At 52.3% G+C, this 70,295-nt stretch overlaps 2 protein-coding genes across 5 annotated transcripts; one reads left to right on the top strand and one right to left on the bottom strand.

The window, feature by feature from the left end:
- The first annotated feature begins 15,114 nt into the window (after positions 1 to 15,114).
- On the top strand, positions 15,115 to 29,727 carry LOC120380205 (peroxidasin homolog). 4 transcript variants are annotated; one of them, XM_039497718.1, is made up of 8 exons: positions 15,115 to 15,489; positions 16,013 to 16,278; positions 17,382 to 17,420; positions 21,492 to 21,797; positions 23,809 to 24,114; positions 26,808 to 27,137; positions 27,690 to 27,800; positions 29,381 to 29,727. In XM_039497718.1, exons 3-8 carry the CDS (start codon positions 17,393 to 17,395, stop codon positions 29,509 to 29,511), a joined length of 1,212 nt encoding a protein of 403 aa, XP_039353652.1. In that variant the 5' UTR covers positions 15,115 to 15,489; positions 16,013 to 16,278; positions 17,382 to 17,392; the 3' UTR covers positions 29,512 to 29,727. The 4 variants fall into 4 exon arrangements, with proteins under 4 accessions (XP_039353652.1, XP_039353653.1, XP_039353651.1 ...); XM_039497719.1 differs by lacking the exon at positions 16,013 to 16,278; XM_039497717.1 differs by having other exon boundaries at positions 15,115 to 16,278.
- A 15,174-nt stretch (positions 29,728 to 44,901) lies between these two features.
- LOC120380893 (immunoglobulin superfamily member 1-like) lies at positions 44,902 to 64,299 on the bottom strand. Its single transcript, XM_039498787.1, has 11 exons — positions 64,236 to 64,299; positions 55,922 to 55,960; positions 54,572 to 54,868; positions 52,310 to 52,582; positions 50,228 to 50,539; positions 49,259 to 49,552; positions 47,385 to 47,681; positions 46,679 to 47,032; positions 46,309 to 46,416; positions 45,006 to 45,027; positions 44,902 to 44,929 (listed from the first exon to the last, which is right to left on the bottom strand). The coding sequence occupies exons 1-11, from the start codon at positions 64,297 to 64,299 to the stop codon at positions 44,902 to 44,904; spliced, it is 2,088 nt and encodes a 695-aa protein (XP_039354721.1).
- Positions 64,300 to 70,295: the final 5,996 nt, after the last annotated feature.

Raw genomic sequence — 70,295 nt, 5'->3', positions numbered from 1 at the left:
ACTGTATTATGGGGCTCCCACATGCTGGGGGAGTGCTCTACACACCAAGGTCATTCTAATGCCAGTGGAACTGTTCAACGGGAGAGATTGAGGGGCTCCCCCATCAGAATAGCCCATAGCTCAGTGGGGGACACTCACCTTGGATGTTTTTCTAAGAGATCTGCTCAAGGACTGATTTTTGGGATGTTTTCTGTCCTGTACCTCACAGCAGGTCAAACTAAGATGGTCCCTTCTGGCCTTGGAATCTAGGAAATCTAGGTCTTATTTTCCTCAAAGTTCATGTTTCAGGGTTTCTGTCGGCCACCTGAAGCATCAGGGATGGCCACGGCTGCAGATGGGCCATTGTGAGGTGGGCAGGGCTCTGAGGTGGCACCCGGCATCCTCTGTCTCAGGCATTCATCTTGCTGGTTCTTGCCCCCACTCTAAGGGTCTCATTGATCACCCCATGTGGTAAGAGAAGGAATCTTTCTCCGGGTCAGATTGGTAGCAACCTTGTGGGGTTTTCACCTTCTTCTGCAATGTGGGGCACAGGTCACTTTCTGATTGGAACAAGAGGAACTGGTGGAAGGTTTGAGGACTCCAGTATCTGGAGTCCTGGGCCTACTGCAAGGATGGGTGGGTGAGCATCTGGAAGTCATATTAGAAGATCCTAATTGTCCCTTCTGGCCTTGTAGTCTATGAAGGTTAAGAAGTGGGGTGCAGGCAATCTGGCCAAGCAGTCAGAGCAGGAGTCAGGTGTAATGGGAACAGCAGGCATCCAGGTGGGGAACAAAGCTGATGGCTCAACACCAGAGCCAATGACCAGTTAGGAGAGTTGGGGTCAAGCCAGAGTCAGAGAGTGAAGCTCAGGATTGGAGCCAAGGTCAGATACCAAACACCAGGGACAAGGGTCGAGCCGGAGTCAGAAGCTGGGGTCGGAGCCAGGACTGGGAACTAATGGTTGAAGGCCAGGCATACGGGCAGGAACTGGAGGAAAAGCAAGGATCAAGCAGAAAGCAGGAGCAATGTGGGAACAGGAGCAGAGCAGTAACAGGGATGGGTGCAGAAAGCAGCCACAACAGGAAATCACACAGCTGCTCAGACAACTTCCTGTGCCTCCTTCTGGCTTAAATAGCACAGTCAGGCCAATCGGTGGAGCCAGACGATCCTCCAGTCAGGGTTCCCATGGGTGGTGCCTTGGCTGAGGTTATGGTTCTCCTGGTTTCTGGTGTCAGTAGCTGTGAGAGTTCTTGGGTGGAGACCAGGCTGAGGCAGCTGTCTGGGAATGCCTAGGCCTGGGTTCAAGAGCTGGGATGTTACAATGAGTCTCCTGGCTTCTTGCAAAAAGGTGCTGAGCTCCTGACTACCGGAGATAGCCAGTTAACTCTGGGTGGGGTGCTTAGTATTCCTCCCTATTCTTTGCATCTCCCACTTTTTCTGTACAAAGTGCAAGCTGGTCTCCATCTTGGAAGAGAAGGTTCAGGGTCTGGAGAAACAAGTATCGACCCTGCATTGCATGAGAGAAAATGAAGATTTCCTGGACAGACATCACGATATGCTTCTACAGGCACAACATTCTGACGAATCAGAGCAGGCTGCGCAGTAGGGATAGAAGGCTGGTGAGGAAAATTGGCAGGATGTGACCTCCAGAAGAAGAAAGAGGAGCATCCATGCACCAGCAATGCAGATACAGGTGAGCAACCATTTTCATGTTCTCTGCACAGGTACTAATGTGAAAAGTGTACTAGATGATGCATCTGAGGGAACAGAGCAGAAGGATATTCCACTGATTGGAAGGCATGAGGATGCACTGTCCTAGGGATGGGGGTTCCATGACAATCACTCCCAAGAGAAGGAGGCGGGTGGTGGTGGCCAGGGACTCTATCCTAAGGGGGACTGAGTCATCTATCTGCCGCCCCGACCGAGAAAACCGAGAGGTCTGCTGCTTGCCAGGAGCTAGGATTCATGATGTGATGGACAGAGTGACGAGACTGATGAGACTCATCAAACCCTCGGATCGCTACCCCTTCCTGCTTCTCCACATGGGCACCAATGATACTTCCAAAAATGACCGTGAGCAGATCACTGCAGAACATGTGGTTCTGGGAAGAAAGATAAAGGCATTTGAGGTGCAAGTGGTGTTCTCGTTCATCCTCCCTGTAGAAGGAAAAGGCCCAGGTAGAGATCGTTGAATTGTGGAAGTCAATGAATGGCTATGCAGGTGGTGTCAGAGAGAAGGCTTTGGATTCTTCGACCATGAGATGGTGTTCCAAGAAGGAGGAGTGCTAGGCAGAGACGGGCTCCACCTAATGAAGAGAGGGAAGAGCATCTTTGCAAGCAGGCTGGCTAACCTAGTGAGGAGGGCTTTAAACTAGGTTCACCGGGGGAAGGAGACCAAAGCCATGAGGTAAGTGGGGAAATGGGATACCGGGAGGAAGCACGAGCAGGAGAGTGCAAGAGAGGAGGACTCCTGTCTCAGACTAAGAAAGCAGGACAATCAGTGAGTTATCTTAAGTGCCTATACACAAATGCAAGAAGCTTGGGAAACAAGCAGGGAGAACTGGAAGTCCTGTCACAGTCAAGGAACTATGATGTGATTAGAATAACAGAGACTTGGTGGGATAACTCACATGACTGGAGCACGGCCATGGATGGATATAAACTGTTCAGGAAGGACAGGCAGGGCAGAAAAGGTGGGGGAGTTGCATTGTATGTAAGAGAGCAGTATGACTGCTCAGAGCTCCGGTATGAAACTGCAGAAAAACCTGAGAGTCTCTGGATTAAGTTTAAAAGTGTGAGCAACAAGGGTGATGTCGTGGTGGGAGTCAGCTATAGACCACCAGACCAGGGGGAATGAATGGACGAGGCTTTCTTCCGGCAACTAGCAGAAGTTACTAGTTCTCAGGCCCTGGTTCTCATGGGGGACTTCAATCACCCTGAGGAGTAATAGAGCAGTGTACAGACAATCCAGGAAGTTTTTGGAAAGTGTAGGGGACAATTTCCTGATGCAAATGCTGGAGGAACCAACTAGGGGCAGAGCTCTTCTTGACCTGCTGCTCACAAACAGGGAAGAGTTAGTAGGGGAAGCAAAAGTGGATGGGAACCTGGGAATCAGTGACCATGAGATGGTCGAGTTCAAGATCCTGACACAAGGAAGAAAGGAAAGCAGCAGAATATGGACCCTGGACTTCAGAAAAGCAGACTTTGACTCCCTCGGGGAACTGATAGGCAGGATCTCCTGGGAGAATAACATGAGGGAGAAAAAGCAAAAAAGAGTGCTGTGGCACCTTATAGACTAACAGATGTATTGGAGTATAAGCTTTTGTGGGTGAAAACCCACTTCATCCAAGATTGCTGGCTGTATTTTAAAGAATCCTTATTCAGGTTGCAGGAACAAACCAACCTGATGTGTAAAAAGAATAGTAAATATGGCAGGCGACAAGCTTGGCTTAACAGTGAAATCCTTGCTGATCTTAAACCCAAAAAAGAAGCTTACAAGAAGTGGAAGATTGGACAAATGACCAGGGAGGAGTATAAAACTATTGCTCAGGCATGCAGGAGTGAAATCAGGAAGGCCAAATCACACTTGGAGTTGCAGCTAGCAAGAGATGTTATGACTAACAAGAAGGGTTTCTACAGGTATGTTAGCAACAAGAAGGTCAAGGAAAGTGTGGGCCCCTTACTGAATGCGGGAGGCAACCTAGTGAGAGAGGATGTGGAAAAAGCTAATGTACTCAATGCTTTTTTTGTCTCTGTCTTCACAAACAAGGTCAGCTCCCAGACTGCTGCACTGGGCAGCACAGTATGGGGAAGAGGGGACCAGTCCTCTGTGGAGAAAGAAGTGGTTAAGAACTATTTAGAAAAGCTGGACGAGCACAAGTCCACAAGATGCCTTGCATCCAAGGGTACTAAAAGAGTTGGCGGATGTAATTGCAGAGCCATTGGCCATTATCTTTGAAAACTCATGGTGAACGGGGGAGGTCCCGGATGACTGGAAAAAGGCTAATGTAGTGCCCATCTTTTAAAAAAGGGAAGAAGGAGGATCTGGGGAACTACAGGCCAGTCAGCCTCACCTCAGTCCCTGGAAAAATCATAGAGCAGGTCCTCAAGGAATAAATTTTGAAGCACTTCGAGGAGAGGAAAGTGATCAGGAACAGTCAGCATGGATTCACCAAGGGCAAGTCATGCCTGACTAACCTAATTGCCTTCTGTGATGAGATAACTGGCTCTGTGGATGAGGGGAAAGCAAAGGACGTGTTATTCCTTGACTTTAGCAAAGCTTTTGATACAGTCTCCCACAGTATTCTTGCCAGCAAGTTAAAAAAGTATGGGCTGGATGAATGGACTATAAGTCTGATGGTCGGCTGATGGGTTCTCCTCCCTCTTCTGCCTCTTCCCCCAGAATGGAGAACGTGGGGTGAATACCCTGATGGGAATGAGGGTCTTGGGGTTGAACCATTTGCAGCAGTAAGCCTTCCCCCATCCAATGCTCTTTCTGCACCTCACTTCCCCAGCATGGAGAGTGTGGGGTAGGGAGAGCCCAGCCCCACAACTCCCTGGGGTGAGCGTGTTACTGGCTGAGACTCCAACACCCAGTGGACAGGAGGGGAGAGTCCAGCAGGAATCAGAGGCTGCTCATTTCTTGGTTGGATCCCATCGTGGTTGTTCCCCTCCCCTCTTCCATTCAGTTGCAGTGGGGGTTGGAGCTGAGACAGTGGGAGAGGATGTAGCCATGGTGTGCTGGGCCCAGCAGGTACTGGGGAGGGGGCGCTGTTCCCACAAGTTTACTGGAGGGCTCCCCCATGTATATCTGCCATCAAGTCTGTCACAGGCACTGGGGCACGAGGTGGGACTAGGTTGAGGCCCTGTGCTGGGGCCTTGTTCCCCCATCTGCTCTTCCCCTCACTCCCTGGGGGTCTCTCCCCTGCCTCTGTTCCAGACTCCCTGCCGGCCCCCAGGCTCTCTCTGCACACACACACACACCCAAACACACATACCATGTCTCTCCGAGGGGAGCTGCTCACCCTCATCTGCTCCATCTTTGTCCCTGCAGCTGCCTGGACTCCTCTGTCATGATTTCTGTCGGGAGAAGGATTGGTTACTATCACATAACCCAGCCTCCTGCCAGCACCAGTACGGCAGAATTCCTACTGCCCATGGAGTCAATGGGGCATATTCCCAGCTGGGGTCACTGGGCCGTAGTTCCACTGGAGTCAATGGGGCAGACTCCACTGGCGAGTGTGATGCTCCCCAGGGCAGTGGGGTACCCATGGTTGTGAGGCACATCACTTCCACTGGCACTTAGTGCAGGGAATCCTGGTCTGTGCATGCTGGGGGCAGCTCCCTGAAACCCCCGGCCTCAGCCGCACAAGCCCTCCCCTCACAGCCCCTGCAGGCTGAGCTGGCCCTGGGCAGGGGCTGCCCCCACCCCCAGGTACTAGGAAGGGGACGCTGGTCCCACTGGGTTTCCCAGCAGTGAGATCTCTGCTGCTTAGTGTTTGCATGGCCTGTGGGGACGTGGTCCCTGGGCACTGAGCTGGGGCTGGCTGGGGTCTGTTTCCAGGATCCCTTCCTCTTCTGCTCTTCACTGGCTCTTCCTCTGCTTCTGTATCACCAGCTGCCCAAGTAGGAACCGTCTCCTCCCTGACCCCCTTGTCTTTTTCAGCCCCCGTCCCAGCTCCCCAGCTCACTGTGTCCCCAGAGCATCCTGTCTACGTAACTGGAGAAGCTGTGACCCTGACGTGCTCAGCTGCTGGGGCGTCCACTGTATCCAGGATCTGTTAATTCAGGGATGGCCAGGAAATTCTCTCCAAGGAACACCCCTCACCTCGGTACAGTTACACTAGCTCGATTTGGCTGTCGGGGATGATTATGTTGCACGCTGGAGTGTACAGCTGCGAATACTGGAGGAGGGTGTCTGGGCGAGAGATCCCATCAGTGAGGAGCCAGCCGATCTCCATAGCACTGACAGGTGAGACTCCCTGTGTCCTGCTGTTGATGGCCCCCTGGTGGGGTATCTCTCTTCCTTGCACAGGGTGTGACACCACCCGGTCCCTCAGCTCGGGACGGGGCCATGCCACCCACTGGGTCAATTTCACTCTCTGGTTTTGGGGGAATGTTGGTGCGACTTTGAGTTTTGGAGGCTCCCAGCCATCAGTAGCATTTGAAAACATGGGGAGGTTTAATGAAGCAAACCCCAAATCTCCCCCATCTGTGGCAGGGGTCAAGCCCTGGTGTCAGACACGCTGTGGGGTGGTCGGGCACCCCATCTGATAAGTAAAGTTTGGCACTGAGAGGGCTGTGGGGCAACCAATTCTAAGATCCCAGACCTGCCTCTTTATTCATGATTGTTATCAGAAGCAGGATCAGTTATGATGTTACCCCAACCCCCTTTCGGTGCCAATGCCCTCAGGATCCCCTGCTGCCCATGTGTATGGGAGGAGAAAGTGCAACCCGCAGGTGCTTGGCACCCAGGGGAAAAGCACCATCAGATACAAATTCTTCTCCCAAAGCAGGGATTTGGTCTCTAAAATGGTGCCTAGTGGAGGGACTGGCAGATGCTCACAACTGAGACAGAGACCACCTGCCCTTACCACTATTGGGCACTGGGCAACCCAGTCCAGCCAGCAGATCCCACACAGAGTGTCCCTGCCTCCTGCTGGGAACCATGTGGGCACAGTGCAGGGTTGGTGCTCAGTGAGGTACAGGGAGTTTCCCATGGAGAAGTCTCCATCCCCCTCATTTGACTTGGTAACATCTGCCGCTCACCTCCCAGATCTCTACCAGGTGTGACCCTTCTTCGGTATCTAAAGCTGAGTCCTGTTTTCCAGATCCCCCTGTGGCCCCATCCCTCTCCCTGAGCCCTGAGCACACCAAATAACTCCCCAGAGAGCCTGTTCCCCTCACATGCTGGGCTGCCCCTGGTGTTCACTAAACTGCAGGATCCAGCTCGACATGGTGGGCAGATGGAGCATCTCAGCTGGGGGCTCATCCAGGGGCAGCTTCATTCACCCCTAGAGCATCACAGAGCCAGGGGCTCTGGGCCAGCACGTGTCTGCACCAGATAGGCCCATCCGGCCGGGAGATCCCAGCTGGGAAGAGCCAGCCCCTCTCCACCAGCCTGGACACAGACCTGGGTATCCAACATGGCCGCCTTGCACCTCTACCCTCTGCGATGGTAGAATCCCAGCAGGGCCACCCAGCTCTCCGTCTGCCCGGAGGGGGAGGGATCTCCAGACAACCTGAGCCCTCCCTATCTGCCAAGGGCTCCATAAATGCAAGGGGCTGGCACATTAGTAATGGAGAAGTGACAGAAAACAAGTCACATCCTGGTGACCCAGGCCACCTTCTGACCCCAACATCCCAGCCCCATATTATATCTGAAGGAAGCCATCCCCACCCCCTAGCCCAGCTCTCACTTATTTCAGTGGGGAGCCCCTCAGGATCCTGAGGTGAAGCAAGCACAGGTCAGCTCTGAATAAATTGAATTCTGGGCACCATCTCCACTTCCCCCACTGCTATGTCCCAGCTGACCCCTCCCCTTTGCTGCTCCCCACAGATCCCCCTCTCCAGCCAGGGCTGAGGCTGGATCCCCCTTCTGGAGCAGTGAGTGAAGGGCTCCCCCTGCTCATCATCTGCGCGGTCTAAAGGGATGCCAGAGAGTGGAGATTTCGCTTCTACAAGGATGGAGTCGAGATTGTCCCTTGGTGCCCTACGCAGATGCATACTCTGCGTATGGGTAAGGATGGCCCTGTGTATGTGTGTGAGTGAATGAGAGAGAGAGAGAGAGAGAGAGAGAGAGAGAGAGAGAGAGAGAGAGCTGGGGGAGAGTGAGTGTGACTGCACGCTGTCTCTTTAAATTTAGACAGCAGCCAGAAGCAACCAATCCAGAGGAAGAAGCTGATGCACAGACAGCTGGTGTCCCCCTGTGCCCCCACCCCAGCTCAGCAGAGACTGTACCCCAGCAGGGAGAGGGGACACCCCAACTTCAGCCTCCCCCTTCCTCCCTGGCTCTGCACAGCATGGCACGAGTCTCTCCCTCAGCCGCAGCAGCAGGCCTCCCTGTCTGCCTGCTGCTGCGTTCCTAGGGCCGGGAAGAGCAGGATTCCCCGATAATGTTTTGACTCCATGATTCCCTCCAGTTCTCCCTCAGCCTCCTCTCCCCACAGACCCAGGAGATCCACCCCCAACCCCCTGTAGTCCAGGCAGGAGTGTGTTTGCTGTGGAGCCGGCCTGCTCAGCTGGGCAGTAGCAGTGGGAGCTCTCCATGCTGAGCAGTTACAAAACTTCCTAGGGCTTTGAAAAGGGAGGTGCACAAACCTCTATAGCTGGATGCAGGGCAGTGGAGTTCAAGACTGAGCAGAGCAGTCACTGTGGGCATTGTGGGATACCTCTTGGAGGCCAGTTACAGCGACATAATGAATGCAGTGTCCACACTGATGCTTTGTCAAGCTGACTTTGCTGCAAAAAGCTCTACAGCTCTCATCGAGGTGGTCTTATTTTGTCAGCAAAGCCGGAGAGTTTTGTCCATGAGAGGCACACTGCAGTGTGTACACCGTGACCTCCATTGTTTTGTTGACAAAAGATGCCTTTGGCCAACAAAACTGTGTAGTGTATACAAGGCCGGGACTTATAAGAATGTTTTAGTGTTTAGACTCTACAAAATGTTCATATCCCATGTTATAAGGTGATAGTTAAGTGGGTTTTTTTTCTGAAACTGTAAATGCCCACAGGCCAGAGACAAGCATGACCAAGTGTGAAGTATGAGTTTCCACAGGAGGTGTTATTTCCTTCCCAGCAAAAGAAAGCCCATAGATACGAGATAAACCATTATAGAACAGCAGAGGACAAAACACTTTGTTGCTCTCATCCCCCCACCCATAAAGAAGAGACGTGCATGTGAACACATCCAACCTCCTGAAATCTGGGGGAAGGGAATAAAAACCCCTGACAAGAAGAAATGGCGTCTTTTGGGCTATTTGAACTCAGAAGGGCCAGAGACTCTGAACTGAAGTCAGAGATCTCCAAGGGCTTTGGATAGACAGTTTGGATGACTTCACTGGATCTCTGGAGCCATGGTGGACACCAACCCCTGATTCTTCCCATCTCTGTGTCTGTCCCTCTCCTGTCGGCCTGTCCTCCGACACCCCTGTGACCTGCCCTGTTCTCACTTGACCATCAAGAGAGCTGGGTACGTGTGTGGGGGGTTAGGGGGGTGAATTTGTCTGGGGAGATGTTAGCAGACAAGAGCCACCTCACATGACGCTGTGATGTTCCTGGTGACAGTCACGGCCTGGCTGCTGGGGGACGGGATCCACCTCCCGCCCACATTCTCCTCGTACCCACAGGTGAATTTCCCCAGTGTTGTTGGAAGCAGCCCATGGGATACTGAGCACAGAGACATTCACAGAGCCACTGCCGAGCTCTGTGGTGCTGATCGCAGACCCAGTGACGAGCATCTTCTCTCACTCCCACCCCCGGTGGAAACAGGCTCTCATTTGTCACCGGCACTGGGACAGGTGGGCTCCTTTTGGATGGGATCTCTTGCCCACACTGTATTCTCCAGTACAGACAGGGGTACGCTTCACTGTCTGCTGCGTAAGTCGTGTTGATCAGCCAGGCACCCTGGCTAGAGACCCTGTTGACGATCTGCTCCTGTCTGTGATTGAAGATTGTATCCCGTTGCTTTTTCGCTCATTGGATCCAAGCACCTGAGGGTAACTGTCTCCCCTCACACATAGATGGGGTGAAGAGGGTCCAGAGAGAGCATGGGGGAGGGGGAGGTTCTGGTATAGAGATAGAGGGAAAGACCCCCCACAAAATGAGGAGGAGAGTTAGAAGACCAAAGTCCCCAACACACACACACAAACCACCTGATCTCCCTGCCCAGTGCCACCTCCCCCAGGCTGATGGAGACGGGCTGGTTCTTCCCAGCTGGGATCTCCCGACTGGATGGGTGTATCCAGTACAGACAGTTGCATGACCCAGAGCACATCCAGATCTCTGGAAGGACCTGGGAGGTGAGGAGCAGATGTTACCAGGTCATATTCATTTCAGGAATTAGAGCGGGATGGAGAGTTCTCTGGGGGAAACACCCAGCTCCCCTGTAACTCACTGAGCCCCAACCCTGCACTGTGCCCATATGTTACCCAGCAGGAGGCAGGGCCTCTCTGTGTAGGAGCCACTGGCTGGACTGCCCAGTGCACAGCAGAGGTGAGGGACAGGTGGTCTCTGTCTCAGCTGTGAGCATCAGCAGGTAACTCCACAGGGGTCTCTTCAGAGACCTTTTGTAAAAGAATTTGTATCCGATGGTGCCTTCACCCATGTGTGTCAATCACCTCAGAGTAGCACCTTCCCCTCCCAAGCACATGGGCTGTAGGGGATCGTGGTGATTGGGGTCCAGTGAAGGGACAGGGAAAAATGACATAAACTGATCCATCTCCTAGTAATAGTCATGAATGAAGTGCAGAGCTGAGGGTTTCAAATTGGTTCCCATTAGCAGGGATCAGGGCTGCAAGCTTCCCCGCCCCCCCAGCAGTGTCATCATAGTGCCAAACTTTAGGGCCAGACCCTGGCCACAGATGGGGGAGATTGGGGTTCATTTAAAATGTTGCTGGGCTCTGCCAACACCCAAAGTAGCACTGACACACAACCCCGCCCCCCCAAAAAAAAACACCAGAGGGGCCAGAGAGCCAGATGGGTGACCCTATCCAGAGTTGAGTGACTGAGCTGTGTCTCACCATGTACATGGGAGAGAGATACTGTGTTACTGAGCCAGCAAACAGCAGGAGAAAGGGGGTCTCACCCCTCACATCTATGGAGATGGGTTGGCTTCTCTCTCATCCCCCAGCACAGGTCACTGCACAGTGTCCACACGTTACCCAGCAGGAGACAGGGCCTTTTTGTTGGATTCTGCTGGCTTGACTGGGTTGCCCAGTGCACACCAGGGGTAAGGGACAGGGGGGTTCTGACTCAGCTGTGAGCATCAGCTGGTCACTCCAATGGGGTCAGGGACTTCTTTGGAGGCCTAATCCCTGCTTTGAGAGAAGAATTTGTATCCTACAGGGCTTTCAGCCCCGGGGACCGAACAGATCAGGGTGCACCTTTGTCTCCCATAGACATGGGCAGTAGGGGATCCTGAGGGTATTGGTGCTGGCCGGGGGTCAGGGGGACATCAGAAACTGATCTCTCTCCTGATGATAATCATGAAAGAAGCAGCAGGGCTGGGTCCTTAGAATCAGTTGCTCTGTCAGCCTGCACAACAATGCTGCAAGCTCACCCGCAGCAGTACCCAGGACTGCGAGCTTCCCCCATAGCAGTGCCTTCTTAGTGACAAACTTCACTTATCAGCTGGGATCCTCTCCCCCCATGGCATGTCTGACACCAGGGCCTGACACTGACCAGAAACGGAGGAGATTTGGGGTTTATTCCATTAAACCTTTCCAAGTTTTAAAATGTCCCTGCGGGCTGGGAGCACCCAAACCTGAACGTACCACCGATGCCCCCAGACCCACCCAACCCAGCAGAGGAGCCAGAGATTGGGGTTGAAACTGACCTGGTGAGTGGCCCTGTCTGGAGCTGAGTGACCACACTGTGTCTCATCCTACCATGGGGCCACCAACCAGCAGGAGAAAGGGGACTCACCTGTCACATCTATGGAGACAGGTCGGCTTCTCTCCAATGGGATCTCTCGCCCAGACTCTGTCTTCCAGTAATCCCATCTGTACACTCCAGCATGTAATCCAGATACCCCCAACAGCCAGGGCCGGCTTTAGCCAGTGCGGAGCCCGATTCGTGAGGCATGTACTCTCCGGATTTTCCGCGCTCCGGCGGTGGTAGAGGGACTGCCGGGTTGCGAGGCTCCTGCTGCGGAAGCAGGGCAGCCGCACTTGCCACTCTCGGCTGGGGGACCAGGGCCATGGGGTTGCGGGGCTCCGGCCGGGGTAGTGGGGCCGCGGGACTTACCTCGCTCTGGCCAGGGGAGCAGGACTGCGGGGCTCTGGCAGGGAGAGCGGGGATGCGGGGATGCGGGGCTCTGGCCGGGGTAGCGGGGTGCGGGAGTTGCCGCGTTTGGCCAGGGGAGCAGGACCGCGGGGTTGCAGGGTTCCGGCCGGGAAAGCGGGACTGCGAGGCTCCGGCCGAGGTAGCGGGGCCACAAGGAGTTGCCACGCTCGGCCAGGGGAGTGGGACCGCGGGGTTGCGGGGCTCCGGCCAGTGTAGCGGGACTGCAGGGCTTGCCGCCCTCCGGCCTGGGGAGCGGGGCTGTGGGGTTTTGGGGCTCCGGCTGGGAGAGTGGGGCTGCAGGGTTGCGGGGCTCCGGCAGCGGTAGCGGGGCCACAGGACTTGCTGCACTAGGCCAGGGGATCAGGACCGCGGGGTTATAGGAGTTTGGCCGGGGTGGCAGGGTCGCAGGGCTCCAGCCAGGGGAGCGTAACTGCGGGGTTGCAGGGCTCCGGCCGGGAGAGCGGGGCTGTGGGGCTGCAGGGCTCTGGCCGGGGTACCGGAGCCATGGGGCTCCGGCGGGAGAGCGGGGCTGCGGGGTTGCGGGGCTCTGTCCGGGGGAGCAGGGCCAACAGGCAAAAGCTGACATTAACATTGTTTCAGCCTGTGTGTTACTTGACATCATGTGTTCAGTGTCACCATAGAAGGGAAGGGCTCTGCATAGATGGAAATTTGCCTGGGCATCAGTAGAAAATGTTCAGTAAAATTTGCTTTGAAAATTAAACCTGGCGCTTTGTCATCTTGTGTTATCATTTTTATTTCTTAGCTTTCAGCAATTTAAGTGAACTCTAAAACTTTCATACTGACTGTTTCCTATCTGACATTGTATCTCTCTAATCTCCTTCAGAACCATCATTGACTTTTTCCCATTTTAATACTATCCCATAGTATCAGAGACAGTGAGAAAAATAGCAAATAAAGGTACATGACTCTCTTTCTATCTCTAAGGGGAATGATAGATATTCATGCATCTGTCTCACATAGAGATATGTGATATATTCCCTGCAGCCAGGGCCGGCTTTAGTAAGTGTGGAGCCCAATTCGAACAGTTTCGACGGCCCCCGGCAGGGATGACTAAAAAAAAAACACATGTAAAAATACATGTGGGGCTTGTACTCACTGGACAGTGCTCCGAGTCTTCGGTGGCACTTCAGCGACGGGTCCTTCACTCACTCCAGGTCCCTGGCGGCACTGAAGGACCCGCCGCCGAAGACCCAGAGCAAGCAAAAGACCCGCCACCGAAGTGCCACCGAAGACCCAGAGTGAGCGAAGGACCCACCACCGAAGTGCCACCGAAGACCCAGAGCACCGCCAGGTAAGTAAAAATGAAAAAGGCGCCTCTAGCCAGGGAAGAGATTCTCACTGGGCCTGGGGCCCTCTTAGGTGCGGGCCCGATTCGGGAGAATTGTTGGAATAGGCCTAAAGCCGGCCCTGCCAACAGCCAAGTTGAGTCGGTGTAACTGTATGGAAGTGAGGGGAGATCCTTGGAGTGGATTTTCTGCCCATTCCTGAAAACCGGATCCCGGACATGGTGGACACACTGGCAGCTGAGCACGTCAGGGTCACAGTTTATTAAACAGTGCTATTAAAAAGAAGGCAAAAGCTTGTATGTCATGTCAGGGTGTAAGAAATGCACCCCAGTGGGCACCCCTACACTCATGGGACTGGCCTAAAAACCCATGGCAACGTATTCACGTTGACTTCGCTGGCCCCCTTGAAGGAAGCATGTTCTTGGTGGCAGTAGATGCCCATTCTAAATGGCCAGAAGTCTCTATAATGCCGTCCACTACTGCAGAAAGTACTATCCAAAAACTACGAGGACTCTTTAGTCGTTTCGGTCTGCCAGAACAACTTGTGAGTGACAACGGCCCGCAGTTCGTCTCTCAGGAGTTTCAAAATTTTATGAAGGCAAATGGGATACACCACATCACGTCAGCACCATATCATCCATCCACCAACGGATTAGCTAAAAAAATTGTGCAGACAATAAAACACGCTTTAAAATCAGCAAGGGAACAACACTCCATTCAAAAGTGTCTGGATACCTTCTTACTTTCCTACAGAAACACACCTCATGCTATGACCCAGGCATCCCCAGCCTTTCTAATGATGGGACAACAGCTGGGCACTTGATTTAATCTGCTGAAACCTTCTGAACCCCAACAAATTGTGCAACATCAGCAGCAATATCAAGTCATCAGATGGGCACCCAGAGCAAAAGACCGAACCTTTAGCCCGGGACAGCCAGTTTTGGGTCAAAATTATATTTCCAAAGCTAAATGGGTCCCTGCCACAATCATCACTCAAACAGGACCTGTTTCCTACACAGTCTGGACTGCAGAATATCTTACCTGGCGGCGACATGTAAATCAGCTGTTGCCAGTTCATGCCAGTCCTCAGGACACATCTGCAGTTAAGTGGTCTGACTTCACCTCTTCTGGTAAAACACCGAATCACAAATCACCTGTTCCTGACTGTTCTCCTCCATTACTGATGGCAGCTGAGATCCCCCTTTGCCCAGCATGAGCTGATACCACCTCCTCCCCTGTTCGTGCTGCAAACCCTGAGCCCATGGTACTTTCGGGTGCAACAACACCAAAAGTTCACCGTAATCCACCTAAAAACAAAAGGCCTCCTCATCGGCTAAATCTTTAGCTAGGGCAAACCCACGGTTATGGGGAAAAATAATCCCCAGGGTTTAACCAAAAATAAAGGCAGTCTACCCTCCTTCTCTAGTCTAGTGTGTGTTTTATTTAGGGGATGTTCTTATTAGGGGGGGAGGAATATGTTGTGTATTTGGTTGTCATGGTTTTTGTTCCTATGGCAACTAAGTTAAATTATTAGGGGATAGCTCAGCCAGCTTCGGCCGGTTGGGTGAGCTCTGTGTCTGTAAATAAAATGGTAGTTTTGTTAGCTGTCTGCTCTCTGGCCTCAAGTGATTTCTTCCTAAACCGGCTGCCCCCAAGGATATAACAATATGAGTTTAGTTTACTGCCCTTTTCATTTATCCCCACACGGGAATATCTTTAAAGTGATGCGGTTATAAGGCTTCATCTTGAGAGGAGAAATCACTGCTGGGCTTGAGCTGTGAAACAGCGTCCGTGCCCCACCCCCAATGGGGTTGCGTTTCAGTACGTTGCTGGAGCATTCATCATGCCTAAAACCCTTTCACATCCTGTGGAGGTTTCTCAGATCTCACTCTGGGACTTTCCACCAGAGCCTCCCCCTCCAGGCTGAAATTCAAGGGGAGCGATTGCAGCCTAAACAGGTCACTTTGTGGAGAGAATCCAAGGCACAGAATGAAGAGCCCCCTTCCCAGAACATGCCCGTTACCTGGATCTAGAAGCAGAAGCAGGAGATGAGGAAGATGAGACCATTGATAAGGCAGAAGGAGCCACCCACCACCAGCTTCTGTACCCAAAGGAAGCCACGAGCTGCAGAAGAGAGGAGAATCACAAGTGGAACCGGCAGCCAGTGGATGCCACACAGAGAGGACCTTGTCTCCTGCTGGTTAGTATATGAGCAGAGTGCAGGGTTGGGGTTCAGAGAGGTGCAGGGAGGTGCAAGGGGAAAGCGCCCCCTGCTGAGCCACTGCCCTGCTCCCTGCAGCGCAGCGCCCCCAGGGCAACGCACTGAACAGGGTTGAGGTCACCCAACTTTGCTGAGCATGAGAGACCGGCGCTCACGTGGCAGGACATGGTGTGAAATGGAGCCCAGAGGGTTAATGACCCTTCATTGCTCCTTGTGTTTGTGTCCTCCAGGGTCTGCAAGAGGCCCCCAGGCAGCACCCACAAGGCTGCAGGACAACGGTGAAACTCTCTGGCACCCGCCATCTCTCAGACACTCCATTGGTTTGTCTGAAAGTTCATGCTGGAGAGTTTGCTACAGTTCCAACTTGAAGCGGGGGGAGATGTGACGAAGCAGGGGGGGTTGCTTCTTTTTTCACTGGTTTCCATGCAGAGGGGGTGGGACTCCGTTTCCCTGTGTGTTTCTGGTTGAACGAGGTGGTGGGAGAGGGAGTTTGTTGTTACAGAGGCCAGTGGTGGCACTAGGGACCCCGGAACACGGCCTGGAGAAGGGATACTCCAGCAACTGGTGACCTGGTGACTGGGAGGCTCAGCTCAGAAGTCACAGCTGGTTCTGGCCATTGGGAGGACAATGGGCTGCAGAGAGAGGACCCCGGTGACCTGACCAGCTGGTTCCAGCCAGTGGGGAAACAAAGGATGGATGAGAGGAGAGGCTGAGAGGAGAGGAGGCCCAGGCAACCTGTTTACCTGGAACAAAAGACAAGGGACAGAGGTGGGCCTGGGGGAAAGTGATATCGGATACCCAGCTGGAAGGAGGGGTCTGCTGGACTGGGGAGAGAGAGCAGCCAGAGCCCCCCTGGATGCAGGGGAGAACTAGATGTGCAGAGGGTTCCTAGGCCCGAGGGCCCAGAGAGTTTCCTATACTGTGTTCAGACGCTCAATAAACCCTTCTGCTTTATGCTGAGAGTCACTCCAGTCAAGAGATCAGGGTTGCATTATTCCCTCTGGGCATGGAGGGCCCGAGGGGCCAGAGCGAGTGGAGACCGTGAGGGGGCCCAGGCGAGCGACAGCCGTGCTGAAGGCTCAGAGAGGTGCGGTTCCAGCAGGCAGAGAGGCCGACAGCTTAACCCCCGAGAGAGAGTGGGCCCCCGAGAAGGGCTGTGGCTTTGAAGGGGGTTCCCCCAGGGACCGTGCGGAGCCACGAGAGCACGAGTCCTGTGAGTCCCTGACAGAGGCACAGAACCTCTAAATGTTAGTTTAAAATACACCCCAAGGCCACAGCAGGACCAGGGGGCTGGTTTTAGAGTCATTGCCATGAATGAGCGAGATCCTGAGCTGGGGTCAATGGGACGTAGCTCCACTGGACTCAAAGGGGAAGGTCCCCAGCTGGTGTAAACCAGTTTAACTCACCTTAGGTTCCTTTATCCCCGCTGAGTCCCCAGCCCACCCCTGGAGGTGTCGGTTACCTGGGGCTGTTGCTCCAGCCCCTCCCACCAGTGTCAGCCGTGGGAAAGGCCAGCTCCCCTCCGCACGGCCTGCGCACGAGGAACCGGTGTCTCTCCAGCACCTGAGCTGAGCGGTGATCATGCCTGAGGTTGTGACTTCCTCTGCCTTCGTCAGAGAGGAGGGGCCCATCCCCCTCCTACACCCAGACGGGGCTGGTAGCTGAGCTGAGAACCCAGCTCCGAGCCCAGAGCGACCGGCTCAGCATGGCGCTAACTCTCCTTCTGCCTCTGCTGGGTAAGTGACCTCCCTTGGCCCCCATCCCTCCCTCTGTCAGTCTGCCTCGTGATCCCACACCTATGTTCCTCCATCCCCCTGCTTCCGCCATCCCTTCCCTGGAGCTCTCACCCCCGCTCTTCTCTTCTCTTCCAGCCTCTTTCCAGATGCTCCCCAGGCCAGTGTCTCCCGCAGGTAATGACCTCTCCTGTCCTTGCTGAGATGCTTGCAGTGGGGGTGGGGAGGTCTCAGAAAGTGGGGATGGGGATCCCCCTCCTCCCACACTTGATGTCTGGCATTGCAAGGAAGGGGGGATCCCCAGGTGCCCCCTTCTCATCTCCTGGGTGGGTCAGGCCACCCCATTCACAGGCGATTCCCATGGAACCTGCCCCAGCAGCAGCAGCTCCAGTCCAGAGCCATGTCCGTGGGGCCGGAAGAGCAACCCCAGCTGATGGCTGCTTGGGGGTTCCATGTGCTGGGTCCCAGCACAGGAGAAGATGCCCCCATCCCCATGGGCTCTACCCGGCCCTGGATTGGCAGCCTCAGCAGAGAGAGCGAGGGCTGGATGGGCCATGGAGACTGAGCACCCACCTTACCACTACACTGAGTCCTCCTGGTCAGGGCCCATTACTGTGGGGCTGTGGGGGGGGAGAGGTCTCCCTGCACCAGCTCTGGGCTCCCACACAGGACTCGGGGCTGGGGGCACAGACCCAGCACTACCCAGCGGGACATTAAATGCTGGTTCTGCAGAGACACAAGAGGAAACACAGTGGGTGGAAAAACTCCCCCCTCCTTTCCCCACATCCGCCTGAGCTTTTTCATTTCTCTTTCTCTTTCAAGCCTTCTAGCTACTGCTAGGTAGGTCTGGTAGTCATCTGACAGGTTCTCTCCCGTTTTCTTCCCCTGACTCCGGATAGAGAACTTGGGGTGAATACCCTGATGCGAATGGGGGTCTTGGGGTTGAAACATTTCCATTAACAACCCTTCCCCCTTTTTCCACCCCCCCCTTCCCCCAGGAGGGTGAGTGGGGGATCTTGGGGTGCCCAAGGTGGGTGAAGGACCCTCCCATGCTCATCATCCCCTCACCCACTGCCCAAGGATAGACACAGAGGCGGTCCTGGTGCTTCCCAGGCACATGAAGGACCCTTCCCACCCCAGCTCTGTTCCTCATGCCCCTAATCCCTGGTGAGAAAGGCAGATTCTCTCCTTGGCTCCTTCCCTTTTCCCTGAATTGCTCCTTGCAACAGTCTAGTCCCACCCACCCTGTCATCTCCTCCACGCACAGGATGGAGGAGCCGCAGATTTGGGGTCAGTGGGAGGATATGGGGGGAGAAGGCTGTGGGATTGGGGGGTGGTAAGTTTCACAGATGGGGAGAGGTGGAATTTGCCCAGCTGTGAAGAGGGTGGGTCCATCTTATAGTGAGAGACTCCAGGAGCTGGAGGTGTTTAGCGTAACAAAGAGAAGGTTAAGAGGGAGATGATCACAGTTCCTACATGGGGAACAGAAATTGGACAATCGATGGCTCTTCAATAGCACAAAGATCTAACATGACCCAGTGCCTGGGAGCTGGAGCTAGACAAATTCAGACTGAAAATAAGGTGCAGATTTTAACAGTGAAGGGAATTAACCACTGGGACAATTCCCCAGGGGTCGTGGTGGATTCTCCAGCGCTAGCAATTTCTGAATCAAGCCTGAATGTTTCTCTCAATTCAGGGAAGTCCTAGGGCCTGGGTGACACAGGGGGTCAGACTCCATGATCACAATGGTCCCTTCTGGCCTTGGGATCTATGAAAAGATTCCCGAGTGCAAGAGAGAGAGAGAGAGACGGGACGTGGTTTATGTGCCGTGGTGTATTTCCCAGCATGGGGGGTGGGTGCCAGGAGGTGAGATGAGCCTGGTTTGTGATCACATCTATTCAGGACTCATCTCTGTCCCTTCTCATTCCATCATGGCCTCTCCCTCTCCACTGACCACTCTGTGCTCCACAGTGTATCTCCCAGGGGAGCGGGTTACCCTCAAGTGCTTGGCTCCTTGGCATGAGCAGGTTGCTAGGCACCAAATGTCCATGCAGTTGGAGTGATCATTGTCTTCTTGAGCTCTCCATGGGCATGGGGCCCCAGGCCACCAAGCGTCAGTCACACCCAGATCTCTACGTCTCTGCAAAAACTAAATAACGGTTTCCCTGTATCTAGTTAGCCATGCCGCACGTAGAGGAAACTGAGGCACTGCTATGGGGAAGCTATCAAAGCTGGGTTCCCAGGTGGGCACTGCTGTGGGAAAGCTCACAGCACTAGGGAAAGGGCTGGGCACTGTCAGGGCCACCCACGGTAAATCTTCAGCCCTGAAGCTGCCTGGATTCCTCAGTCGTGGTTTCTATCAGGAGAGCAAGTAGTTTCTATGATCTTACAACAGGGATCAGCAACTTTTGGCCCGCGACCTGGCAGGGTAAGCACCCTGGCGGGCCGGGCCATTTTGTTTACCTGCTGCGTCCACAGCTTCGGCCGATCGCAGCTCCCACTGGCCGCAGATTGCCGCTCCCGGCCAATGGGGGCTGCAGAAATCGGCGCAGGCCGAGGGATGTGCTGGCCGCCACTTCCCACAGCCCCCATAGGCCTGGAGCAGTGAACCGTGGCCAGGAGGAGCCACGATCGGCCGAACCTGCGGATGCAGCAGGTAAACAGACCAGCCCGCCAGGGTGCTTAACCTGGCAAGCCGCGTGCCAAAGGTCACCGACCCCTGTGTTACAACAACCCCCTGCTGGCACCAATGTGCCAGGATCCCCTACTGCCACGTGTATTGGAGGGGAAGGTGCTCCCCTGAAGTGATCAGCACCAGGCAGCAAAAACACCATAGAATACAAAGTTCCTCTGTCAAGTCAGGGATTTGGTCTCTAAAGAGGTCCCTGGTCCCAGTGGAGTGACCGGCTGATGCTCACAGCTGAGACAGAGACCACCCGTCCCTTACCCCTGCTGTGCACTGAGCAGTCCAGTCCAGCCACCGGATCCCACACAGAGATGCCCAGCATCCTGCTGGGTAACATGTGGGCACAGTGCAGGGTTGGGTTTCAGGGAGGGACTGGGCTGCAGGGAGTTTCCCACAGAGAAGTCTCTGTCCCCTTCTAATTCCTGAGATGAATGGAACCTGGTAACATCTGCCCCTCACCTCCCAGACATTCCAGAGATCCCAGCTTGGTGTGACCCTTCTTCTCTATCTAAAGCCTACCCTGTTTTCCATACCCCCCTCTAGACCCATCCATCTCCCTGAGCCCTGATCTCCCTGGGTACCTCCCCGGAGAGCCTGTTCCCCTCACATGCTTAATGGCCCCTGGGGTCACAAAGCTGCAGGATTCCAATTCGACATGGTGGGGGCATGGAGCATCTCAGCTGGGGGCTCATCTGGGGGTAGCTTCCCTTAAAAAATGAATATCACAGGGCCAAGGGGGGCTCTGGGTCATGCACCTACTTGTACTGGATAGGCCCATCTGACCGGGAGAGCCCAGCTGGGAAGATCCAGCCTCTCTCCACCAGCCTGGAGGAGGCGGCACTGGGCAGGCTGATCGGTGGTTTGTGCATGTTAGGGATTTTGTTCACCCATCTCTAGGTCCTGCTCACTTTGTGAAGGTTCCCCCCTCAGTCTCCATTCCAGACCCTCCAGCACCCCAGGCTCTCTCTTGGCTCCCTGCACCCCATCTCTATCCGAGGGGAGTCAGTCACCCTCAAGTGCTCGGCTCCCAGAAGTGAGAGGGCGATGGGATACAGGGTCCTCAACCACAGAGCGGAGCAGATCCCCAAAGGAGTCTTCAGCCAGGGCACCTTAGTGATCAGCACAACTTACTCAGCAGAGAGCGTGTGTGACACTCCCCAGGGACACGCAGGGCCTGCGGCATATTCCTGCCACCTGCCCTAAGCATGAGGAAGCCTCGTCTGTGCTCTCTGGGAGCAGCTCCCCGACATCCCCGTCCTCAGCCACACAAGCCCTCCCCTCCCAGCCCCTGCAGGCTGAGCTGGCCCTGGGCAGGAGCTGCCCCCCTCAGTTACCAAAGAGGGGACGCTGGCCCCACTGGTTTCCCCGGCAGTGAGATCTCTGCTGCTCAGTGTTTGCATGGACTGGTGGTGATGAAATGCCTGGGCACTAAACTGAGGTTGGCTGGGCTGGGTGTCCCAGACACCTCCCTCTTCTGCTCTTCACTGGCTCTTCCTCTGCTTCTCTGTCACCAGCCTCCCAAGTAGGAACCATCTCCTCCCCGACCCCCTTGTCTTTTCCAGACCCCGACCCGGCTCCCCAGCTCACCCTGTCCCCGCAGCAGCCTGTCTACATAACTGGAGAAAATGTGACCCTGACGTGCTCAGCTGCCGGGGCGCCCACCATATCCGGGGTCCGGTTCTTCAGCAACAACCAGAAAATCCAATCCAAGAAACTCCCCTCACCTCGGAACAGATATACCGACTCGATTCAGCTTTCAGGGGTGTCTAGAGCTCAAGCCGGAGTGTACACCTGTGAATCCTGGAAGACAGAGTCTGGGCGAAAAATTGCATCAAAGAGGACCCAACCCATCTCCATAGCAGTGACAGGTAAGTCCCGCTGTCTCCTGCTGTTTACTGGCCTCGTGGTGGAGTATGTCTGCTCCAGGCATGGGGTGAGACACAGCCCGGTCACTCCGTTCCGGACAGGGCCACCAACTAGGTCTGTTTCAAAACCCCCCACCCCAAGTGCGGTTAGTGTCACTACCTGTGTCTCTAGCTCCTCTAGTGGGATTTGGGGACCCATAATTCTTCTTTGGGTTTCAGGGACTTCCAGGCAGCAGTAACGTCTAAATCTTGGGGGCTGCCTCTTGTCAGTCTCAGGCCCTGATGTCAGACACACCATGGAGGTGGGAGGTTTGGACACCCCAACAGCAGGGAGAGACTCGTAGCTGATCAGTAAAGTTTGTCACGTAGAGGGCACAGCTGTGGGGCAACTTTCAGCCCTGTCATCCTGGCTCACAAGTCATCTAGTTCTATGTCCTCAGCCCTGCCGCTTCATTCATAATTGTTATCAGAAGTGGGATTAGTCTCTGATGTCACCCTGAGCCCCTACCAGCACCAGTTCACCAGGATCCCTGTGGCCCATGTGTATGGGAGGTGACTGTGCTACCCAGAGGTGCTCAGGTCCCAGGCATTAAAGCACCATTGGATACAAATCCTTCTCTCAGAGCAGGGATTTGGTCTCTAAAGAGGTCCCCGGTCCCAGTGGAGTGACCGGCTGATGCTCACAGCTGAGACAGAGACCACCCGTCCCTTACCCCTGCTGTGCACTGAGCAATCCAGTCCAGCCAGCGGATCCCACACAGAGATGCCCGACCTCCTGCTGGGTAACATGTGGGCACAGTGCAGGGTTGGGGTTCAGGGAGGTACTGGGGTGCAGGGAGTTTCCCACAGAGAAGTCTCTGTCCCCTTCTAATTCCTGAGATGAATGGAACCTGGTAACATCTACCCCTCACCTCCCTGGCATTCCAGAGATCCCAGCTTGGTGTGACCCTTCTTCTCTATCTAAAGCCGACCCTGTTTTCCATACCTCCCTGTAGACCCATCCATCTCCCTGAGCCCTGATCTCCCTGGGTACCTCCCCGGAGAGCCTGTTCCCCTCACATGCTGGGCTGCCCCTGGGGTCACAAAGCTGCAGGATTCCAATTTGACATGGTGGGGGCATGGAGCATCTCATCTGGGGGCTCATCTGGGGGCAGCTTCCCTTAAAACATGAATATCACAGGGCAGCGGGGGGCTCTGGGTCATGCACCTGCTTGTACTGGATACGCCCGTCTGACTGGGAGAGCCCAGCTGGGAAGATCCAGCCCCTCTCCACCAGCCTGGGGGAGGCGGCACTGGGCAGGCTGATCGGTGGTTTGTGCATGTTAGGGATTTTGTTCACCCATCTCCTTGTCCTGCTCCCTTTGTGGAGGTTCCCCCCTCAGTCTCCATTCCAGACCCACCACCACCCCACGGCCTCTATTGTCTCCCTGGGCCCCATCTCTATCCGAGGGGAGTCAGTCACCCTCAAGTGCTCGGCTCCCAGGAGTGAGAGGGTGACGGGATACAGGGTCCTCAATCACAGAGCGGAGCAGATCCCCAAAGGAGTCTTCAGCCAGGGCACCTCAGTGATCAGCACGACCTACTCAGCAGAGAGCGTGTGTGATGCTCCCCGGGGACAGCCAGAGCCTGCGGCATATTCCTGCCACCTGCCCTTAGCATGAGGAAGCCTCGTCTGTGCTTGCTGGGGGCAGCTCCCCGACATCCCCGTCCTCAGCCGCACAAGCCCTCCCCTCCCAGCCCCTGCAGGCTGAGCTGGCCCTGGGCAGGAGCTGCCCCCCTCAGTTACCAAAGAGGGGACGCTGGCCCCACTGGTTTCCCCGGCAGTGAGATCTCTGCTGCTCAGTGTTTGCATGGGCCGGTGGTGATGAAATACCTGGGCACTAAGCTGAGGTTGGCTGGGCTGGGTGTCCCAGACACCTCCCTCTTCTGCTCTTCACTGGCTCTTCCTCTGCTTCTCTGTCACCAGCCTCCCAAGTAGGAACCATCTCCTCCCCGACCCCCTTGTCTTTTCCAGACCCCGACCCGGCTCCCCAGCTCACCGTGTCCCCGCAGCAGCCTGTCTACATAACTGGAGAAAATGTGACCCTGACGTGCTCAGCTGCCGGGGCGCCCACCATATCCGGGGTCCGGTTCTTCAGAGACAACCAGAAAATCCAATCCAAAAAACTCCCCTCACCTCGGTACAGATACACCAACTCGATTCAGCTTTCAGGGGTGTCTAGAGCGCAAGCCGGAGCGTACACCTGTGAATCCTGGAAGACAGAGTCTGGGCGAGAAATCACATCAAAGAGGAGCCAACCCATCTCCATAGTAGTGACAGGTGAGTCCCGCTGCCTCCTGCTGTTTGCTGCCCCAGTGGTGGGGTATCTCTGCTTCAGGCATGGGTTGAGACACAGCCTGGTCACTCAGCTCCGGACAGGGCTACCAACTAGGTCCGTTTCAACCCCCCCCCCCCCCGATGCCAAGTGTGGTTAATGTCACTACCTGTGTCTCTAGCTCCTCTAGTGGGATTTGGGGGCCTATAATTCTACTTTGGGTTTCAGGGACTTCCAGGCAGCAGTAACATCTAAAACTTGGAGGCTGCCTCTTGTCAGTCTCAGGCCCTGATGTCAGACACACCATGGAGGGGGAGGGGGAGTTGGGCTCCCCAACAGCAGGGAGAGGTTCCTAGCTGATCAATAAAGTTTGTCACTTAGAGGGCACTGCTGTGGGGCAACTTTCAGCCCTGTCGTCCTGGCTCACAAGTCATCTAGTTCTTCGCCCTCAGCCCTGCCGCTTCATTCATAATTGTTATCAGAAGAGGGATCAATCTCTGGTGTCACCCTGACCCCCTACCAGCACCAGTTCACCAGGATCCCTACGACCCATGTGTATGGGAGGGGAAGGTGCTGCCCTGAGGTGCTCAGGTCCCAGGCATGAAAGCACCATTGGATACAAATCCTTCTCTCAAAGTAGGGATTTGGTCTCTAAAAAGGTCCCCGGTCCCAGTGGAGTGACCAGCTAATGGTTACGGCTGAGACAGAGTCACCCGTCCCATACCCCTGCTGTGCACTGGATAATCCAGTCTAGCCAGCAGATCCCACACAGAAATGCCCGGCCTCCTGCTGGGTAACATATGGGCACAGTACAGGGTTCAGTCTCAGTGAAGAACAGGGGTGCAGGGAGTTTCCCATGGAGAAGTCTCCATCCCCCTCTAATTCCTGAGATGAATTTGACCTGGTAACATCTGCTCCTTTCAGTGAGCCCTGCTCGGTGTGACCCTTCTTCTGTATCTAACGCTGCCCCCTGTTTTCCACACCCCATTTCAGTCCCATCTCTCTCTCTAAGCCCTGACCACCCCTGGTACCTCCCCGGAGAGGTCAGCCTGGGTTAGGCAGCACTGGGCAGAGAGGGCAGGTTGGTATTTGTCTGTGCATGTCAGGGACTTTTATCATATATCTCCCCTCCTCATTTTGTGGGGATCCGCCTCTCTGTCCCTATACCAGACACGCCACCACCACCCACCATGCTCTCTCTGGACCCACCTCACCCTATCTATATTTGTGGGGAGCCAGTCATGCTCAGGTGCTTGGGGCCAATGAGTGAGGAAGCAACAGAGGATATAAGTTCTTAAATCAAAGAGGGAGGAAGATTTCCAATGGGGTCTCCAGCCAGGGTACCTGGCTGATCAGCACAACTTATGCAGCAGACAGCAAAGCGCACACCTGTGTGTACTGGAGAGTGGAGCGTGAACGAAACATCCCATCTGAAAGCAGCTCTCCTGTCCCAGTGTTAGTTGATGGTGAGACCCTATTTCCACTTGGTGGTGGGTGAGACTTGAGGGTTGTTACTGGGGAGAGCCCTTCTCCATCCCTTCCCAGCTACAGCCGGGAATTTGCAGCTACAGGCGCAGGCCATGATCCCTGTTCTCCCAGTGCCCCCTGTCTCTCCCCAGCAATGAACCCAGCCAGACTGCCAAGAGACCCATTACCGGAGCCTGGGACTTTCTCCTCTCCCCTCTGCACTGACCCCTCTGCCCCAGATGCTCCTCTCCACAGAACAATGGTCTTCCCCTCCCTCTGCTCTCCAGACCAGCTCCCACCCTCTCTGCTTTGCCCTTCCCCCAACTCATTCCTCTTTGGCACAGACCCCGCAGTCAAGGAGGAGAGTTGATCTCTGACACGGTCCCCATCTCAACCAGGAGGGGCCAGCTGGGGCTCACAGCTGAGGCAAAGAAACCAGAGCCCCAGACCTGGATAATCCAGGCCAGTCAATGGATTACAGATAATACTTTATAGATTTACATTTGCTCTTTCATGCTCCTCATGAGCCTCACGCTACAACATTCAGGCCTAACATGGCTGCCCAACTGGGAAAATGGCCTCCTCACTGCCTGACATGCCCACCTAACTGGCAACATGGCTGCTATTCTGATGCCAATACAGCCACAAAACAAGGCTACTCAACACAGCCAAGGACACATATATTCAATACGGCTCCTGAATTCCAACATGGCCGCCCTTCAGAGAGCAGCACAACCTATGGCTACTCAACATAGCCATGAACATGGCTGCCCAACAGACACAGATCTGGGCATACATCAGGCCACCTTGTGCCTCTCCCCTCTGGGATGGTAGAATCCCAGCAGGGCCACCCAGTCTCAGCCAGCCTGGCCAGAGTGAGCGGGATCTGCAGACAGAACTGGGCCATCCCTATCTGCTGAGGTCTCCATAAATATCAGAGTCTTGAGCATTAGTAATGGAGGGGTGACAGAAAATGAGTCATGGTCCGGTGCCCCTGGCCACTTTCTGACACCCATGTCACAGCCCTATATTGTACCTGAAGGAAGCAATTCCCATCCCCTAACAGAGCTCTCACTCATTTCCATGGGGAGCCCCTCAGGTTCCTGAAGAGAAGCATGAGACTCTGGAGAGAGAATAAATTTCAGCTGTAAATAAACTGAATCTGGACACCCTCTCCACTTTCTCCACTACCTGCCTCTGCTGAACCCCTGTCCTTTTTTAATCCCCACAGATCCCCCTCCCCAGCCTTCGCTGAGCATGGATCCCCCATCCGGAGTGGTGAGCGAAGGGTTCCCCCTGCACATCACCTGCACGACTCCCTGGGATGCTGGTCAGCGGAGGTTTCACTTCTACAAGGACAGTGTCAAGCTTGTTCCTGGGGACACAGGGTCTGACATCAGCACCACAGAGCCCAGCACCAGCTCTATGAACATCTCTGTGCTCAGCATCCCTCAGGCCAGTCCCAACAACACCGGGGAATTCACCTGCGGGTATGAGGTGAAAATGGGTGGGGGGTGGTTCCCATCCCCCAGGAGTCACGCTGTGAATGTCACTGTGACAGGTGAGACTTCCCTAATTTCTTAATCCAGCTCCTGATTTGCTCCCATTGGAGGAGAACCATCCCCAGGAGCTCTCTTGGGAAAGGGAGGATGGATGAGGTGACAGATGTCACATGGAGATCGAAACCAAATTGGAGATGAAACCCCCCCTCTTCCCCCATGCCCTTTCTATCTATGACACTTCCATGACCCACGTGGCCTATTATCTGAATTCCTCACAGTGTTGTTAATGGATTTAGCCCCTCAGTGCCCTTTTCAGAGATGGGGAATAGAGGCAAAGAGAAGATGAGTCCCCACAGAGGGGCTGCAGGATAGCAGGGAATTGAACCCCCATAGCGAGTGTTGAAGGCCAGCCCCATAATCGCTGGACCATCCTTCCCCTCTTTGGAAGGGGAGCAGCCTGTTACAGATGGAATGTGTGTAGACAACATAGTGAGGAGTTGTCGTCACAGCAAATTTGTTTCAAGTGCAGATTCCTTTGTGGGCCCCAGACCTTTTCCCAGGGATGCCTGGCTGTTCTCATGTCCCTTTCCCTCCCTTTTCTTTGTCTGCAGCATTAACAGCCTCACACTATACCCGTGATATTCTGCTGAGAACTGGTGGTGTCTTGCTTCTGGGTGGAGCCCTGGCTGCTCTCATCTGCTATTGCCATAGGAAGAAAAGAGGTGAGTGAAAGGGGCTGTGATCTCCCACCTGCTCCTGCGATATGGTCTCCTCAAAAACTATTCTGTAGTGATCAGTGTAAATAGTTTTAAACCATTAACAAAGAGTCCTGCCACCATGTGGGTATGGAAACCAAATTCTAAAATATGCCTGGTAAATGAGGTATGTACCTTTCAATGAGAAGACAAAGTACAATAATAAGATAAAGTTCTAAACAAATATTTATAGGCTTTCCAGTGTATATTGGTACATGTTCGATTTATTAGCACATGGTGTCATATAACCAACTCAGCTGAAGTTTGATTTAAGACAAATCATTTCATTTGACGTGAGCACTAAGACCTTTGTTGGTGGTTAGGGCGAAGTGAGCAGTAAAATAGTTTAAAATTCTCAGTCATCTTCATGTCTCTGTGCTGGGAAAATATATATTTAAACAAATACAGCAACTCCTCGCTTAATGTTTTGTTATATTCCTGAAAAATGCAACTTTAAGCGAAATGATATTAAGCAAATCCAATTTCCCCATAAGAATTAATGTAAATGTGGAGGGGATTCCAGGGAAAACAAACAACTGAATACTGTACGCAGCAATGCTGATTGTGAAGCTTGTTTGAGGTGGTGAAGTCAGAGGGAGGGATATTTCCCAGGGAATGCCTTGCTGCTAAATGATGAACTAGCACTCAGCTGAGCCCTAAAGGGTTAACACATTGTTGTCATTCTAGCCTCACCCTCTATAAAGCAGCACAAATGGAGGGAGGGGAGACAGCAGGGCAGAGAGAGACAGACACATACCCTGTGTGTGTGTGAGAGAGAGAGATGCGCATTGCCCCTTTAACTATGCTGACCCCACTCTAAGTACATTGCCTTTTTAAGTAGATCAGCAAGTTGAGACAGCAGCTGCTGCCAGCAATCTGCCTCCATCCTGAGCCCTCTCGTGCCCCCCCCCGCTCCATAGAGATGGGGTAACTGGTGGGGCAGGAACAGGGGGGACGGAGACACCCTGACATTAGCCTACCTCTCCCCCCCCGCCCCCCACTCCGCTCAGCAAGCAGGAGGCTCCCGGGAGCAGCTCCAAGGCAGAGGTACAGGAGCAGCATGTGGCAGTGTGGGGAGGGACAGCTGAACTGCCAGCAACTGATAGCCTGCTGGGGGGCTGCAGCAGAGGGAACTCAGGGGAGCGGGAGCTGATTGGGGGGCTGCTGGCCCACCCTGGGTCCAGGCCCCCACCAGCTCGCTCCAATGGGCTTCTCTTCCTGCAAGCAGTGGACAAAGCAGGCGGCTGCCAAACATTATAAGGGAACATTGCGAAACTTTAAACGGGCATGTTCTCTACTAGATCAGCGATCGAACAATGAAACAATGTTAACCAGGATGACTTTAAGTGAGGAGTTACTGCACAGATAAATTGTTGGACCATTTTCCCCCTGTGCCCTGGCAGAAGCTCCAGAATCACACACGCACTGAAATCAATAGTTACAAAGCTGAGTTTACCTTCTTCTTTCTCAAGGTTGCACAATGTAGCTAGGCATTTCCTCACAATCTCTCCCCACTTCAGCTCTGTTCTCATCTGGTTCTGTTTTAGTTCCAAAGCCTCTGAGAAGCACCAAGGGATCTGAGCCCAGAGAACACACCAGGAACCTGGATCCTGGTTGCGATAATAAGGGATCAAAAGCCACAGGTGCCGGAGCAGAGCGGATGGAACAGGTAACGTGAATAGATTTATAGGCTAAACTTCAAACCTCAGCACAGTCCAACGACCTGGAAATGGCAAGGCCTGAATCTTTTGCCCAGTCCTGAGATGCAGCTGCCTCTCTGGGGTGGGGCAGCCAGGTAACAGCCACAAAGAGATGCTGCACAGGGTTTGCTCACACAGGAGGCAGGGCTGGGAATTCGTCATCCCTTTCCCCATGACCCCAAACCTCCACTGAATTTCAGAAATGTAGGGCTGGAAGGAACCTCAAGAAGCCATCTAGTCCAGCCCCCTGTGCCGAGGAAGGATTACTTCAACCTAGACCATCCCAACAGGATGTCCAACGGTTCTTAAAAACCTCCAATGATGGAGATTCCACATCCTCCCTAGGTCACCTTTTCCAGAAATTAATTGAAAGATTATCTTAATATCTAACCTAAATCTCCCTTGCTGCATATTAAGCCCATTACATTTTACATAAATTGCCTAGGGAGGTTGTGGAATCTCCATCTCTGGAGATATTTATGAGTAGGTTAGATAAATGTCTATCAGGGATGGTCTAGACGGTATTTGGTCCTGCCATGAGGGCAGGGGCTGGACTCAATGACCTCTCGAGGTCCCTTCCAGTCCTAGAATCTATGAATCTATGAATCTTGTCCTACCTTCAGTGGATACAGAGAACAATTGAGCACTGTCCTCTTTATAATGTCATGTTATAAGAGGTTATAAGGTCCCCCCTCAGCTTTCCCATCTCTAAACTAAACATGCCCAAGTCTTTCACCCTTTCCACATAGGTCGTATTTTCTAAACATCTGATCATTTTTGTTGCTTTCCCCTGGACCTTCTCCGGTTTGTCCACATCTTTCTTAAAGTGAGTCACACAAAACTCGACACAAGACTCCAGCTGAGGCCACACCAGTGCCAAGTGGGACAACAGTTACCTCCTGTGTCTTACATATGACAATCCTGTTCATATACCCCAGAATGAGATTAGCCTTTTTCTCAGCAGCATCTCGTGCTGTTACTCATCTGCAATTTGTGCTCCACTAGAACTCCTTTCCTGCAGTACTGCTGCCGCACAAGTTAAACCCCTTTTGTCCTGATGCCTTTAATTTTTCCTTCCTAAAGGGAATATTTTGCACTTCCCTGAATTCCATTTTACTGATTTCAGGGGAATTCTCCCTTTTTTTGAGATCACTTTGATCTTGTCCTCCAATGTCTTTGCAACCACCTATTTTATAGGCGTACTCTCCACTCCAGCACCCAGATACTTAGTGTTTGTGCACCCACCCCCTCACCATGTCTCTTTCCTCCCCCACCAGGACTCGGAAGTCATCTACGCGCTCATAGAATTCCCGGTCTCACAGGCCCACACAACCCAGAGAACAAAAAAACTAAAACCTGCTGAAGATGAGCATGTGCTGTATAGCGAGGTGGTGACAACGCACACCTGGAAGGCAACTAAATAAGGAGGGGAAACTCTCTATACATCTCTGCATATTCTCCACTTCCTCCAGGCATCCGTATTCTTAACCCTTTATACCCCAAGAGGCCTTTTATACCACTTGGCAATGGGCACACCCAAAACACCACAGACAGAATATTTAGCCAATCAGCATCTTGTCAGGAATTGTATAAAAACTGGTAACCTTTTGGTCATGAACACCACTGCATGGTGTATGTGCAGATTGTGTAGAAAGAGTTACGTATGTATGCTGGAAATATGTTATGAAGGTAGTTGATAAAGAAGCCGGCCCTAGACAAAGGAATGAGGATTCATGTGTCTGCATGAATCAGGCTAACTGGCGGATGAGAAAAACAGCCTGGCTTGCGTGCTGCTGGCCGGTCTGATGCCCACTCTTATCCAGGCTTCAGGCATTAGCTGAGAACTTACAACCTCGTACCTGGAGACCAGACTAGGTCACCTGTGTGTTAAATTTGCTCTAAATAAGTATTAGTCTTCTAAGAATGTCTTTAGTGTTTAGACTCTCTGAAACGCTTGTATGTTGCTGCCTGCATTAATCTCACTGATAATGTCAATATCCCGTGTTATAAGTGTTTGCTCTGAAACTGTAAATGCCCACACAGTCTGGAGAGACATGACCAAATGGGAAATACGAGTTTGCCACAAGAAGGGTTATTTCCTGCCCAGCAAAAAAGGCCCATAGACACCTGACAGACCATTGTGGAACATCAGAGGACAAAACCCTTTGTTGATTGAGTTCCCCCACCCATAAAGAGGAGACATGGATGGGAACTTGTCCCCTGCTCTTGAACTCTGGGGGAAGGAAATAAAAATCCCTGAGAAGAAGAGATTATATCTTTTTGGCTGTCTGAACTCAGAAGGGCCAGAGACTCTGAACTGAAGCCAGAGATCCCCAGGGGCTGCCTCCTACATCTGCCCTGAAAGACCCTTTGGATTGACAAATCACTAAAAGTCTATCACTCTTCAGATTTACATGGTAACTCATTGGCGTGTGTCTATTTGATTGCTTTTACCTGCAGATGACTTTTGTATTCTTTTTCCTAGTTAATAAACCTTTATAATAGAATTGGCGACAGATGTTGTTTTTGGTGCAGTTGAGCTGGGGTAAGTGACTGGTCTCTTGGGCAACTTGGAAGCAACTTAAGAGCGATGTGATTTTTGGTGTGGTGCCAATACCAGTTGAGAAACTCTGCTTTCTCCCTGGGCATCATGCTTTCTACACCAGTGGTTCTCAAAGCCGGTCCGCCGCGTGTTCAGGGAAAGCCCCTGGCATGCCGGGCCGTTTTGTTTACCTGCCGTGTCTTCAGGTTCAGCCGATCGCAGCTCCCACTGGCTGTGGTTCGCCGCTCCAGACCAATGGGGGCTGCAGGAAGCGGCGCAGGCCGAGGGATGTGCTGGCCGCCCTTCCCGCAGCCCCCCATTGGCCTGGAGCGTAAGTCAGGTCTACTAAACATGGTCTCTTTTTATGGATGATTTGACTACTGAGGACAGAATTTAAAACTCTATGAGCGCCCCCACCCCCGTTTTTACAACTGTCACAATGAGGCACAATGTCCCATCGACATGCAACTCTCTATTGCTCTGTAACAGCTTTGAGGTCTGATTTAAGAAATCCTCAGCAGACAGCTCTTCCCTAGTTCTTCTGACCGAAAACAAAGGGTTAGTTAAATTACAGCTCTCTAAACGTAACTGAACATAATCACCAGGCCCTAGCCTGCCATTAACATCATCGAGAACTAACTGTATCCCCCGTGTATGGCTTCAACAATCTGCTGAGTGAATTTATTTGCTCAAGATTGACAAAATGAAATACCTCACAATACACCACCCCCCAAATCGAGGTAATTCATGTTGCCAACTTCTCACTCTCTCCATATACACCTCTGCATTTTCAGGGAAACTTGGGGGTTCCTCTATGGGACTGTCAGGGTTCCCTCCACACTCTGAACTCTGGGGTACAGCTGTGGAGACCAGTTTAGGTTAAAAATGTCCCCAAAGCACAAATCCTTTCCTTGTCCTTGGATGATATCGCTGCCACCACCAAGGGATTTAGACAAAGATTCAGGAAAAGGACCACATGGAGCTCCTATTTCCCCAAAATATCCCCCCAAGCCCCTTCATCCCCATCCCTGGGGAGGCTTGATATGCCAACCAACTGCCTTTAATAAAAATACAGACCAGACCCTTTATCTTTAGAACTCTAAAATCAATCAGGTTCTTAAAAGCAGAACTTTATTATAAAGAAAAAAGTAAAAGAAACACCTCGGTAAAATCAGGGTGGAAGGTAATTGTGATGGTGTCACCCATAAGGCTTTATGGAAATATGCTTATGAATGTAAATATGTAACATAACTAGAATGTGTTTTATACTACATATGCCATGTAACATATCTCTGTAAAGGTTATGACCTACAGAATCTATTAATCCTATTTGTAGGCATGTATCATTGTTTTATTCGAAGTTATGAATATTGGCTGCAGACTTGTTTGATTCTAAGTAGGCTATAGTGAAGCAGCTGCTCAGCTTCCGGAGAAAAGACTATTCTCAGTAAGTGCCCAGTCAAGAAACGCTTAAGCCAACAATGAACGTGGAGACACCAATCCACATCTGAGCTTTCCCAGGAATGTGGCGAGGCTGGTAAGGAACTCAGTCCTGCATGGACATGTGACTTGCCCAGGTGACTCCAAAACACCACTTTGTAGCTGGACTTTGCATAGGAGAGAGGACCGGGTCTCCACCCACAATAGAAAGTCTATTTAAGCCCAGGGGAGATCCCTCCATTTGGTCTTCAGCTGGCTAAAGAGAGAGCCTCTCCACCCCCAAAGATACCTGAAAGAAACTGGAACAAAGGACAGTGACTGCAGGGGGTGTGAGTGATTGCTGGACCCAGACTAAAAGGAGGTTAGTCTGTAAAAGGAAGCATTCTGGAACTGGTGAGGATCTTATCTGTATTACTTCTACCCCTGTTTTCCCTGCCAGCTCAGGACTCCAGCACCTTGTCTTGCAGAGCCAGACACTCCCATCTGCTCCAGCACAGACCCAGGGTCTGAATTACTTGCCCCAAAGCTGCAGGTTTACCTGAAAACAGCTCACAGAAGTGTGCTCGCCTTTAGCTCTCAGATGCCCAACTCCCAATGGGGTCTAAACACAAATAAATCCGTTTTACCCTGTGTAGAGCTTATGCAGGGTAAACTCATCAATTGTTCGCTCTCTGTAACACTGATAGGGAGATATGCACAGTTGTTTGCTCCCCCAGGTATTAATACAGACTCTGGGTTAATTAATAAGGAAAAAGTGATTTTATTAAATACAGAAAGTCGGATTTAAGTGGTTCCAAGCAGTAACAGACAGAACAAAGTAAGTTACCAAGCAAAATAAAATAAAATGCGCAAATCTATGTCTAATCAAACTAAATACAGATAATCTGACCCTCAGAGATGCTTCAGTAAGTTTTTTCCTCAGACTGGACACCTTCCAGGTCTGGGCACAATTCTTTCCCCTGGTACAGCTCTTGGTCCAGCTTAGGTGGTAGCTAGGGGATTCTTCATGATGGCTCCTCTCTCTTGATCTGTTTCACCCCTTTATATATCTTTTGCATAAGGCGAGAATCCTTTCTCTCTCTCTGGGTTTCCACACACCCCCCCCCCTCACTGGAAAAGCACCAGGTTAAAGATGGATTCCAGTTCAGGTGACATGATCACATGTCACTGCAAGACTTCATTACCCACTTGCCACCACACGGATACAGGAAGACTTACAGGTAAAACACAGCCATCTGCAGACAATGGTCCTAGTTAATGGGAGTCATAAAGACTCCAAACCACCATTAATGGCCCATACTTTGCATAATTACAATAGGCCCTCAGAGTTATATTTCATATTTCTAGTTTCAGATACAAGAGTGGTACATTTATACAAATAGGATAATCACACTCAGTAGATTATAAGCTTTGTAATGATACCTTACAAGAGACCTTTTGCATGAAGCATATCTCAGTTACATTATATTCACTTATTTTTATAAAACCATATAGACTGCACAATGTCACACAACCCATCACAGTAATTTTACAGGGTAATAAAAAGATTTAAAACTCAGAGGATTCCCCTCTAGGCTCAACTTCAAAGTTACAAAAACAGGAATAAAACTCCCTCTTAGCATAGGGAAAATTCACAAGATAAAACAAAAGATAATCTAACGCATTTCCTTGCCTTTACTTACAATTTTTCTAATCTTAGATGCTCATTTCAGGTAGGTTTTTAGGAGATTTTTTTCCTACCTGGTCCCTCTCTCTGGAACAAACAAGGAGAGGACAAACAAAACCTCCCCCCCCCCCAGATTTGAAAGTATCTTCTTTTCCCATTGGTCCTTCTGGTCAAGTGCCAACTAGGTTAATTGAACTGATTAACCCCTTGCAGATAAGTGATTCTGTACCTCTGGCCAGGAGGGATTTTATGTTACTGCATAGATGAAGGTTATTACCCTTCCCTTTATATTTATGACAGGGACCATCAGTGGCATCTTTTACATCAGATGCTGTTTGAGAGTCAGACTCCGAGGGGCCTCCGTGAGGGTCATCAGGAGTAGATAGGGACTCATCTAGAGAGTCTTCTGGGGAATTTTCTAAATCAGACTCTGTGTGAGAGTCCCCACCACTCTGCAGGTCAGATTCTGCCTCCCCATTTTCAGATGAGCCAGTTTGAGAGCCTCCAGTAGGGGGCATCTCTTTTTGTTTTGTTTTTCCTCATTACCTCTTTAGCCTTTTAAAAAAAATTTACAGCAACTCTGGCCAGGAACTTTTTGGCAGCGGTCTGTTTATCCCCTAAGCACTGTCCCCCCTTTTGTTTACACCTTAGCTGATGTGTACCCTTGATGTGTACCCTTTTACCCAGGACCCTTTCCACAACTAGTCACGCCTGCTCAGAGCCACCCTTTGGAAAAATTGAAGCATTTTTCAAAAAGTTACCTGCAAGAGCTTTTGCATTTTTTATGTAGTTTCCAGCCCTCCTTTCTTCAACACCCCCTGAGGATACAGCATCCACCAGTATTCTGAACGAAGCATCATATTTTCCCAAAATCTTTTTAGAATACTGTTCTTTTAGAACTCCTGAGGATACAGCTTCCATCAGTTTTCTGTTTGCAGCCATAAAACCCAGCAGTTTTAAACCAAGTATGCAACAAAAGACTTCCAGCAGTTTGCATCCATAGAAACCCCTAGCAATATACTTAAAAAAAACCTATAATTTGAACAGCCCTTAACTCACAATTTAAACATTACAACTACTAACAAACACCCCCCCACACACACACACACACAATTCAAGATCGTTCCTGTTGAAAGAGGACAGTCTCCAAAACACTGAGGTTTTTATACCATCCTAACTCTTTGTTTCAAACAGACTTCAAAAGTCTATAGTTAGCAGGTTGATTCGCTCACCACAATTCTGAATTAATAGATACTTCAGGACTTCAGGCCCCCCTCCCCTAACATTCCCTTTTGTGAACAGTGATGGGGGAATTAAATTGTCTGCGCCACTGAGCAGCTTTTGGCTATTTTTTTTCTTTTAGTTAAAATACATTTTTCTGTAGGGCCTTCTTACAGTATTAAACAGTAAATCACCATACACAACCATCCTTAAGGTTACCGTACCCATTCCCAAGTGGGGGCCTCTTGCAGAGATCAATGAATGTCTTGGGGCTTGTTTGTTTGTTTTTTAAACACGTTTCTTTCATGCTTGAAGTTTGGGGGTTGTGTTTGAAACAAAATGGGTGTATCACAACCACAGTAAGCACCCTACAAATACCCAGAGCTTTTAAATGTTTCATGGTCTTTAGAGCAAATGATTGTTCTAAAGTATAGTGGAGATTTGTGAACCCTTGAAATGTTTCAGTTTTGGGTTAGACCCTTGCTTATTTTTGTAAGTAAATTATTTTAAACTTTTTATGACTTTCAGTTGCTAGAAAGAGTGACCCATAGCATTTAACCAACTCCTGAGATTTTATTTAAACTATCCAATAGAGTTCTACCAACTCCTGCGGTTATATTTAAACAGTCCAATAGCATCTGCGAACTCCTGAGGTTTTATTTCATTTCATATTAATCAGAGCTGACCATCCCCACCCACCTCCCTCACTCACTGTGTGTGTACACCCATTAAATTTAATTACTGATCACTAATACGATTAACCCTGATGGCAACAAGGGAGGGTAATCTCAGTCTCCCTGGCTATTCAGTGGGGGTGTGGTTAAAACCATTCAGTTCAACAGGCTGGGTCAACTCTATCGTACTCAGATACATGTCAGAACCATCCCTGTTGTTTTTTTAATTGTAAACACATTTCTAGGGGTTCCCCCCCACCAAGATTCTACAACCCACATTTCAGCTTTTTGCTGTAAATGGGTCTCTTTAACACAAAGACACAAGAGCTAGGTTCTCACAAACTATTTTCTTTTCTTTCAAAGACATACAGCTCCTTGAAAACAAACCAAGATGCTCCATTCAAATGTTTAGCTCACTTAAGGGCCACAGAGACCTTTTAACAGAAACACAGATAGTCACAAAGCCCCTTTCATTAGATTTTTTTTTTATTTACAGCTACCAAGTTTTATATCTGTGACGGGGCAGAGTGGCCCCACACTGGTACAGCAGGGGTTAACTCTTCCTTTCTAGCAGAAGAAGCCACGCCCCAGAAGCTCTGCTGAGCATGCTCCAACTGGAGAACAGATATAAAAACCTACAGATCAACTCAGTCTGGGCTGACCACCAGAGGAGAAGGATGCACGCTGTCTGCTCCTAGGGAGGGAGAGCCTGCATGTCAGGATCCAGGAGTCAGCCAAGAAGAGGCACTACCTGGGACCCCGATGGAGGACGTCACAGGGGAGAAACAGACTGGAGGACCCCCTGCCCCAGATGAACTGGTATTCACGGTAGGAAGTGACCATGGGGAACTCTAGAGACAAACAGTGTTAGAGCTGTGGTGACGCTCGGCGTGTTGCGGGCGGATCCCCGCCGAGCGAGGGGCAAGGAGAGCTTGCCGATACCAGGGCCCTGGGTTGGGGCTCAGTGGAGAGGATGGGACCGAGTCCCCCTACCCCCTCACCCTCGAACTGTAAGGAATCTTATATGGACTCTGGCCACTAGGCCATGCTACCCCGCTTGTAAGGGGGTTGATATGGACTCTGACCGCTAGGCCGTGCTAGTGCGCCAGACAGGGGTGATAGTAGGGAGGAAGGCCAAGAGGCCATCACTGACCTCCCACAGAGAGGCGGATGTAAGGATTTGAGAATGGTGAGGCACCGGCACCCCATCCTACCCCTGCCACAAAGGGGCGCTGGGGTACACGGTCCGCCACAATATCACGTTTGTCCCTTCACCATTCTCTAACTTAATCCTTTTAGATTTCTTACAAATAGCCCTTTTCTTAAGCAGGGTCCTGTAACTTTTTGTGTGGACCAGATGGTCAATATAACTCTGTAAGCAGGCATCTTCCGGTTTGCTCATTTTCTTTAAAACACAGCCAGGGTCTCCACTGAATTGCACCGCATTTATCAAGGTCACCCCTTGTGCTAAATGCATAACCTATGGCAATAACAGTGTTTAATAAACTTGCAAAACACAGCTCAGCACACAGGCTTGCAGTTTATATCTATTGAAGTCCATCTCACACAGTCATGGTGCCGCTGGCCTGGCACATCTATGATGCAGCCCTCACAATCTTCAAACAGCTTTTCCCTAAGTCGGTGTTTAAGGACAGCATAAACAGCAACGCGTACAATAGTCCGCATGACTTTTTTATGCTCACGGCATGGCACTGGCTCAGTTAGTTCCATGCCAAGCCTCCTCCTAAACTCCTCACAGCCATCATCCTCGGAGTCCTCTTCAACAACTTGTATCGGCATTGAGCAAAACCAAGGTGGGCCCAGTTCATCTTTGCTGTTTGATTCAACGCTGTCCAGGGCCTCTGGGTCCTCTAGAAAGGCATCATTGAGCTGTCGAGAGATTTTCAGAAAAGAAACAAGTGTAAGTTGCCACTGCTTGCTTTTACATTTACACAACCCCAGTTCCTAACCCCCTTACACACACACACACACAGGCACAAATCCTCTAACGTTACTTCTAAATTGTTCATTTACCTGAGCAATGTCTTTTTCCGTTCACCTTGTCCACCGGTGATTCCCCCAAGCTGCATTCGCCTTCCTCCTCCAGGGGGGTGAACGAGAGGCCACCACGCTCATCTGGGTGTCTCACGAGCAGTTGGGTTTCAGCGTTAGGTTCCAGAGTATCCATCAACAGCTGGGCCAAAGGGCTCCCCTAGGCCACTCTTTCTCCTCCTTGGAACTGATGCTGATGTTGCAATTTCTCTGTGGATGGTCAAAGGCCCTTGGGCTAAAACAACGTCCGAAGTTCTCACGGGAGTGGTGAAGGAGCCCATGTTCACTCTCAACATTTCCACGATTTCTAAAACATGCGCTCTTGGTAAGAGATGACCTCTTCTGCCCAGCGCTGGGACTTATGGGGTGGTGGTGCTGCACTCTCATTGGCAGAGAGTGGTGGGAGGAGTTCTTAGAGTGGTCCCATGACACACCTTGCCTCCGGTTATGTGTCCGGCTAGACCCCGGCAGTAATAAACCAGGGGCAGGACTTCTGGTGACAGGTGGGCGGAGCTGAAGGGGGTCAAGACGTGGGGTTAATGTTTGGTTGATGGTAGGGCCCTTATACTACTCTTCTGTTCTGTACGGTTTCTCTGCTGTGTCCCAGACAGCTAATAAACCCCCTGCTGTTTCCCCGCAGGCAGTTTAAGGAAGCTGGGGGCGCATTGCTCCTTTTGGGCGTGCAAGTCTCTGTCTCAGGTTTCCAAGTCAGGTGGACTTGCTCAGGGGAGCTCACAGGGTGACCCAGGGTTGCTAAAGGCTCCAAGGTTCGGTCCCAGGAGGCACTGAAGCCAAATGCCTTCTCCAGAAAGAGACTGTGACCCTAAGGGAACTGATGAGTGGAGGGGTTCTCCCAAGGACTGTTCCAGAGCTGCTCTAGAGCAATGCACCTGAGGCTCTCTGACAAGGTGGGGTTCGGATTCCCAGTGACTCGCCCCACAAACAGCAGGAAAAACAGGGGCTCACCTGTCACTTTGATAAAGACAGAGCTGCTATTCCCAGATGAGAGCGCTCCATAAAATTCCCATCTCCAGTATCCACAGGTTTATGATCTAGCATTACACAGGAGCACCCAGGGATCCCCCCTCCTTACTATTCCAAACACCACAGTGTGAGAGGAGGGGGATCCCTGCCCTCACTCCCCGAGATGTCTTCCCCCCTCTCCCCCACCCTGCGAGCATCTCATCAAGGACAGGAGACATCGTTACCTGCAGGGGACGGGGCCTGGGGAGCATCTGGAGAGAGGCTGAAAGAGAAGAGAAGAGACCGAGATTCGGGGAGGGGATGACAAGACAGGGATGTAGGGCAGGGAGGGAGGGAGTTTACAGACAGACAGACAAAGGGGCGAGGGCCGAGGGACGTCACTTACCCAGCACTGGCAGAAGGTGCGTTAGCACCATGCTGAGCCGGTCGCTATGGGGTGGGAGCTGGTTTCTCAGCTCAGCCACCGGCCCCGTCTAGGTGCAAGGAGGGGGATGGGCCCCTCCCTCTCATAGAGGCAGAGGAAGCCACAGCCTCATTTGCAGTCACTGCTCAGCTGGGCGTGTGGACAGGCAGCAGCATCTCAGGCAAGGAGGGGCTGAGGGCAGCTGACCACTTCCTGCCACCTTCTCCGATGTTTGCTCTGGCTTTTGTACTTCAATGCAGTGCTGGTGGGAGGGGCCGGAGCAGCAGCCCCCGAGGGCTGGATCTTGCCAGGGGGGCCCAAGGTATCAGCTGGTGTAAAGGAACCTTCCTTGAGTTACACTCACTGGTTTACACCCACTTGGGAGCCATGGGCAATTGACACCAGTTGGGGATGTGGCCTCATTGACTCCAGTGGAGCTACGGCCCATTGACCCCAGCTGGGGGTCTGGGTCGTTAACAGCGATGAAATAGCTGTTACTGCTGGAGGGTTTTTTTCACTGTTTGATGTTCACGATGTGCTCAAGAGTATTTCTGCCCACAACGGAAGTAGAGAAATTTCAGTCTCAAATCTTTGATGCAACCAGCCTCCTGGCCTGGGGCCAGCCCTCCTTACCAGGGCATAATTTGCATTTCTGTTGACCGAAATAATCAGAGTCACTTTTACTTCATCGGGAAACTGTCATCTAGGGTTTCCCATAGTGCAGCTTAAATGTCCGGTCCCGTTCGTGGCGCTCTCAGCCGTGTAAGCATAAAGGCTCAACAGGAGGTGGAGATTTCAATTGACCCAGTGCAAGCAACTATAGGGACTTACTTTGTCTCCCATGGGACATCCTGAAAACACCAGGGTCCCCAAACCTCCCACTACTCCACAGCTGATACACGAATAAAAAATGGCACCAACCAAACTGGGCCAGAAACAAGTTTAATTCAGAAGAGCGTGGCTAGACAGGGGCATTTACCCATCCTTCACCAGCAGCTCTGACCACTAGACCCAACCTCCTGCCAGAGATTGGGATAGAACCCACGAGCCCTGGCTCCCAGACCCCTGCTCTAACTACTAGACCCCACTCCCCCTCCAAGAGCCAGGACAGAACCCAGGAATCCTTGCTCCCAGCACCCCACCCCCCCTAACCACTAGATCCCACTTGCCTCCCAAATCTGGGTATAGAACCCAGGAGTCCTGTCTCCCACCCCTTCATCCCACAAAATGAAAAGAACAAAACTGAGGTGTTTGCTGTGACAAGCGTTTGAGAGAGAGCCGAGATTGACATCTTGGGAATTCGCAGGCAATGGGAGCAGGGTGCTGCTGGGAAGTTGCAGGGCAGGGATTAGAAGAGGGGTTCACTGTACACAACTTCCTCTGAGACCAAATTCCCTCCTCGCTGGTGGAACGTGGAGCTTTTCTTGTGCTCTCCCCTTGCAGTCAGTGCTGGTCCCACTGGCCCATGGTAGTGCTAGGGGGTGCTGTGCTGCAGGGACCAGGGCCCTCAGTAGTGGGCGCTCGTCCCTTGGAGTCAGTGCTGGCCCCCCTGCCCCAGGGCAGCACTAGGGGACACTGCAGGGAGTGGGGGGGGATCAGGGGCGCTCTCCCCTCACACTCAGAGCTGACCCATTACCTCACTGCAGCGCTAGGATGCGCTGTGCTGCAGGGAGCCGGGTGGGATCTCAACAGGGGCCCTTTCCCATTGTGAGGAATACTGACACCAGTGCTCCTGCGTGGCACCAGTGGGTGCTGTGCTCCAGAGACTTGGGTGGGGGGCTCAGCATGGGGCGCTCTCCTCTCTGAGCTTACCATGGTAGAGCATCCTGCCCTGGTGCCTGCATCCTCTTCTCCCTTGCCTTTGTTCTTGGATTTACCTCCAGGGATGCTGGGCAGACGCCGCTGGTTGTGGGTCACCGGCTGATCCCACCCGTCATGGCTCCTTTGCTGCAGAGCTAATTACATAACAGATCAGACCCTCCTGCCCGGTCTCCCCTCCCTGCTGCCCTGCATCGGACCCCCCATCCAGCACCTGGTCTCCCCTCCCCGCTTCCCTGCATCAGATCCTCCATCCAGCACCCAGTTTTCCATCCCTGCTGCCCTGTGTCAGGCCCAGCAGCCAGACTCAAGGTCTCTTTTCTCCATGATGCAATTCCCATTTTTTACCACTAGCTGGCAACATAGTCTCAACATCACCAGTAGGGGAGCCGGAGTGTGGCAGTCAGAAATTCCTCACTTAAAGGGGAAGTGGCCATGAGAAGGCCCATCAGACACATCTCACGTACCGTGTCCCACCTCTGAGACCTCATGGGCCACACAGTGGGGGAGAGTAGGGTGGTCATTACTCACCTAAATTGACCCCAGGGGCTCCATTGACACCCAGGTAGCTGAAAGAGGCAGAGCTATGTCTCAGTGATGGAGCTGGAAGGGTCAGTAGGAGGAATTAGGGTGGGGAGGATTTGGGGAACAGAATCCTGGAGTATGATAAGGGGTGAGGGCGGGAGTTTTGGGTGGGGCTATCATTGGCCAGCAATGCTCTAGGTGGTAGCTTTTCTCTCTGCTTCATTCCTCCATTCCCACTCATTCTTTCCTCTTCATTCATCACACCTCTTCTTTCCCTGACTCTTTCTCTCCCTCATTCCTCCATTCCTTTTCCCTATCTATTCGCTGCATCTCTTGCTCATTTGCTCTGCTTCTCACCCTGGCCCCACACCTCCTCATGCCAACTGGCAGAGGGTACCCGGGTACGTGGGGCTATGGGGAACCCATAGGGTCAACAATATAACATCATGTACAGTCTCTACTGAAAGCATGTGTCACACTGGCTATCATCAGACTGCTTATAAAGGCATGAACATTTAATTAAGCAATGGAACACCAAGGGTTCTGGTGGATTCTCCATCATGGACACTTTTAAATCCAGATTGGGTGTCTTTCTAAAAGATCCTCTCTAGGAATTATTTGAGGGCAGTTCTCTAGCCTGTGTTATGCAGGAGATCAGACTAGATGATCACAATGATCCTTTCTAGACTTAAAATCTATCAGACAAGTATCGTATTGAACCTCTTCCCCCTGCCTCATCCTATAGAGGGCCGGTTCCAGACCCCAGCGCACCAAGCAGGCGCGTGGGGCGGCATTGTCGGGGCAGGGTGGCATTTGGCTCCGGCGGACCTTCCGCAGTCATGCCTGCGGGAGGTCCACCAGAGCCCGGGACGAGTGGACCTGCCGCAGGCATGACTGCGGAGGGTCCCCTCTTCCCGCGGCTCCGTTTGAGCTCCCGCAGGCATGACTGCGGCAGGCGCGCTGGTCCCGCGGCTAGGACGGAGCTCCCGCAGGTATGCCTGCGGATGCTCCACCGGAGCCGCGAACCAGCGCACCCGCCGCAGACACTTCTGCCCCGGCCACGGGACCGGGGAAGGGCGGCGCAGCGCGCCGCCCTGCTTGGGGCACCATAATTTATAGAGCCGCCCCTGATCCTATAATTGACTTTGTGCAATAAACCTGACTGATATTGGTCATTTGGTCTCTTGAGCATGTTTCGTAACAAACCAAGGTCCGTTCAAGCGATCGACTGGACAATTTTTCCAAAAACCAATGGGAAAAATAGGCCGAGAAATTTACAGATGCGCAATGTAAGGGATAAGGCTGGTTGAGAATCAAAGTTTGATCTAAAGATATTGATGTTGCATATTTTGGCATGTGGGGCTGACAATTTGGGCTGTAACAAATATAAAACTTTGCTTTTTTGAATCTCGGCATGGCCTGTCATTAAATAATTGTTCTCTAAGCCCCCTATTGTCTGACTTCTCCCTGGTAATTTCCTGCAACTGTGAAAAAAAAATATTTAAAAAAAAAATGCTTTAAAATAACCATCAATATTACCTGTTGAAACGCTAACAAAATAATCAAAAATTCTGCCAGACCTAGATATACATGTCTGATCATAGAATCATACAATCATAGAATATCAGGGTTGGAAGGGACCTCAGGAGTTCATCTAGTCAAACTACCTGCTCAAAGCAGGACCAACACCAACTACATCATCCCAGCCAGGGCTTTGTCAAATTGGGCCGTAAAAACCTCTAAGGATGGAGATTCCAGCACCGCCCTAGGAAACCCATTCCAGTGCTTCACCACCCAGCAGTGGGAAGGGTTTGGGGTGAATGTGAGAGGGGACATATAGCAGAAAACAAACATCTCATCTGCCCAGCCTATTTTCCTTCTCTCCTATTCATGTATCATTCTCTCTTTCTCATATTCATTCATCTGGGATCTCTCATTCACAGCCTGGCTCCTCACGGCTCAGTCCAGGGGGGAGAAGTTGGGGGATGAAGGCAGATGTCATGGGGAGAGGCGGGTTCCTCTGTTGTAACAGATGGGATGGGCCTATGTGTTGGGAGGGATATCGATGACCCTGCCAGGGGGGACAGACAGACAGACAGACCCCCATGGGGAGTGGGAGTAATACCTCTGGAAATGGGATATCTTACCCAGTTGCTGTCTTGCTGCTACCTGTGGAGAGAAGGTCAAAGAGCTACTTTAAATGGCTGCTTGGTTTCCCTTATTCCCCCATTCCAGTGTCTCCCCCCACGAGGGTATGTGGTGAGTGCCTGGCACAACTGTGACCCACAGCCTTCTTGATGCCAACTGACAGAGGGGCACACAGGGGGCAGGGCTACCATGGGTCCACCAAAGAACATCACGTGAGGTTGCTAATGAAAGCCTGCATCACATGCATCATCAAGACCATTGTGAGATGAGTGTATGGAAAATCTGTGAGGAGTTATGCGGAGATGTTGAATATTATTTTCTCTGGGGCTTGTCGTGGTTAAAGGGAGGTCGCTCCAAGGTAGCATGCCATGAGACAAACAACTGCAGACAGGAGTTGGAAGATGCTTATCTCCATGGTGGACCACTGAGTGTCTCCCTGTAGAAGTCTGTTAGCATCCTAAGTCCAATGCCAACAAAGAGCTTGTGGAGAATCAGGGGAGATATTAACAGGAAGAAGTAAACAGCAGCTGGAGAAAACTTGTTCTCAGATGGAGGTCAAAGGTCTGGTCTGGTACATTGCGGGTTCAGAGAGATGCGCCCTGGAAGCCTTCAATCTCTGAAGACAACCTACCATGAGGTTTGATCTTAGGGAAGGAAGATCTCAGCCAACCTGACTGAAAATGATGGGAAAACGCTATGCCATAGTAGACAGGGAAACACCCTGGGTGTTCAGTTTAGGCTGTAGGAAGCATGTTACAATTTTGTTTTATATGAAACCATTTGTTTCCAATATTCTTCCTTGAATCTCTGGTCTTGGATGAGAAGAAGAAGAGGTCTGTATCACTCAAAAGCTTGTCTTGTTCCCCCTCATAAATTAGTCCAATAAAACCTCACCCACCTGGTCGCTTTGATGATAAATTTCCTCTTGTTTTCCCTATAAACAGATCTAAGTGCCGCACTGTGAGTGGGGACCCCGAACTGAGCATCCAAAGTTGGAGTGTCCCATTCCTTTGGGGACAGCAGATCTAAAAGTTCTGGGTGTGTTCAGTGGAACAGGGGGTAATCGTTACCCTGTACAGAGAGCAAAGTTTGCAGGAGCATGTGTTGCCAGAGACTAGCGGACTCTGGGAACTGATCCACAGCAGGACACAGACAAGAATCCCTCACACTAAGAGCTTGTGCCTCATAACCCTGGGAATCCCTGGACACCTGGATACTATTCTTCACCCCAGTCTTGTCCACCCTCCCCCAGAATTCCACAGATGAGACCCCAGCTCCCATTCCCCATCCAGGTCGCCTTACCGGTAGCTTTCTTTTTCCTTCTGCAGCAGCAGCCAAGCAGAGCCAGTAGTCCCAGAATGGCTCCTCCACCACCGCAACCAGCCACCAAGGGGAGGGGCAGAGCCCAGCCTGCTTGAGAGACAGGGGAAGAGTGACAGTAGGCATTATGCCAGGATCTCCAATGTAAACGCTTCCCCTGCATGGCATTGTGGACTCCGCTATACCCCAGGCAGCCTGCAGAATAGGGACAATCTGTGCCCTCCCCTTTAAGAAAAGAATTTCTGCATGCCAGATACACAATGTGATCGTGCCACCTATGGGTCCAAGATGGGAACTGCACCTCAGAGGAAATATTCCTTCTCATTCTGTTAATGGTATTGGGGGGCCTCACCTCTCCAGTTGTAATTCCTGGTGACATTCCAGGTAACAGTCACAGCCTGGCTCCTGGACGACTGGATCCACCTCCCGCTCAGGTTCTTCTCATACCCACAGGTGAATTCCCCAGTGTTGTTAGGACCAGCCTGTGGGATGCTGAGCACAGAGATGTTCATAGAGCCAGCGACAGACTTCATGGTGCTGATATCAGACGCCTTATCTCTGGGGACAATCTCAGTTCCGTCCTTGTAAAAGTGAAAGCTCCACGCACCTAGGTCACCAGGGGCCATGCAGGTGATGAGCAGGGGGAGCCCTTCGCTCACCACTCCAGATGAGGGATCCACTATTAGCAATGGCTGGGGAAGGGAGTCTAAGGGGAGAAGAAAAAGGGAGAGTCAGCAGGACAACCACAGTCCAGTATCAGGAAGGGGCGGCTATGCTATATAATGGGCACTAGGGGGCAGGAGAGGGTGGGGGCGGGGAAGGGGCGTCTATACTGTATAATGGGCACAAGGTGCAGCAGAGGGCAGGGGAGGGGAATGGGCGGCTGTACTATATAATGGGCACTATGGGTAGCAGAGAACGGGGGTTGGAAAAGGGACGTCTATACTGTGTAATGGGCACCAGAGGGTGAGTGATGGGGAACCCCACTGCTCCTCTGGCTCTGTAGCACCACCTGAGATGTGGGGAGAGACCCTGGCGGGAGCATCCCAGGGCCTCACCTGACACTGGTACAGTGATGCTGTTACTGTTCTCGGATACAATCTCCTGCCCGGCCTCCCGTCTCCAGTACTGACAGGTGTAGGAGCCGTCATTCCCCATCTGCGCTGTGAGGTCCATCCAGTGCCCCCCGCTGGCAGCTGGCAGCTCTTCAGGGGTGTGATCCCCTCTGTGCTGGTGGAACCTGAACCCCACCACCTCCTCGCCATGGGGTGCTGAGCAGTTGAGGGTGACCTTCTCCCCGGGCAGGTACACAGGGAGCTTGGGGTGCAGAGAGAGTTTGGGGGCCAGAGGAGGAACTGCCATAGAGAGAAATGGGTCAGTGCAGAGGGGCTACCCCCCAGAGTCAATATGGGGAGTCCAGTGATCCCCCAGCCTGTGAAGCATCCCACAGCAAACACCCCACAGGGCAGATGCCAGTCCCCAGTCTGAGTGGAACAGCATCTCACAACAGGCAGGGCTGTGGGGGAACGGCTACAGCACCTAACCAAACAACCACCTCAAAACACAATAGGCAAAATTCCTGGTGAGACTTTCGAGTGATTTAGAATCAGAAGTGCTGAACCCTGAGCTGCTCAACTTGGAGCAAATGAGCCTGGGCACACCCACATTTGGCAAAGACGAGGATATGGCACCACAAAACTCTGGTGGTCTCCATAAATTTCCCTACTCAAGAAAAATTAAGGTTGCACTCATGGATAACTGAGGGTGAGACACGGGTAATAACCTGAGATGCTAAAGAGTGAGAAATGTGCTGAATGGTATAAATCAAGGCTGTGGCTTGGTAGTTTAATACTAATCGTTCATGATGATGGATGTTGAATGGTCTTTTTCATCGTGCGTCCTCTACGACAATTGTAGGTTTGCCCAGTGCTGGGCACATGCTATGGCCCAGTCTGCAGATCTTCCTCCAGGAGCCAGCAGACCAACAGATGTTCCCTAGTTTGTGTTTGCCGCTGTCACTTGTGTCTGGGTCACTGGACTAGCCCCACTTCCACAGATTCACTTTGGACCTGCCAACTTTTGTTTGGAGATGATTTAAAGATCTCCAGGTCAACCAATCCTTCACTCCTCTGGGGAGGCATTCGGCATATCGCTGTACATTTTGACAACGTTGGTGAGTATTTCAAGCCATGTGTGCCATGTTTCCAGTTGTGTGGCCATGGATTTTTTTAAGCAATTCCATTACAACTAGGAAGCTTTTCTATGATTTCAGGGCCACCACTGGCCATGTATTAGATGTCTGGGATGAAAGGCGTGCACATCACGGCCCATGTCAGACTGTCTCAATCTGCAAATCCTGCTGAACACCTACCACTGCAATATGTGGAATGGGAAAAATAAGGGCTGTTTTATTAGTTTAATCTTCATAGCTCATGACGATGTACACTGACTGGTAAAAGAATCATGGAGTTATGTTGATGTAATGCCAATGATTTGTAACAACAGAGAAGAATGAGAACAACTTATGAACGTTTGGGTAAATGTATAACTGGAGACACAGGATGACAGACATAGAAGGACAAATTAATGTATAAAAACAAAGGGTCCAAATTGGAGAACACTGGTCCAGAGACTGAGACAAATTTGGAAACTTGGGCCCCTACCTGTTCAGTCTGATCTGTCTTATTGTTTGTCACATGTGTATGATCAGAACGGACAAGTGTCAATGATTCAATCTGAACATTTATAAATGAACATAAAAAAATAGATTAAGCCAATATTGGGTGGGATCCTGTCTCAGTTTCCCACCTCACAGTGGTCAGTGGGATTCAACAGGTGACCATGAAGACTCTGGAGCCCATGGAAGGAGTAGGGCCTCTCCAGAACACACACACCAAGGCCAAAGGGGTACTGCAGACGGGGCTGGACTCACCACTCACGGTGATGGAGACAGAGTCACTCTTCCCTGACAGGATCGCTTGCCCAGATCGGATTATCCAATAGGCACAGGAGTACGCCCCAGCATTCCCAGTCATAGCTATACGCTCCAGCCAAGGCCCCTCATCCAGCTCAGAGATCTGCTCCCCTCTTCGATGGTAGAATCTGTATCCCCTCACCTGCTCGCTGCCAGGAACTGAGCAGGTGAGATTGACATGTTCCCCCTGAAAATAGATGTGTTTTGGGGGCTCCAGAATGATTTGGGGGGCTGGTGGGGGGAGTGGGACACCTGGAGAGAATGAAGAGCAGAGAAAGAAAGGAGTGAAATGGGAGGGCTCTGAATGAAGAGCACCTGGCTGATTGTGCAAATAAAATGGGGAGCTGCCACATACCCCTTGGAGAAGCTACACCCCCACTTCCACCCTTTGACAGAGAATCCCTTCATACCGCCCACCCCCTGGTGGCCACATTCTGCGCCCCAACACCGAAGAGCAAATCAGAGTGTTACTCGATGCCAAACCTGGCCAGAAGTGTAAGGACAAGCCAGGTGGAGAAAGAGTCCCAGAGATTCACTGTCCAGCCCCCTGAGGTCGACCATCCAGTTGCCTGGCCTCTGTGGCTCTCCTTGCCTTCAGATGCTGTGATGGCCAAAAGCATATCTGGGTTCCCAAAAGTACAGGATCCATTCATGGAGGACAGGTCCATCAATGGCTCTTAGCCAAGATGGTCAGGGACACAACCCCATGCTCGGGGCGAGGCTCAACCTCTGACTACTACAAGCCATGATGAACGCCTGGGCTGAATCCTTCCATAACTGCCCTGTTCTGTACACTCCCCCTGAAGCTCTGGTATGGGCCACCATTGGAGACAGGCTACTGGGCTAGACGGACCAGGGCCCAGCATGGCAGCTCTTATGTTCTGATGCTGGTCCCTGCTGTCACTTGCTGAGAGAAAGAGACCTCACCTGTGACTCTGATGGAGATGGGCTGGCTCTCTAGGGAGGAGATCTCCTGCCCAGGTTCGGCTACCCAGTACATACAGGTGTACGAGCCAGAATCCTCCATGCCGAGTCTGCCAATCTGGTAACTCTGAGAGTCCTCCAGGGCCTGTCTCGTGCATGCCACTTGTTCCCCAGCCTTGAGGAAGCAGAACTGCATCTTCTTCTCCCAGCTGGGAGCTGAGCACGTCAGGGTAACAGACTCACCAGTGGTGAACTCAGGGCCCGTTGGGAACAGCCGCAGAGTTGGCCGAAAGCTTTCTGGGAGCACGGAAGGACCTGAAGAGAGACAGTGGGGACTGAGCCCTCCAGCAACCCCCAGGGCTATGGAGCTCCCTCCACCCAATCCCGGGAGATGGGTGATGTGTCCAAAGGGAGATGACGCTCAAGTTCATTTGCTACCATCCCATAGTTCCCTCCCTGGTCACTAATGTTCCTTCCCCACCCAGTGATGTTTTCTTTGAGGAGCATCAGTTCTGGGTTCACCCACTTTTCATTTACTGATTTTCTCAGTTTTCTTGCCCATTTCAGCGAAGGTTGATTGGTCTTTAAAGACCATCAGGTGATGCTCCTGGAATCAGGCAGGTGTGAGCCTAGAGCTAACCCAACAGGCCAACTGGTGCTCGGTCTCCTTGGAGACAGTGAATTTAATAATTCCTGTGAGTCTCCCAGCAGCAGGACTGGGAACTTCAGGGAAATGCCTCTGGGGATATCGACTGGGACCTGCAAGGCTAGGTTTGGACTGGCAGATCTCAAGGAATTTGCCGGCAAAGCCGACAGGTGGGAATGTCAGGGAGGTGACAGACATTTCAGCAGCACCACAGCTCTCCCTTGCTGAGGAGAGTGTCGCAGGGACTTAGTTGCTAACACGACCTCCCTTGACAAACCAGCTCTCCTGGACAGGAGCTCCCTGATTGCCCAGAGCAATCACATTACAATGGCTGAGCATTTTAACCACTCTCTTGTACTATTCTGTTCCCACCTTCCTTCGGAGGTTCAGCCGAAGATGGAGACCAACTGACCACTGCGAAGGTAAAAAATCCCCCAAGCAAAGTGGAGTCTGCAGTCCGGCCCAGATACCAACCCGCAGGGCTGGCTCTAGGTTTTTTGCCGACCCAAGCAAAAAAAAATTTTGGCTGCCCCCCGTCCCTGCCCTGGGCTCCCACCCTGCACCCCTCTGCTGCCTCAGCCTTGGGCTCTTCCCCCCCCACCCACACCCCCTGCCGCCCCAGCGCTGGGCTTCCCCCTTTCCCTCCCACCAGTGCCCTCCCCCCACCTCACTGCTGCCCCAGCCCTGGGCTTTCTCTCCCGACACCTGCTCCCTCCTTCCGCCGCAGCCCTAGGTCACTGGTAACTCGCTCCCAGGGCAGATCATTCAGCAGTATGGGGCAGGGGTCCCGGGAGGGGGCAATCAGGGGACAAGGACCAGCGGCACTTAGATAGGGGGTGGGGTCCTGGGGGGAAGTTAGCGGCAGGGGTCCCAGGAGGGGGTGATCAGGGGACAAGGAGCAGGGGGGGTGGATGGGTTGGTGTTTCTGTGGGGGGCAGTCAGAAGGAGTGGATGGTGGCGGGGGGGGCTTCCCTTCCTCCCCGTGGAGTGTCCTGTTTTTTGAATGTTAAAATATGGTTCCCTATCATCCACAGTGCAACTCTCCACTCACAGCACGCTGCCGCATGAGGTCCCACTCCTTCCTTTCCAGTTGGCAGTGGCCAAGGGAATGATGGGAAATGTAGTTCTTTCCCTGCTCCAGAGCTGGCTCTATAGGCAGGGAGCTAACCAAGGAACTTTGGTTCTCAGCTCCCAGGCTGGATCCCTGCTGGCTGCCACCCCTGCAAATGGGCTCTCCCAAGCAGGTGCTTGCTTTGCTGGTGCCTAGAGCCGCCCCTGCCAAACCCCCAATACCAGACAGGATTCATCAGCTCTACAGACAGATTGCTCAGTCCATCGCAGACGTACCGGTCGGTAGCCCACAACCCCTCCAGTCTGCAGGCCAGACGTCTGAACAGCCATCTCCTGAACCAAGAGGTGTAGATGGAAACATGACTCACCTGTCAGATGGATTGAGAGGGGGGCACTCAGCAGTGACTGGATCGTTCTCCCTGAGACACTGATCTCATAGCTGCAGGTGTAAGGGCCGGTAGCATCTAAATGAGATTGACGGAGCTGGAGACGGGCACCCGGCTGTGAGACAATGACATTCCCCTGCCTCAGGAACTGGTACCTTGTAGCCACGTGTCCCAAAGGGGCCGAGCATAGGATGGTAACAGGGCTCTTCCCCGGGGGATCAGATATCACAGAGATGGATGGAGCAACAGGGAAATCTGTGAAGAGCAACAATTGGAGAGAAGAGGGGGTGTTAACGTACCGAGAGTGTGGAAACAGCAGAGCAATTGGTGATGAGGAAGGGGGTGTAAAGGTCAAATCGAGGCATGGGCTGGGAGCCAGGACTCCTGGGTTCTATCCTCGGCTCTGAGAGGAGAGTGAATTTCAGTTCTTGAAAACCTGACACAAGTAGAAGGAGGAGAACCAGGTAGTGAAACTGAGCTGATGCCCTTGACAGCAGTGAGTTTCCTGTTTACATCTCAGCCATTGTAGAGGGAGAAATGCCAGAGACCCCAGCTCAGCCAGCCCTAGGAAACATGCACCAGTTGCTAGGGCCAAGCAGGGGTGGCTGCGCTCCGAGATGGTCTCCCACCCAGGCTCTACTCCCCAGGACAGGCAGGTGTATGCTTTTGGGATCCCCATCACAGCTGTGAGCGCCAGCTGAGCAGGGAGATCTGCAGAGACCTGTACCCCAATTTCATCGCTGAAGCAATAACTCCCTCCTGGGAGCCGAGCACCGGAGAGTAACACGCTCCCCAGGGAGATAGATAGAATGATTAGGGGCTAGAGAGAGCGTGAGGGCTGGTTGCCCCCTGCCCCCCAAGGGGCTGCGAGAAAGCATCCTAGGAGATGCTTGTTCAAACCGGGCTCCTTTAGAGCCTGATGAGGTGAAAAGGAAGAAGCCCTGGCTTGCACTCCAGAGGCTGTGCTCACACAACGTGGCCGCCCAGTGCTTGTGGTGACACCACGTGGACAAAATATACAAAGTAAATAGCCTGGAATAGATCTCATCATCATTGTTCTTACTAGTGGTAAATTTCAGTTATGAAGGTTAGAAATATTTTTCTGTTGTGTTGTGTGTGGGAAGCGAAATCGGGGTTTACTGACAAAAATCGAACACAGAACGGACTCCTGTTCCGGACTACGTCTGCCAAGAGGCACAGCGCTCACCCCTCTAGTTGAACTGCTGCAATGCAACATGGGGGGCTTAGTTCCGAGAGGGGGGCTGGCCAGGAAGGAGAATGGGGCCACGAAACACCAGCACTGAAACTCCCATCAGGCACCACAGCCGCTCTGGGCAGATACAGGATACGAACAGAGCCAAAAATAAAGGATTTTGTTTCAAGAAGGGGAAAATGTCTCATTCTGATCCGCAATCTTTAAATGAAACATTCTGACGTGTCTGCAACAAATTTCAACCCTCCTGTCCCGCCCCATGCGAGGACTTTGGAGGATAGAGTGAGAATTCAAAGAGCTACAAGCACTATTCAACAATGTGCCGTATCTGCAGTCAAAGGCCAGAAGGGACAATCATCAAGCTCTTTCAAGCCAGAATCAAACCAGCGACCTAAAACTTAGCCACATTCTTGAAATCTACAGTCCATCTCGCCACCAGCTCAGGTGCTGAAGGAATCTCTAGAGCTCAATAGGTTTAGCTTAACCAAGGTGAAGGGAGATTTGATCACAGTCTGTAAGTCCCTAACGCGATGATAGAAATCTGATACCAAAGGGCTTTTCAATCTGGCAGCCAAAGATCTAACAGGATCCAATGCATGAACACTGCAGCTACTCAAATTCAGACTGGGAATAAGGTGGAAATTTTCAACAGGGAGTGGAATTCACCACTGGAAGAACATACCCACGGCTGTGGTGGATTCTCGATCACTGGCCATTTTTAAAACAAGGGTGGGTGTTTCCCTAAAAGATCTGCTCTAGTTCAAACAGGAATTACGCTGTGGACGTCCGATGGAGATGGGACTATGGGGATCACAGGGTCCCTTTTTGGTTTGAGAATTTGTAAAATAGTTTTGGTTTGTTTGGGAGGGTTCATTGTTTTGGGGGTAGGTGGAGCAAGGCAACAGGACCATCCACCAACAGCAGGAGACCCTGGGGGTGGAAGTGAGCAGGCTTCTAGGGGTTGGGGTTTCACATGTGATGGAGATGGGGATGGGAATCCCCTATTAGACAGCAGGAGAAAGGGGACTCACCCATCACTGGTACCGGGACGGGCTGGCTGCGTGCAGAGTAGATGTGCCGTCCGTCCCTCACTGCCCAGTACTCACAGCTGTATGCCCCGGCCTTCCCCATCTCAGCCGTCAGGACCAGCCAGGGCCCCCCAGGCAGGCCGGTGGTTTCTGTGAAGGCCCGATCCCCGCGGTGATTGTAGAACTGGTAGCTGGTCACCGCCTCTCCGCTAGGGGCTGAGCATCTGAAGGTGAGACGCTCCCCTGGGAAATACACAGGGTGATGTGGGTCCACGATGATGGTGGGGGCTTGCAGTGGGGCTGAGGAAGGGCAGAGAGATTCAGGAGATGTGACACTCCCCCAGCCAAGTGCTGCCTCCTTATTTCTGTCCCCCTTTGCTGTAGCTGGCAGCCCCTTGCAGCTCTCCGTTCCTCCCACACAATAAGTCACCTGGTGTCTGCACCCCACAGGCCCCCAAGCTCTGGCTGCATCTCTCGTGGCTTCACCCCTGCCCATGTGCTCCATGGGGAGGGGAAGGAGCCCCCGTCACCTCTGGGGGGTTCTGGTTCCCACCTGGCCACGCCATACGTCACATGCTCTGCAGGGCATGGAGCGACTCAGTCAGCTCTATGTGGGTGCTGAGACAGGACGGACGAGGGAAGTGGGAGTGGTGGTGGGGAGATGAGAGGAGATGGCAGCTAGGGAGAGAGATGGAAGACCCCAGGCTCAAATCCTTTCCCGCCTCCTAGTTTGCAGCCAGAGCTGCTGAGATTTCACTTCTGAGGCCAGGGCTAGAGTCTATTTTTGGGGTGCTCCATTTCAAGCAGTTTAGAGGGGGATGGTTCTAAGAGGGGTTTCTCTGCCCTATCAGAGAATCCAGCCCCTATAAGGCTTCCAGGGGACCCAGGAAACTGAACCCCCCACAAATCACCAGTCACTTTGGGAAGTCTTGCCCAGGGCTCCCTGCAGGTCCCGAAGCTGGGAGCTGACAGGAGCAGAAACAGAGTGAGACACACTCAGAGGTGGGGTGGGAGAGTCCCTGCACATGATGCCTGGGAGGGAGGTCTCTACACACAGTGCCTGGGACCCCACAGTAAGAAGCCAGGCACAGAAGCGAATACTGGAATTTGTGTCCCCTGTCTGGTCCCATTCCCCACCCCACTAAACAGCCAGTTCCACTGGAGCAGGATCGGAGCCGAAAGCCCCTAGAGGTGAAAGGCCCCATGTCTCATTCTCTGTCCCAGCCGACCAGACCCCCCGCCATGGGGCCAGACTGGAACTTGAAGTCTGCCCCATGAGGTGGCCCTCTTTCATGGAGGGGACCCACCTAGACAGACAGCTGGGGTGTGTGTGTGGATTGTGTCCCTCCTTACCTGCAGGTGACACCAGCCGGGGAAGAATCTGGAGAGAAGCTGAAGAAGAGAAGAGGAGAGATGGGCCGTGAGAGCTCCAGGGACGGCACAGGAGGGAAGGGGGCTGGGAAACAGGGAAGATAATTTAGGGACATGTGGACCCAGGTGGATGAGCCTCAACATCTATTTTCCTAGGGCAGAACGACAGGCAGGAGGTGGAAGGAAACGACCATTGGGGAAAGACCAGGAGCTCGATACTCGAGTAAAGCCCTAGGAAAGCAGCCACCTGGTGACTGTGAGTCTATTTGCAGAAGCCCGAGGCTCAGGGTCTGTGCTTCCTGCACAGAAAGGCCCTGTGAGGAGACCCCACGTGTCTGGGAAATGCCAGACGCCCCCCCGCAAGTGCCGCTGAATGGAGGCTGGAGATGGAGTCTGGCAGATGAGAGGCCCCGAGGTGCTGGAGGAGGAAGGAGAAGGTGAGACGCATGCAGGGAAGGGGGGGAAGGAGACACAGGCTGAAGGAGGAGTGTAGGGTCGCTCACCCAGGAGATGGAGGAGCTCCATGCTGGGTGTAACAGGATGCTGCTGCCGGGTGAATCTGCTCCTGCAATGGGCTACCTAAATAGCAACCGAGCTCTTACAAATATCTGTGACCGTCCGTCCCATGGGGCGAGACACTTCCCCAATGTCTGCACATCCGAGAGAGGAACCAGCTCCTGGGATGGGCCAGCTGGTGTCTGAAAGGAGCACAGACGGATGGTGACGATGCAGCCTCAAGACCTGCTGACCGCTGGAGAACCCTGGTGTCCGGGATGGAGAAACCCGATGGATTAATGGGGGAGATGGAATGAAAGAGTGAGAGAGGGAAAGGGGGATTCAGACAGAGGCAAACAGATGAATGAAGAGACAGGCTGCAAATAGAGGAGTGGAGAGGCGACTGTGAGAGAAGGGGGGCAGAGAGAGAATGAAAGTCAGACACACGGAGGGAACATGTGAATGAGGGAGAGAGATGGAGGAGTGGGGAGGATGAAGAAGAGGGTGGCAGAGTGAGGCAGGGAAAGGGGGAGACAGAGGGAAGGTGTGAATGAGGCAGGCACAGAGGAGGGGGTGCAGGGTGAGTCATTCACCTGGCGCAGAGAAACACGTTTAGCTCTGTGCTGGGGCGACCAGTCTGAGCTTGGAAGCTGCACTCCCAACCCCCGTCTCCTGTGAGCCGCCTGCTCCTCTCTGATCACAGCTGGAGGAAGTGCTGCCTAAGGGACGCAGCCACTTCTCCACCCCAGCACCGAGGCACCACACGCTGTGGGCTGACCACGGCCAGACTGGGGGGCTCCCAGAATGCCTTGCAGCTCCCAGCTGCTCTGCAGGGCCTGGTCCGACAATACCAGAGGGGTCAGCTACAGGGTAACCAGGTAACGGCTCCTCACTCCATCCATTACCCTGGCCAGGTACATCAGGGGTCACGGGCCCAGCACCAACCCCGCACTCCCGGCTGTGAAGGGCCATGGGGCCAGCACTGGGACATGGGGATCAGCACTGACTGGGGGGGAGACCGCCCCCTAGTGAGCCCCTCCGTGATCCCTGCTGCACAGCACCTCCTAGCAGTGCCCTGGGGCACGGCGTCAGCACTGTCTAGGAGGGGAGAGCGCCCCCTAGTGAGCCCCACCATGACCCCTGCAGCACAGCGCCCCCTAGCACTGCCCTGGGACACGGCGTCAGCACTGACTCAGAACATGTAACTGGACAGAACTGAATTAGACCTGCACTTCTCGCCCAGCTCACCGGTCGCTGCTCTTAGGCGAACGCCACGTGGGCAGGGGTCACGGACGTGTCTCAGCCGTCAGCGTCCCCCAGCAGCTGAGTCATGTAACTTTTTACAGGAACGGAGACGGGGCCGGTGGCTGAGCTGAAGGAACAACCTCACGCCAGAGACTGTTCAAGCTGATGCGGAGATGGAGTTTGGCCTAAGTTTGGTGCCTCTTTATTTATCCCTCTGTCTCTCTGTGTCCTGTCCCTCAACCTCTTCCTGCCTTTGTAGTACAGTTGATGAGGCGTCTACCCTCTCAAGTCCTCCGCCCCTCATGCTCTCCCCCTTCCTCCCATTCCCCTACTTGGTCCCCATCCCACTCTCCAACTGTTGTCCTGTTTTCAGTGGTATCACGGCTAATTTGGGGTGTGACGGTAGAGCCTAGGATGGCTTTGCAGCTGTTTCTGGGGAGCTCTTCCCAAGCGTGGGGGCAGATTGGAGAAAAGACAAAGCGACTTCTCTGAAAATTTCACACGTGTGCCAGGCAGGTTGGCATCATGGGCAGATGTGACTCGCTGGGCTAGAGGCAGGGTTGGGGCCAGTAATTAACAGAAAACTGAATCAAATCAGGGAGAAAGCTAAGAGGGTTTCATTGGGACTTGGAAATTTCCCTCCTGAGCGGCCCCGAGAACCTGTGCCAGAGAGACAGGACAGCCAAGGAAAGGCTCTGGCTTCCTGGGGTTTGCTCTGATGCTGCTGCTGAGATCCTGCTGACAGACTGCTCCCCTAAACACCCCCTCTGGGCTCATTAGCCCTGGCACCCCTGGAGACCCCGACGTGCCCCAAATCCCCCAGCTCCAATCAAAGCCTCTTAAAGTTCTTTCAAATTTTCAAACAAGCCCTTTGGTGTCCCAGCAGGGCTGTGATATCTGCGTCTGGCCAGTTTCTCAATATTACACCCACGGGGAGGGACACATGTGCCACAAGCCACTGGCTGGCTGATGACCTTGTCAGGGCCTCGTCCCGGACCCCAGACTGGCTAAAGAACCCCCAGAGTCATGGGGGGTTCTTGTGCCGAGTGGAAGCCAGTGTCCAAATGAGCTCCCCCTTGCCACCCAGCGATGAACTGGGGAGGGGGGCAGTCTTCGGGGGCAGTGCGTCTATTTGCATCAATACAGCTACTCTACCTGGGTGTTCAGTAGCCAGGACTGCTTTGCCAGTGATCAGTTGGGGCCGTTCTGGGATGAAACTCTCTTTAGGCTTGCATCCGAAGAAGTGGGTATTCACCCACGAAAGCTCATGCTGCAAAACGTCTGTTAGTCTATAAGGTGCCACAGGATTCTTTGCTACTTCTTTAGGATTGAACACCGGGGTAATGAAATGTCATGTCTTTAACTGTACAGCAAAGGGCAGCAGAAGTGTCCTTAGCAGGCCCTGACTGAGGGCATCACCAACAGTCGTGGTGGATTCTCCGTCACTGGCAAGTTTTAAATCAGGAATCGGGGGGGTTCCTAGTAGTTCTGCTCTAGGGATTGTTTTAGGGAGGTGTTATGCAGGGGCTCAGACGGGATGGTCACAGATTGTGAAGCCAGAAGGGGCCATTATGATCAGCCCCATGGCTACGGAGCTCATCTAGGATGAAGAAGTCCAAGAGTCAACCGCATGACACAGATCAGAGACCTGACACTGGGTTCTCCACATCCCAGAGCAGGCCTGTGAAGAGAAATGTGGGACCCCGTACATCATATTAACTTGGTCCTCACTTTCTCCCCTGTTATAGACATGCGGGGGGCGGGGGAATTCAAAACTGTGTCCCAATTGTTTCATCCCAGTGCACCAAAGGAAAATATTTGAAATCTCAAAACGTTTCCCAGGCCGGGACAACCCTTTTCCCACTGGCTCTAGAGGTGGGTTCAATTCCTGGCTGGGAGAAATGGAGGCAAGGGTTCAGGGAAGCGCAAGAGTTTGGAAAGATCAACAAAAATATTTTGGAGGGGGACTGGGGATTTATAATCTATATAGATCCCCCTCCCCTGGGAGGGTATTGAGAAGTCCAGAAACGACAACAAAGGGCTGTCACTGAACGTCACTTATTTCATAGCACATCTCAGGTTTGGACATTTGCTCCTCAACTTTATGAGAACCCTAGTTAGCTGCTGTTGATCTCGCTGGAGTCAAAGGAGTTAAATAAATCAGGATCCTTGTTGCACAGGGATGACACTTGAGAGAGGCCAGAAGTGAGAAGAGATGAGAACTCCAGGGACAGGAAAGAGAGAGAAAGGCAGGGGGATAAACAGAGAGTCAGCCACTGACTCAGAACAATTATAACATGTTCAGTCCCCGCGGCGGCTTAAATAACCTGTGGCTTGAGGTTGTTCTTTGCACTCAGCTCACCGCCCTGTCTCAGCACTCGTAAAAAAAGCAACAGCTGCTTCTCCCTCAGGCCACGTGGGGATGAAATCATCCCAGCCCCAGGGACCGCAGACACATGCTCCTCGTTAGCGCTCCCCGCTGAGACACAGCAGGGCACAAAATAGCACGTGCTGCAAACGTGAGGTACGGCTTCGACCTGCAACTGCAAGACTGAAGTGACGACCTTAGCTTAAACTAGGATGTCTTGCAACACAGGCTACTTTGCAGGTTGGGGGAGGGGTCTCAATGCTGGCTCCAATGTCCCACTGCAACACTAGAGGGTATTCGGTTGCAGAGGGCAGAGTGTAGCTCTGTAGGGGGCGCTCTCCCCTCACACCCAGTCCTGGCCCCCATGTCCTCATTCAGTGCTAGGGGGCGCTGTGCTGTAGAGAGTGGTTAGGAGGCTCAGTAGAAGGCGCTGTCCCCTATGAGTCAGCATTGATCCCCATGCCCCATTTAATACAAACAAGTACTTCTTGTTTGTACTAAACCTGCTGCCTCTTCATTTCCTTGAGTCACCCCTGGTTTTTGTGTCATGGGAAAGGGTAAATAACACTTCCCCACTCCCCTTCTCCACACCATTCCTGATTTCAGAAACCTTGGTCATGTCTCCCATTCAAGGCCTGAGCGTACCATGAATTTATATAATATGATCATCCTGTCTCCTTTTCTTATCCTTTTCCAAATAGTTCCTAACATATTGGTAGCCTTTTGGACATCCCAAATGGGAGGCTGTTCAGAGCAGGCCTGGGGATCAGGCAAGAAGTAGAGAGGCAAGAGAGTAATGGAGACAGGGGGGGGGGATTAACCGCAAATACCTGAAAAGGCTGGCGAGGGTGTGGTGTGGGAATGGCAGGGATGTGTGCTTCAGGCTATGGTGCTATGGAATTGTGGCTGGGATTTGCCCATGAAGAGGCACAGGGAATCATTGCTTGGGATCAGGGTGAAAGCATCACCCTGGAGCTCTTGGGATGACTCCGCAGACTTCAGGGCTAGGGTGGGATGGGAAGCTGTACTATACCATTTATTGTCATTATTATTATTAATTAATTAGCAATCTTACGGCAGCACCTAGAGGCCGTGACCAAGATGAGGGCCCCACCGAGCACGCCGGATGCTGCTCAGATCCCCACCGAGATCAGACCTCCACTCCCTAATGCTACGTATTGCACAGACCTCGACCAGAAATCCCCCCCCCCCATACCAGGTGCTACCCAGACCTGACTGAGTTCAGGGACCCCCCCCCTTGTTGTATCAGGCACTGCACAGACCCCAACTGAGATCAGGCCCCCTCCAGTTGCTCTGGGTGCCACACAGACCTTGACCCAGATCAGCCCCCCCCGCCCTCATCCTGGGTGTTTCCCATAGCCCAGGGGGTGTGCAGTGGGGGATGTGGACATGTTGTTCTTCCCAGCACTTCCTTGACTTTTGCTTCAGCTTTTGGGTCCCTGCCTTTTGCAGTCGACCTCACTCGCCTTTCTCAGGAGGCTCCCAGCCAACCTGACTTGCCCGATCACCACCCACCCCCACATTGAGCTGGACGTCCAAAAGTCCCAAATCCATAAAAGAAGAGCACATCCAGCTGAGATACTCTGCTTCAGCGAGCTCGGAGCCAGTCAAGGTCTTATTCTTTAGGCTGAGGACAGGAGCACATGGACAGTGGGTGGTGTCTGAGAGAAATGAAACCTGGAACATATTTGAAAAGGGTCAGGAACCTCATAATTTCCTGGTCAATATTGTCCACATAAAATGTAGGACAACATTGTGCGTGAAATTATAAAATTTCCCTGTATGAGATTCCACATGTTCCAAATCCCACACCCTGCCCAGGCAGAAATCCAAACACAGGTCTGTCTCAAACAAAGGAGCATGTGTTTGCTTAATTTCCATTTAAGCTTTAAACAGAGTCATGAGGCAGGAAGGGAGGACAACGGAAGTTCAACCGGTTGAAAAAACCATCAGGGAACATCCTTCCACAGAGACTCTTTGGCTCCTAGGTCTCAGCTGGAAACAATTTTCAAGAGGGGGATGAAAAGGGGGGAGAAACACCCCATAGCACCCCTCTGTCTCTGCCCCTGCCCCTCTCAAGGTAGGTGTGGTGATACCTTGTATTGGCCCAGCATCTTTCACCAACAGAAGTTGGTCCACTACAAGATATTTCCTCACCCACCTTGTGGCTCTGTAATGGAAGAAAACTCTATTAACATCTCGGCAGCAGCATCAGAGCTCACCCCGGGAAGTCGGGGCCTTTCCATGGCTGTCCTTTCTCTCTGGCATATGTGCTCAGGGACGGCTGAGGAGGGAAATGTTCCAGCTCCATTTAAACCCTCTTAACTGTCTCCCCATCTCTGTTTTCCTTCCGTTTCCTTGCTTGCCCGGCTGCCTTAACGTCACAGGCCCCGACCCTGCCTCTAGCCCAGTGTTCCACATCTGCCCACGATGCCAAGCTGCATGGCCCACGTGACATTTTCAGCGAAGGCATTTTGTGCTTTCTCCAGCCTGCCCCCTGCACTTGGGAGGAGCTCCCCAGAAACAGCCGTGAAGCTACCTCGGTCTCCATCCTCACACCCAAAATTATCCGTGATGCTACTGAAAACAGGAGAATAGCAGGAGAGCAGGATGGGAACTCAGTAGGGGGACAGGATGAAGGGGGAGGATGTGCAGGGCACAGAACCCAGGAGGAGAGTCACCTCGTTCATTGTACTTGAAAGGAAGGAAGAGGTTGAGGGACATAAGAGATAGAGCGAGGGCTAAATAAAGAGGCCTGCACTCACCCAGAATTAGACCAAACTCCACCTCCGTGTCACTTTGAAGAGTCTCTGGCATGAGGGTCAGACACTGTCTCCATTCCTTTAAAAAGTAACAGCCACTTCCCCACTGGGCTGTGTGAGGATGAAACGCCCCCAGCATGATGGACCCTACAGCCCAGCTCCTGTGTGATGCTGCCGGCTGAGACACGTCCGCCACCCCTGCCCACGCTGCATTCGTCTGAGAGCAGTGACTGCAGGGCTGGGGTGGAAAGTCCAAGTCTAATTCTGTCTCTCTGCCGCTACGTGTTCTGAGTTGGGGCTGACCCTGGGACACTGGTGTGGGCCAGGAGATGTTGTGCTGCAGGGACCACATTGGGGGCTCAGCAGGGCGTGTTCTCCCCTCCCAGTCAGTGCTGACCCCCCTGTCCCAGTGCAATGCTATGGGGCACTGTGCTGCAGGAATCATGGTGGTGGTTCAGTAGGGGTCACTCTCCCCTCCCAGGCAGTGCTGATGACCATACCCCAGCGCTGGCCCCATAGCCCTGGAGAGCAAGGAGCATGGACTGAGAACTGGGGCAGCACCCCTTGTGCAGCACTGGTGTCCAGTACCCAGCCAAGGTAATGGATGGAGTGAGGAGCTGTTACCTGGGTACCCTGTGTCACGGAGTGTGGGGGAGTCCGGGCCTGCAACCCCCACTTCCTGCAATTCACCGTGACTCTCAGCCAGCCAGTAAAACAGAAGGTTTATTGGACAACAGGAACATAGTCCCAAGCAGGGCTTGTAGATACAACCAGGACCCCTCAGCCAGGTCCCTCTGGGGGGCAAGGATCTTAGACCCCAGACTTGGGGTTCCCTGCCTCTTCCCAGCCAGCCCAAAACTAAAACTAAAATCCCCTCCAGCAGGCTCTCTCCCCTTCCTCTCCCCCTCTCCCTATGTCCAGTTTCCCGGGCAAAGGTGTTGACTCCCCCCACCCCCCTTCCTGCCTCAGGTTACAGGCTCAGGTCCTGTCCCGCACCTAAAGTCATCCCCTGCTCTCCCATCCCCCATGCAGACAGTCCCTACTGCATCACACCCTGTATCTCCAGGGCTCCTTCACTGATCCCCTCTGCAATTGTCAACCCAGGCAGGTCTTGAGGCTGCATCGTCACCACCCGTCTGTGCTCCTTTCAGAGAGTGGCTGGCCCATCCCAGGAGCTGGTTCCTTTCTCAGAGGCGCAGACATTGGGGAAGTGCCTCGCCCCATGGGACGGATGGTCACAGATATTTGTAAGAGCTCGGGTTTGCTATTTACGTAGCCCATTCAAGGAGCAGATTCACCGGGCAGCAGCATCCTGTTACACCCAGCATGGAGCTCCTCCATCTCCTGGGTGAGCGACCCTGCACTCCTCCTTCAGTCTGTGTCTCCTTCCCCGCATGTGTCTCACCTTCTCCTTCCTCCTCCAGCTCCTTGGGGCCTCTCGACCCCCAGACTCCATATCCAGCCTCCATTCAGCGACAGTCTGGTGGGCATCTGGCATTTCCCTGATGTGCAGGGTCAGCTAACGGGGCCTTTCTGTGCAGGGAGCACGAACCCTGAGCCTCGGGCTTCTGCAAATAGACTCACAGTCACCAGGTGGCTGCTTTCCTAGGGCTTTACTCAAGTATCGAGCTTCTGGTCTTTCCCCAATGCTCATTTCCTTCCACCTCCTGTCTGTCGCTCTCCCCTAGGGAAATAGATGTTGAGCCACGTCCACCTAGCCGATTTGTTGTTGGTGCTCCTGGAATAACACCCGATATTTGGATTGGAATAGGGAATCAGTGGACATTACGGCCCTTAGAACCCCCGCAGCTTCAGTGCGTAAGGAAATTGAAGCAAGGGGAAGTTGTGACAGTGTTTGACAAAGTTTGTTGGGAAGTGTAGTGAGGCGGTGTGGCTCCCCATCACCCCGGAGGAGGAAGAGCCGATCCGGCGGCCGGAGTGGGCGTATCTAGGGAGCTCTGAGCCCACCCCTCAGAGGGTCAGGCCCGAGGGGGAGTGTGGAAGTAGCCCGGGGGCAGTCGACCCCAGTCTGGCTGCAGCACTGCCAGAGCCTATGTCGGTGTGTTGCGGCCAGGATCCCCACTGACACAGCAGCGGATCTTTGGCCGCTGCCAGGGCCCCTAGCTGGGACGCAGTGGAGTGGGAGGGCCTGCGTCCCCCCTGCCACCCAACTCTGGGGTGGCAGACTTCCCCTCTCCCCGGCCTGAGGAGGCTGGAGCCTGTTGTTACTGCTCAGCCCTGTCTGAGGGCCTGAACCCCCTGACTCAGCGTTTGTTGCCCCACCCTGACCTAGGGCCGAGCTAACCGCATTTCGGCCGGCTACAGCAAGGGCTACCGAGGGGAATCCCCCTGGCCAGACTAATTCCCCGGAACTAACAGGGTGTAGTGAGTCAGTGTGGCTCCCCACCGCCCTGGAGAGGGTCGAGCCCCAGCGAACTCATGTACAGGAAGGTATGGGACAAGGAAATACCCTGACAGGACAGTTGCTGTTCCAAGCTAATGATAGCTGTGTATATGTTAATGCCACCACTTTCCTAGATATGCATTTTAATCTCACCACGGCCACAGGAAATCACATTATTTATTGGCCAGCAGACAAAGCCCTACAATTAGACCTTAGGCATCAGATTTCTTTTAATTGAACCACTTTGATACCCGACTAGTTTCAAAATTTATGCTCACTCCTACCAGAGGTTTGGAAAATTTCTGACTTACAGGGTCAATTCCATGTGCTTCAGAATATCTATCAAATTGAAAAACATGCTTTTCATACAGCCTATAGAGTGTCTACTTTGTGTACTGATTATAATGTAATGTGCTATGTAATTAAGGCAATGAAAGAACCCCAGCACATTATTACAACGGGGACATTAATTATTGTATTGCTTTTGTTTAGTCTAGGAATATGTTATTTGTTATTGTAAGGGATGTACTAACAAAAATGCCTTTCATGTTCACACTAATCATGCATTATCCTTATATCCAGTTAAGACTTATAGGGTTGATTCTGATTCTCCTGAGCTAGAAACAGAAATACAAGGCTTGATGCAGTTGGAAGTTTAAGAATGTTAGTTGTGCTAAAGGAAGCACAAAAGTGGGGAGTGTGGAAGCAGGGAAAGAAAGAGAGGGCTTAAGTGCAGCCATTTAAGTGTCAGAGACACAGCAACTGTCCTGTCAAGTCTTAGCCTAATATCGCGAGACCTGTAGAAGCAGGGCTCACATCAGAAGCGAGTGGAAAACAGCAGACTAGTCAGTGTGACCTAGCCTTGAGATAACGATGTTTGAGACGAGAAAGTGAGAAAATACTGAAATAGATAGCAAATAGCCTAAATAAAATGCAGATGTTTTTAATTAATGCACGTCACAAAGAGGTATAAATGCTTGTGTGATTTTGCTTGTACTTTGGAGAAACTGAGGCAGAGCTGCTCTCTGTCAGCTGTGTTCTTCCCTTGCAATTGCATGTCCTGAATAAAGCTGTCTCTGATTTTGTTGCTTCCAACCTGAGAGTGGAGTTTGATTCTTCCACAGTCACCAGGTGGCTGCTTTCCTAGGGCTTTACTCAAATATCGAGCTCCTGGTCATTCCCCAACACTTGTTTCCTTCCACCTCCTGTCTGTCACTCTGCCCTAGAGAAATAGATGTTGAGCCTCGTACACCTGGGTCCACATCTCCCTAAATTGCTTGGCTCAGGGGAGCATGGGGCCTTTCACTTCTAGGGTGTGCTGGCTCGTTTCCCACCGCAGAGGGACTGGCTGACTCAGGGGGGTGGGGAATAGGACCAGACAGCAGACACTGGTACCAGTATGCCCTCGTGTACCTAGCTTCTGACTGTGGGATCTCCCCCCATCCTCACCTCTGAATGCATCTCATTCTGTTTATGCTCCGCTCAGGTCCCAGATTTGGGGCCCACATGGGGCCCTGGGCAAAACTTCCCAACGTGATTGGTGATTTGTGGGGGACTGGGTTTTCTGGGGTACCCTGGAGGACTTAGAGGGGCTGGGTTCCCTTAAAACTAGGCCCCTTTAAGGAGCTGCAAATGAAGCACCCCAGAACAAGACACTCCTGACCCTATCTCTGGTCCGTGGTCCACATGCAGCGTAGAGTTGGCTGCAAGCCGGGGGGGATGAGTCTGGGGGGCTCCTTGAGAAGAGTGGCTGGATCAGGGACACTGTGAAGGGCAGGAGGCCAATCAGAATTCCCACCTCGGAGGAGAGAAGAAGGATGGGTCCAGGGGGCAGGCAGTGGTGGAAGTAGGGTGGTACAGTCCGGTACACCATACCAGTGAGCTATTTATAGCCATTACGGTGTACCAGAAACTTTCAGAAAGACACAGGAGGAGCAGAATTTGGGGCCGCCTGGCAGCCCCACACCAGCAGCTCCTGCAGCGCGGCTGTACCGCCTCCAGCCCATCCATGCAGCTGTGTCAGCATCTCCTGTCTGCGGTCTGTAGGTAGCCCCGCCGGAGGACAGCACTGGGGGCTTGGCTGGGGGTGGTACATTCACACCCAAGGAGCTGCCTTCATGGGGCAGCCCAAAGTTCTGCTCCTTTCGCCGCTGTGGTTCCCAGGTTCAGGGCTCTCCCGGGAACCACAGCAGTGAAAGGAGCAGAACCCCACACTGGCAGCTCCTCTGGCACGGCTGTACTGCCCCCAGCCCTGTGTCCCCCCTCAGCCCTGTCCTCCCATGGGTTTGCTGTACAGACCCCAGACAGGACTCAGGAGATGCAACTGCGTGGGAGGGCTGGGGGGGTACAGCCCTGCCAGAGGAGCTGCTGGCATGGGGTTCTGCTCCTTTCACCTCTATGGTTCCCAGGACAGCCTGGCGGTTCAGAAGTCTCCAGCACAGTGGGAGGACAGAGCACCCCAGGTAACGTGGGGTGGATCATGGGGAGGGGAGGGGAGGAGGGAGAGCCTGGGGCCCTGGGCTGGGGGTGAGACATGAGAAGTCACGGGGAGGGGTCACGTGGGGCGGGGCAGTCACATCCCCCCTCCATTTAGCTGGTGCAGCTTACCAATCAGAATTGATTTCTACCTGCGCCACTGGCGACAGGGTTAGGTCCTCTTCCCCCTCCCCACCCATACTAGGGTTGCCAATTTTGGTTGCACATATCACTGGAGGCTTCATCACATGACCATCTTTAATTTAAAATTATCTTTAATTCCTGGGAGATTCCAGTAAGGTTTGTCTCTCTGCCCCACCCAGCCCTCACCAGAGGTCTTCTAGCCACAGCAAGACTTCAGTCTGCCCTGAGCTTTCAGCACTCAGGCTTTCTGCTGAGCCTGCCACCAATGGGGACACTTGGAGATGGGTCGAGACCTGACACCGCCTCCTTGCACTCGTAAGGAGTTGTGATTGGTGATGGGTTTGAACTGGCGTTTGTTGGACGGCTGCAACGGGCAGGGATATGCATGTGGGAAATGGGAAACCTTAAAATATCTGCACTAGTTACTTGCTTATTGAAACTAAACTTGCTTTACTCCTTTAAGAATGGGACATGCATTATGTAAAGTGGTGATTTTCAACCTGTGGTCTGCAGACCCCTAGGGGTCCGTAGACTAAGATTTCCAAAGTGGTCCACACCTCCATTTGAAATGCTTTAGGGGTCCACATTCATGTCACCCTCCCCATCCATACCCAGGCTGGGGAAACTAATGCTCCAACCAGCAGACCAAATCTGGTGATGAATCCTGGTCACCTGCTACATGAAGCACGTTATCCATAAGCTAGAAGAGGGGTTTACAAATGGGGTGGGGAAAGGTTGAAAACCACTGATGTAGATTTGAGTTAGCACTTTAAAAAGTATGGTTTGGTATTGTTCTGAAATAAGTATAAATTAGTTTAGTTTTGCTTCAAATAATGACAAATACACCTCGTCTTAGGGCTGGAGCAGCACATTCACAGTAAGGTTCTTAGGTGTTGTGACGGGCTTGCTCACAGAGACACACACACCCCCTTGGGACTGTCACCTGATGTTCTGAGACTACCATTGAGCCCGTTTTTTCTGTCAGTTTGGGCCTCCAGAACCCTGCCTTGTTCAGGCAGACATGCCAGTCTGCTCCAACACAGACCCAGGGTCTGAACCACGTGCCCCAGAGATGCAGACTTAACTGAAAACAGCTTAAGAAGTGCTCCTGTCTCCGACACCCAGCTCCCAATGGGATCCCAACCCCAAATAAATCTGTTTTACTCTGTATAAAGCTTATACTTTATGGACTGCTGAGCAGGGCTGGGGTTCTGATCCCAGGGCAGAAAGATTTAAGGTCATCTGGGGAATGGCACTGAAGATAGAGCAGGTGGTTGGGTCAAAGTTACTTTAGCTTTTGTTTTTTGCATTCATCCATTCCTTCTCATTCATTCATTCATCTTTCTTTCTCATTCATCTCTTTGCAAACTCGGTCATTCATTCTCCTTCCTTCCTTCCTTCCTTTATTATGTCTCTCTCATCTCCTCTTTTTTTTCATTTATTCTTTCTTTCTTTCTCATCATCACTTTTCTGTTCTTTTTGGTTCCTTCTTTCACACACCCCTTTCTCCTCTGTCTCCCAGTCAGCTCTTCTACTTACTTCTTTCATTGATTCATGCGCTCCTTTAGTCTTTCTTGCATTCTGTTGCTCATTCATCATCTCGCTCATTCATCTCCTCTCAAACTCATTCATTCATTCCATTTTCTCTTTCATTTGTAGGTTTGGGAGCATTAGATCTTCCTTGGTCAACATTGGCAAAGGTCAACTTTGCCGTACACACACAAACGGATTTAAAAAGTATTTCCATTAATAATGATCAAAATTTACAAATAGGCAAAGTAAGAGAAATGCTGCCTGAGAATTGATTAGTTTGCTTTAAGGATATTTACTTTGCCTATTTAGACATGGGATGTTGGCAGTTTGTTTTAGTGTTTAGCAAGCTGTGAATTTTTTGAATCTCAGTGTCTCCTGTCCTTAAATATTTAGAGTCTAAGACTCACTCAGAATTTCCTGCAACTGTGACAATTTGAAGAGTAAAAATTGGGTGGCGGGGGAGGGGGTACTTAAAAATAACCATTGATATTATCCATTTAAATTACAGAAAAATGAAAATCAAATTCTGCCAAGCCTAGTCACTCTCAACGCAGTTCCTACCACCTTGGTGTAGAGGAGCAGATGCCCCATAACACTAGGTGGCAGTGCTGTATGGCAGATTACGTGACCATAGGTTAGAAGTTGGGGACCTAGGAAATTTACCCGGATCAGATGCCAGGCTGGGATGGCTGTTCCCCTTGCCCCTCTCAAACAATGAGGTTCTTATGGGATGGTGTGACGTTATTGATATAAATGGGGACCATATAGAACATGGGTTGCAACCAAGGTCCTGTGGTGGCACCAAATCCTAAGTAAAGGGGGTCATATAAGGTGTCTAAGACCAGGTTCTGGGTTGCTGGTTATGATTATGCTGTCTGTATGTCTGTGTATCATTTTGTAGTTTAAGTA

This window comes from Mauremys reevesii, linkage group 13 (assembly GCF_016161935.1).
Source record: "Mauremys reevesii isolate NIE-2019 linkage group 13, ASM1616193v1, whole genome shotgun sequence".
Taxonomy (NCBI): Eukaryota; Metazoa; Chordata; order Testudines; family Geoemydidae; genus Mauremys; species Mauremys reevesii.
Note: the sequence above shows the minus strand (reverse complement) of the source record. Positions and strands in the feature narration are given on the sequence as shown.

Excerpts from the sequence above, each read along its gene's own strand:
- LOC120380205 (XM_039497716.1), top strand. The coding sequence starts at position 17,216 with ATGGCGCTAACTCTCCTTCTGCCTCTGCTGG. Across the intron at positions 21,798-23,808 it reads CATCTCCATAGCAGTGACAG|ACCCCGACCCGGCTCCCCAG; the intron begins GTAAGTCCCGCT and ends TGTCTTTTCCAG. Across the intron at positions 27,801-29,380 it reads TTGCCATAGGAAGAAAAGAG|TTCCAAAGCCTCTGAGAAGC; the intron begins GTGAGTGAAAGG and ends GTTCTGTTTTAG.
- LOC120380893 (XM_039498787.1), bottom strand. The coding sequence starts at position 64,299 with ATGGAGGCTGGATATGGAGTCTGGGGGTCGAGAGGCCCCAAGGAGCTG. Across the intron at positions 52,583-54,571 it reads CGTCCCGGTACCAGTGATGG|ATTTCCCTGTTGCTCCATCC; the intron begins GTGAGTCCCCTT and ends TGCTCTTCACAG. Across the intron at positions 49,553-50,227 it reads CATCTCCATCAGAGTCACAG|GTGTCCCACTCCCCCCACCA; the intron begins GTGAGGTCTCTT and ends CATTCTCTCCAG.